The sequence below is a fragment of the Oncorhynchus masou genome, chromosome 31, assembly GCF_036934945.1.
Source record: "Oncorhynchus masou masou isolate Uvic2021 chromosome 31, UVic_Omas_1.1, whole genome shotgun sequence".
Taxonomy (NCBI): domain Eukaryota; kingdom Metazoa; phylum Chordata; class Actinopteri; order Salmoniformes; family Salmonidae; genus Oncorhynchus; species Oncorhynchus masou.
In genome coordinates this window covers 90,937,359-90,992,358 of record NC_088242.1, presented here as the reverse complement: position 1 = coordinate 90,992,358, position 55,000 = coordinate 90,937,359, and the positions used below count along the sequence as shown (strand labels likewise).

Here is a 55,000-nt window from a genome sequence, read left to right as displayed (position 1 = left end):
GGGGGGAAAAAGCCCTGGAAAATCGGCCCTCAAAGGCACATTTCAACTGGAAAGCGTTTCTTTTAAGCTGTCACTCCTTGGTGGTTGACAATCCTATTATGGCAACAACTTATTGTAATTAAGGGGAGAAGAGAGGTACAGAGGGAAACATCGTTCATCGGGCCATCGCAACACAGATCTAACTTTTGTCGCTGTTATTGTGTTTTCAGGGCTCTAACAGTGCTGATGGTTCAAATCGACTTATTTTGCATTGATGTGTGATTGACAGGTGACGGCTTGGGCCCAATTTTTTGGGGGCTCTGTCACTTCGGCACTGGGCAGCGCTTTAAAGAAGAGACGTAATGGAAAATAGGTTTCATGGCTTTTCTTTTCTTCCAGTCTGGGTGTCGGGAGAAAATGGAACTCTTCAAAAGAAAAGCCTGGTATATAATGATCCCTTACCTCATCAGCCTCTTTGCTAAAGCAGAAATACGTTCTGCACCAAAATGGTGCCCAAACCCCAATATAAACCACATCTGGAGAAATTGTGTGCAGCTCGTCCATATGCCACTATTTATTTCCCTGATAATAAGAGGATTCTTTCTTTCTCTGGTCTGCTTTTGAACTAAAGGACAGACGATAGGCTGCCATTTGGGCCCTGATGACAGCTGTACAAAGTCACTCTTGCATTGTGGGTGGAACAGGCTTAGATTTGGCGATCTTGCTTGGTCCTGTCCTCCCAGGGAACAATGCTGCATGAATTTTGATCCACCCCCACTTACTGAACGCCTCTCCAAGATTTCTGGGTCATAGTGAAGGCATGTGAAGAACACACCAATCATAATTTTTGTACACTGACAAATTCCTCTGCTTTTTCTTGTTTTGTGTTTGGAATGTTTAAGCAGGGCTAGTAAGTGCAGAGGCCCTACTTACAGCATGACTGTACCTTCCACCTCCGCACCCATCCCCTACCTCACCCAGCTCTCTATCACTCACACACACACACACACACACACACACACACACACACACACACACACACACACACACACACACACACACACACACACACACACACACACACACACACACACACACACACACACACACACACTGGGAGTATTTCTCACTGGGAGGCTAATTGGCAAGGGCCTGCTCCGCCTGTCCTAATGCTTCTCAAAGGACGGAGCAACAGCCCATAATGAATTGGTGTTAATGAGCTGTTACAGTTCTTTTTACCATCGCTCGTAACCATTTCTCAATACTTAGGTCACTTTTTCAAAACTCTTCACACAGTTCTCCTAACCAACTTTCAGCTTGGCACAGCAGTTAATTTCACATCTAAAATGCACTACCAAAACACTTCATACATGTCTCAAATCAACTCATTCTTCCATAACACTAGCAAAGGTTGTCACCCAACAAGCACTCTTTGTCACTCATAAAACAACGACCTAAAAAACACTAACAACAGGTAGCATTACACAATGTTTTCTTTGGCGAAAAACAAGAATGACACCTCTCTACTGTTTAGAATTCACTGCAGTATATGTTATAGGAATAAATCAGACATGATGCAATATGCTTCAATATGTTTTGTCATTCTTTAGCATTGAGTGATTCCAAAATACAATAATTTGTATATACACCATCTACCGATACAGATACAGTAGCAATGCTAGTCAACCCTGTCTTCTGCATTTGGCCACAGGTTCTCATCCACATCCACATCTTGGGCAATACACCTAAAACATTATATTTTGGCATGCCTGGTCCATCCCTGGCAATCTTCTGCAGGTATGTCCAGGCATCCAGCATTCATTGCGTCCAGGAGGGACATTTGATCATGTGGACGGTGGTCATAAACCTTCCACCTCCATGAGGAAAATAATTCCTCTATGGGGTTGAGGAATGGAGAGTAAGGTGGGAGGAAAAGTGACACCATCCTGGGATTGGTGCAAACCACTCTGTGACTGTAGGAGTGGTGAAATGTCACATTGTCCCACACAATTACAAACGTTGGCCGATTCACTGCAACCCTTTGGGTCACCTGACCCAACCCTTCCAGAGAGGTCATCCAGGAATGAAATGAGACGCTCGGTGTTGTATGGCCCAATTAGCGGTTTGTGTAACAGCAATCCAACAGAGGATATTGCTGGACACATTGTGATGTTGTCCTCTCTGGCCCGGGACATCCACTGTGGCTCTTTTTCCCAATCACATTCCTTTCTCGCTGCTGGGTTTTGGCCTAGTTGAAACCAGCCTCATCCACAAAGATGAATATGTGGGGTGTTTTCCTGGCTTCTATCTCCATGACTCTCTAAAATAAATCCACAAGGCAACATAACACAAGGCAACATAGGCTATTACGGTGGTTTACATTATACCTTAAAACATGCCATTGTGTGTCTCTGCCCTGTTTGGTTTTGTTCAAAACCAGTTCTGTATTTATTAGTCATCTTACCTGGACACATTGGTTCCTGAGTTGCTTGACTCATTCAGAGTTCCTCTCAAAGGGGACAGTGTACAACTGGTTCATCCTGATGTTGTTTCAGGACTCTAGAAATAGTTGTTGTTACATTGTGAATATTTCCAAATGTAAGGTTGTCTGCCAACACTCTGTCCTGAATCTCTGTGAGTTTTATGGCATTGTTTCTGATGACCATATCAACGATTGCAGTTTCCTGCACAGCAGTGAATATCCCACCTCTCCCGCCTGTGGGAGGTAACCGTTGGGTCCTTAGCAGAAATACAAAAACAATTACGCACAAATGGGTTTGGAGGCTTTGCTCAATTTACTTCTGTAATGTGCAGGTCAGTCAGATGCTCATCTTACCTGTTGTTTTGATGGAAATTTCTCACAATAGATGCCACTGTTGAGCGTTGCAGATTTGTCTGCACTCTCAGACCAGCCTCTCGTTGATAGACCATGATTTATTACAGGATCAATTATAGTAGCCCTAATCTCATCTGAGACTAAAGCTCTTGATCTTCCTCTCAGTCTTCTTCCACCACACATACGTACTCCTCTCCCTCCTCCTCTTCCTCTCCCAGCCACTCTTCTTCCTCTGTCAGCCACTTCTCTATCTCTGTCTGGGTCCATTACAGTACAGCATAATTCCTAAGATGTCCCCTTTTGTATAGATGGTAATGAAATTGAAAGACTAACACCTCTGGGTAGGTGTTCAGCTTTCAATGGGAATTGTATTTCATTTTTTTAGATTTGGAATATATTTCAATACGGTATTACAGTAGAAATGTAGCAAATTGCTGTCTTATTCAATCTTGTGTTATATTAGCTTATGAACTTACATTGAACAGTTTTGAAAAGAGTATGTTAACATGTGCTAATTGGCCTGTAGGTTCATAGAGTTTTGGTGGTGGTTGTGTCTGAGTGAGAAAATAATTGAAATTTGAAAGATGTAGTCATCAAATCAAATCAAATGTTATTGGTCACATACACATGGTTAGCAGATGTTAATGCGAGTGTAGCGAAATGCTTGTGCTTCTAGTTCCGACCGTGCGGTAATATCTAACAAGTAATCTAACAATTTTACAACAACTACCTTATACACACAAGTGTAAAGGAATGAATAAGAATATGTACATATAAATATATGGATGAGCGATGGCCGAACGGCATAGGCAAGATGCAGTAGATGGTATAGAGTACAGTATATACATATGAGATGAGTAATGTAGGGTATGTAAACATTATATAAAGTGGCATTATTTAAAGTGACTAGTGATAAATTAATTTCATCCAATTTTTAATTATTAAAGTGGCTAGAGATTTGAGTCAGTATGTTGGCAGCAGCCACTCAATGTTAGTGGTGTTTGTTTAACAGTCGGATGGCTTTGATGCACCTGTACTGACCTCGCCTTCTGGATGATAACGGGGTGAACAGGCAGTGGCTCGGGTGGTTGTTGTCCTTGATGATCTTTATGGCCTTCCTGTGACATCGGGTGCTGTAGGTGTCCTGGAGGACACGTCACACACATTACACACACATCACACATACACATCACACACACACATCATAAACACACATCACACATTACACACACATCATAAACACACATCACACATTACACACACATCATAAACACACATCACACATTACACACACATCATAAACACACACACATCACACATACAGATTACACACACATCACACACACACACATCACACACACATAAACACACATCACACATTACACACACACATCACACATCACACATTACACACACACATCACACATCACACATTACATACACATCACACATTACACACACCACACATACACATCACACACACATCACACACACACATCACACACACACACATTACACACACATCATAAACACACATCACACATTACACTCACACATCACACACACACACACACACACACATCATAAACACACATCACACACACATAATAAACACACATCACACATTACACACACATCACACACACACATCACACATACACATTACACACACATCACACACACACATAAACACACATCACACATCATACACACATCACACATTACACTCACACATCACACACACACACACACACATCATAAACACACATCACACACACATAATAAACACACATCACACATTACACACACATCACACACACACATCACACATACACATTACACACACATCACACACACACACATCACACATACAGATTACACACACATCACACACACACACACACATACACACACACACACTACTATCCGGCCCAACCCACCCCATCCCCCAGCTCACACATACTCCCTCCCTCTCTCACCTCCCACTGACTCAGGCTCAATGGGCCCTTGCTCTAGGAGGCAGTCCATCTTCCTCATGTTGACATGTGCTAAAGCACAGACAGAGCCGCTGTGTTGGACAGGTTCTCAGGCACTCCTCCAGCTCTGGCAGACAGGCAGGCAGCCACACATGCAGACAAGCAGGCAGCCACACAGGCAGACAGCCACACAGGCAGACAAGCAGGCAGCCACACATGCAGACAAGCAGGCAGCCACACAGGCAGACAGCCACACAGGCAGACAAGCAGGCAGCCACACAGGCAGACAAGCAGGCAGCCACACAGGCAGACAAGCAGACAGCCACACAGGCAGACAAGCAGGCAGCCATATAGGCAGACAAGCAGGCAGACAAGCAGGCAGCCACACAGGCAGACAAGCAGGCAGTCACACAGGCAGACAAGCAGGCAGCCACACAGGCAGACAAGCAGGCAGCCACACAGGCAGACAAGCAGACAGCCACACAGGCAGACAAGCAGGCAGCCACACAGGCAGACAAGCAGGCAGCCACACAGGCAGACAAGCAGGCAGTCACACAGGCAGACAAGCAGGCAGACACACAGGCAGACAAGCAGGCAGCCACACATGCAGACAAGCAGGCAGACAAGCAGGCAGCCACACAGGCAGACAAGCAGGCAGTCACACAGGCAGACAAGCAGGCAGCCACACAGGCAGACAAGCAGGCAGCCACACAGGCAGACAAGCAGGCAGCCACACAGGCAGACAAGCAGGCAGTCACACAGGCAGACAAGCAGGCAGCCACACAGGCAGACAAGCAGGCAGTCACACAGGCAGACAAGCAGGCAGCCACACAGGCAGACAAGCAGGCAGCCACACAGGCAGACAAGCAGGCAGCCACACAGGCAGACAAGCAGGCAGTCACACAGGCAGACACACAGGCAGACAAGCAGGCAGTCACACAGGCAGACAAGCAGGCAGCCACACAGGCAGACAAGCAGGCAGACAAGCAGGCAGCCACACAGGCAGACAAGCAGGCAGTCACACAGGCAGTACAGTGGGAACCAGTGGGAGCTGCAGCACACTCACAATGCTGACAATGAGCAAACCTATGTAATGCTGATCCTGAGTCAGATAAGCATGCGCTGCACTTCCTCAAACACACACAACCCATCACTTGTGAACCGCTGGGTGAAGAGAAAACAAATATCTGTTTGTTTTTCTGTTACGCCCTCACCTGAGGGGTCTGTTTGTGTATGTGTGAGAGAGAGTGTGTGTGTTAGTATGTTTGTGTTTTACCTTTATTTAACCAGGCAAGTCAGTTAAGAACAACTTTTTATTTACAATGACGGCCTAGGACCAGGTTATCTGCCTTGTTCAGGGGCAGGACGACAGATTTTTACCTTGTCAGCTCAGGGATTTGATCTCACATCTTTTCAGATACTGGCCCAAAGCTCTAACCACTAGGCTACCTGCCGCCCCAGTGCGTGTTTGTGCATCTTTGCGCATGTGTGTTTGTGTGTGTATGTTTGTGTGTGTGTTTGCATGTTTGTGCGTGTTTGTGTGTGTGTGTGTGTGTGTGTGTGTGTTTGTTTGTTTGTGATTGTGTTTGCCTGTGTGTGTTTGCGTGGGTGTGTTTGCGTGTGTGTGTGACTTTAAAACATTCTGAGGTAAAAGGCCAATTAATGGAGGATGCTCTAAAGTGATTTGGGAGGCTGTTTGGAGATTTAAGGAGAGGAAGAAACGTGGCCGCCAGCGAGTTGCTTTATTAGCCTCTGACAGCGTTCCATCTCTAGAGCTAACAGATGACAAACATCTCTCTCTCTCTTTCTCTCTCTCTCTATTTCATGTATAGAGAGAGAGATTTCATGCCCTTCTCTAAAGCACAGTCCCCCTGTTGGAGGTATTCCTAATGAAGCAGGCAGAGAGAGAGAGAGAGAGAGAGAGAGAGAGAGAGAGAGAGAGAGAGAGAGAGAGAGAGAGAGAGAGAGAGAGAGAGAGAGAGAGAGAGAGAGAGAGAGAGAGAGAGAGAGAGAGAGAGAGAGAGAGAGGGAGAGAGAGGGAGAGAGAGGGAGAGGGAGAGGGAGAGAGAGGGAGAGGGAGATATACAGAGAGAGAGATACAGATACAGAGAGATAGATACAGAGAGAGAGAGAGATATACAGGGAGAGATATACAGAGAGAGAGAGAGATACAGAGATAGAAAGAGAGAGAGAGATATACAGAGAGAGAGAGAGATATACATATGTTTGTCATAGAGGATCGGGCATTCTTTCCTCGTTTGTTGTGGCATGTAAAATGACTCAGATCCAAGGTTATCTGCGATAACACTAGACAACATTTTACAGTCCACCGTTTACAACCGTCAAAACCACCAAATGTATGTTTTTAGGTGACCCTTTAATTTTTTCTCTGTCGTCACAAAATCCATGTATTACATTAGAACAGGGACATTTACTAGGCTTTTATGTTGCAACAACAATGGTGTAGAGAAAGGGAGTTTTTTTTACACCTCTGAACAAGAATGCAATTAAACCCCAGTGAGTAAGTCCTTTATTGAAAAGCACTTGATGTGCAATGAAACATTGATTATATGCTTATTAGAGGCACTTAATCAGCAAGTGCTTCCTAGAGCGGCTCTACCTCGCCGGGGGGTGGACAGGGAACACGGGGGAGCAGAGGGGTGTATGGGATTCTCCTGCAATAATTGTAATTTGGGCGATAAGGAGCTTAAGAACCAATTGGTGTGTGTGTGTGTGTGGGGGGGGGGGGAGGGAGGAGACATACAAAAGATTTGGAAGGCACCACCCCCCAACCAACCCTCATCTCTCACCCAGCAACATTAGCTACAGGTCAGTCATCCCCAATACTCCACCTCGGTCCTCCCCCCCAGGGTTGGGTAATGAACATTATGACCTGGTTCCGTGGCTGAAGCTATGCAGGCATCCACTCAAAGAGGCTGTTTTCTTTGACGATCCTTTCTTCTTGTTTTTGCGTGTTGGAGTGGTCATCCCCCATGTCACAGAAACTGTCCGCACTGCGTGTCAAAATGACATCCCTCTATCTGTCCGTCCGTCTGTCTGTCTGAGAGGGAGAGGAGGAACTGACTGGAGAGACATTTAGCAGACCACTAAACTAACTCAGGCGACCGCAGGACTCTGAGATTCTTCTCTGTCAAACTTTTCAAACACCAACGGAACTGTTGTTGAAGCAGTATGTTCAACTTTTTGCACTTTCTTTGTTTTTGACTCAAAATGGCTTCATCCCTCGGTCCCTAGCATAGTCTCTCACACAATCTTCCACATCTAACAGACTATCCAGGATGTTCCTCTCAGGAAAAACCCTGAGAAACCCTGTAAAAGATTGAATGGACCATTTCATGACAGAGCTGCTGTGTCAGTCAACATGTGACATCATCTGGTGTAACTCCTAAAGATAGACAGACGTGTTGGGACAAGGACATGCTCTTCCCTCCACATCAAATCAGAATTCATTTTAGAGCTCGCAAGAAAGGACTAATTCCACAACAGAAGATTATAGGTTTGAATCTCCCAGATACCGTGGCACAATAAAAAAGTGAATGTGTTTGCATGATTAATGCAGAAGCAAATGAATTTTCATGCGTCCTATCTGTGCTTAGAGTTCAAAACAGTTAACCCAAACTACGCTAGCTGTGTATTTAAAAGTGCTTATTGAAACATGTTCTCTGAACTGAACAAATAACCTAAAAAGTTTATTCTCAGAACGTTAATAAAACCTACCAGGAAAACATTCAGGGAACCATTGTAAAACGCTCTCAGAACCTCCCTGTAATGTAAAAATGTACGTTCCCAGAACAGGTTAAATTTTCAGTTCCGTTCTCAGAACATTTATAAAACGTTCTGTTTTACCGGTCAGGAAACGTATGGCTTCGTTCCCAGAACCAATGGGAAACCAAAAATGTACGCTCCCACAACTTCCAAGGAACCAAATGTGCTAGCTGGGACTCAACACACTTACCGTGTATCCTTGCACAACCTCCCTAACACACACACATCATCCCTCTCTCCTTCCATCCTGCCACACTCCCCTGGGGACTTTGATGCCTTTTACTTCATGTGTATGACAATAATCTGTTTCACCCCTCCGAAATGAGAGAGCCTTGGGAAGAAAGCTTCCGCTCTGTCTTTCGCCCCAGCTCTTGAGTGAGACAAAGTTCTCCGTGGAGCGTCACGGTGCGGTTCAACTGCCGCTGAAAAGACTTGACCAAATCCCCTGTCATAAACAAAAAAACACTGTAGCCTTTTCAGTTACTGCCCAGAGAGAAAGGCTCTCTGTGTCTATCCCACATCACAGATGTTGACACTGTTTGTTTTTGGTTAAGATGCCTCTCTAAAAGACCATTGTCTCTCTTGTATCTCCTTCGTTATTTCAGAAAGAGAGTTTCCCTCTCTTTTTGTGAGAACCGGGGCCCCCCTCAGACTGGAAGCTTGGCCCTGGCCGAGAGAGGGAGAGCAGTGAAAGACCTCCGGATGGCGGCTGGAGCTCCAGGGGGTCTTTCTGCCCATAGCGGCCTAGCCAAAGGGCCTCATTGTAGGGATCAGCAGGCAGCTGTGGAGGGCTGTGATGGCTGGATGGGTCCCTCTCCAGAGTGAGGACCAGGGGTCAGACCCCCACTGGGCTGCTGCATACAGATGTAGGATCTTAATTTGAGCCAGTTTACAACAGCAGGAAAATAATCCTGCAGCAACAGCAAATGTTAATTATTATGTGGATTATAATTAATGGACATTTTTATTGGGGTTGATACAGCAACCATGAAATGTCAAAGTGGAAATTACAAACTTCAGAAGGCTTTTTAAACCTCAAACTACAAGCTTTACATTTCCTGCATTGCACCAGTTTCCTCCAGTATCTATATCCACTGTAAAACGAGTCCTACACCGACATTACTTGAAAGTTCACTCAGCAAGGAAGCCACTGCTCCAAAACCGCCATAAAAAAAGCCAGACTACGGTTTGCAACTGCAGATGGGGACAAAGATTGTACTTTTTGGAGAAATGTCCTCTGATCTGATGAAACAAAAGTAGAACTGTGTGGCCATAATGACCATTGTTATGTTTGGAGCAAAAAGGGGGAAGCTTGCAAGCCGAAGAACATCATCGGAAAGTTCTCCTGCAGCTGGGTGATCAAATGAAGATCCAACATCTGTACCTGCCCTCCGCTACAGTCCCAGGGAGAGGGAGGCTGAATAGAAAGCAGTCAACTAGGCATAAAGGGGGCTCTTAACATTAAGAGGTAGCAGAGCGGACAGGCTGATTCCATGTAGTCTCCTTTTTTCAGTGTCAAGGTAACTGAATGAATGGGTCCGTAAGAGGCAGTAGTGAGTGGTGAGGTCAGAGGCTTGTGGATAAGCTCAGAACAAGTCCATACCTTCTCAGGATAAAAAACGTATCTCTGGCTGAAATCAAAACGCTGATGCTACCTGGACTAGTTCCATTGTTGATATAGGTGTGTTTGCGTGTGTTTGTGTTTGCGTGTGTTTATGTTTGCGTGTGTTTATGCTTGTGTGTGTGTGTGTGTGTGTGTGTGTGTGTGTGTGTGTGTGTGTGTGTGTGTGTGTGTGTGTGTGTGTGTGTGTGTGTGTGTGTGTGTGTGTGTGTGTGTGTGTGTGTGTGTGTTTAGGGGGGGTGGAGGATGGGGGGGTCAAGAGGATGGGGTGGTAGAAGACCATGTCAAACATGTGGATATGCTGAGCCAGAACCCATTCTTCCTCCTTATCACACTCCTGTGCCTCCAGGGAATTTCCAGAGTCATGCCTGCATGCACCGTCAGCAAGGGGAACACAAACACATAGTTTTCTTTGACCACACAGAGTTTAGAAATGTGGAATATGGTTTAAATATGGAATATGGTGTAGAAATATGGAATCGGCGTCCACTTCCCCACACACAGACGCAGGTCTCCTACCTGGCGTAGCCATACTCCCTGTCACGCCTTGGTCATTGTATTTTGTGTTTTCGTTATATATTTGTTCAGGCCAGGGTGTGACATGGGTTTATTGTGTTGTCGTATTGGGTTTTTTGTAGGCATTGGGATTGTGGTTGATTAGGGGTGTGTCTTGTTTAGGCTTGGCTGCCTGAGGCGGTTCTCAATCAGAGTCAGGTGATTCTTGTTGTCTCTGATGGGGAACCGTATTTAGGTAGCCTGGGTTTCACTTTGTATTTCGTGGGTGATTGTTCCTGTCTCTGTGTAGTTTCACCAGATAGGCTGTAATTAGGTTTCACGTTCCGTTTTGTTGTTATTTATTTATATCAGTTATTTCACGTACCGCGATTCATTCATTAAAAACATGAGTAACCAACACGCTGCATTTCGGTCCGACTCTCTTTCAACAAACGAAGAACGACGTTACAGAATCACCCAACACACACGGACCGAGCAGCGTGTTAACAGGCAGCGACAGCAGGAGCAGCGAAGGGAGGTCGTTATGGACAGCAGAAGCATGGAGTATACGACGTGGGATGAAATGGACAGGTGGGCGGTCGACCCAGAGAGAGTGCCGGAGCCCGCCTGGGATTCGCTGGAGCAGTGCGAAGAGGGCTATAGGAGAATGGAGTTGGAGAGGCAATCACGACGGCGCAGTGGAAAGCCCGTGAGTCAGCCCCAAAAATGTATTGGTTATTTCAATCAGTTATTTCATGTACCGCGATTCATTCATTAAAAACATGAGTAACCAACACGCTGCATTTCGGTCCGACTCTCTTTCAACAAACGAAGAACGACGTTACACTCCCTGTGAGCCCCCCCCCCCAATACATTTTTGGGGCTGACTCTCGGGCTTCCAACCGCGTCGCCGTGCTGCCTCTTCATACCATCGCCTCTCCGCTTTCCCCGCCTCCAGTTCTTCCTTGGGACGGCGATATTCTCCAGGCTGAACCCAGGGTCCTTTACCGTCCAGTTCATCCTCCCATGTCCATTCCTTCTCCTGCTGCACCTTGGGGATTTCCTCCCAAGTCCATACCTTCTCTCGCTGCACCTTGGGGCGGCTACACTCCCCTGGTTTAGCTCAGGGTCCTCTCCCGTCGAGGATTTCCTCCCAAGTCCAGAAAGTTTTGTCAACCTGCTCCTGCTGCGGCTGTTGCCCGTTACCACGCCGCTTGGTCCTGTTGTGGTGGGTGATTCTGTAACGGCTTTCTTCTGTTGAAGGAGGAGCGGACCAAAATGCAGCGTGGTGGTTACTCATATTTATTGATGAAAGTAGACTAGACATGAAATAACTGAAATGTACTAAAACAACAGACGGAAACGTGAAAAAACTATACAGCCTATCTGGTGAATATAAACACAGAGACAGGAACAATCACCCACGAAACACTCAAAGAATATGGCTGCCTAAATATGGTTCTCAATCAGAGACAACGATAATCACCTGACTCTGATTGAGAACCGCCTCAGGCAGCAATAGACTACCCTAGACACCCCACAAAACCCAAGACAAAAACACACCACAATAACTCATGTCACACCCTGGCCTGACCAAATAAATGAAGAATAAACATAATATATTTTGACAAGGGCGTGACAATTAATGGCCTTGCAGTGCTATCTAACACTGTCATTGGTTTTGTTTGGTTTAGTTGAATCTGTTTTAATACATAACAACTTAACAGTAAAATAGTGGTTTGTCATTTTGTTGAGTTTTAACTCTATTTAACACTGTCATTGGTTTTGTTTGGTTTAGTTGAATCTGTTTTAAATCTGGGATCGTGAATACAGCCTCAGGCTCATTAGCATAACGCAACGTTAACGATTTCTGAAAATCGCAAATGAAATGAAAATAATATGCCTGCTCTCAAGCTTAGCCTTTTCTTAACAACACTGTCATCTCAGATTTTCAAAATATGCTTTTGAACCATAGCAAATCAAGCAGTTGTGTAAGAGTATTGCAAGCTAGCTTAGCATTTTGCGTAGCATTTAGCACGCAACATTTTCACAAAAACCAGATAACCAAATAAATAAAATCATTTACCTTTGAAGAACTTCGGATGTTTTCAATGAGGAGACTCTCAGTTACATAGCAAATGTTCAGTTTTTCCTGAAAGAATCTTTGTGTAGGAGAAATCGCTCCGTTTTGTACATCACATTTGGCTACCGAAACTAAACGAAAATTCAGTCACCAAAACGTCAAACTTTTTCCGAATTAACTCCATAATATCGACCGAATCATGGCAAACGTTGTTTAGAATCAATCCTCAAGGTGTTGTTTCACATATCTCTTCATTGATATGCCGTTCGTGGAAGCCTGCTTTCCCCTCAGAATCCCATGGAAAAATACCAGCAGCTGAAAATGACGCACCAATTTCGACGGAGGACACCGGGCGGACACCTGGCAAATGTAGTCTCTTATGGTCAATCTTCCAATAATATGCCTACAAATACGTCACAATGCTGCAGACACCTTGGGGAAACGATAGATAGGGCAGGCTCATTCCTGTCGCATTCACAGCCATATAAGGAGACAATGGAAAACAGAGCCTCAAAAATCCTGCTCATTTCCTGGTTGCCGTTTCATCTTGGTTTTGCCTTGTAGCTCCTGTTCTAGGGCACTTCCAGACAATATCTTTTCAGTTCTGGAAAATTCAGAGTGTTTTCTTTCCAAAGCTATCAATTATATGCATAGTCGAGCATCTTTTTGTGACAAAATATCTTGTTTAAAACGGGAACGTTTTTCATCCAAAAATGAAATAGCGCCCCCAGAGTTTCAAGAGGTTAATACATAACAATGTAACAGTAATATAGTGGTTTGTCATTTTGTTGAGTTGTAACTCTATCTAACTCTTCTTGCACAGACCTGCTCCTTGTCAAGATATTTTTAACACCTCAGCTAGAAACCAGAGTGACTCAGTCAGACTCTATTCTGAGACACAAAGCCATCAAGTAGCATCGGTAAGTGAGAGAGAGATGAAATAACTTAATTCACGTAGTGTCTGAAAGTTTATGACAGAGGACTAGGTATGGTCAACAATGAGTGCCGCTGTCAGTGAGTGATGTATGAGGGGCTGAGAGGCCACCTAAAACCCCGACCCTCAGTCGCCTCTCACAGCCACCGGGTTGCCCCCCCCCCCCCCCCCCTGCACTCCCCCCTCTAAACTCACCGCATTGTGTTCTCCCACTAGCCATTGTGTGTCCCGCTAAATAATGTCCCCCTTGTATTCCTCATTGATTCCTCCACTCCTAAACTATAACGCTCACAACCTCCAGAGCAGGGGGGTAGAGTGGTGGCCGTGCTGCCCAGCGTGAGTGTCCTCCCAACGGGAGCTTGACCAGGGGCGGCAGGTAACTTTCATCCAGACTGGAAGGACAGCTCCAGCATCCTGCTGCTGGAAATGTGTCGTCCCCCTGTGGGTGTCTTTCTGGGAGTGTCAGGCGCTGGGCCCCTGATGAGAGATTTGTTGATATAATAACTGGATTTGGCCCCAGGATGGATGACACGGTGGCAGAGAGCCAGCCATCAACACCCAGGGAGGCCCTGATCCCACTCCTAAACCTCTCCTCAGGAGATGGCAATTAGTGCTAGTAATTGGTTAATTAGCATGGCTTCATAGATTCCCTCTCTCTGTGATTGGGAAAGATATAGCAAGGGTCTGGAGACCTCTGTTTCTTGTCATCATCTTGTTTGTTCCATCGCAGCCTTTTCATATCTACTTTAAAACACTCCTTTCAGGATGTTGATTTGCATTGGCAACTGATAAAGTTTTATCAGAATCTTGGTTAGACTATTTCTAATATAAAGTTGGCTCTCTGATGGTCTGGATGAGAATATCTTGTGGTCAAGGACTGTTTTCATAAAGTGTCTCAGAGTATGAGTGCTGATCTAGGATCCGTTTTTTATTTTAGGTCAAAATTTATAAGATGACGTACAGATGTAGGATCTTAATTTGAGCCAGTTTGCCTCAGCAGGAAACAACAGGAAATGTGAATTATTACATGTGTTATAATTAATTAACAATTTTGTATATTTTTCTTAGGGCAAATTAAGTGGAAATTAATAACTTTAGATGCCTTTTAAAATCAGTCATATACACTACAAGTTTGCATTTCCTGCTGGGCAGTAACAAAATAGTTAGCAAATTAAGATCCTTCATTTGTAGACAGGGGTGACCTGATCCTAGATCAGCAGTCCTACTCTGGGACTCTTTATGAACATGTTTCTGGTCAGAGTGCTTTGTGTTGGTCAGGTTGATGATTGTGCTGACTGGGATGATTCTAGAAGGCTCAGTCTGTGTCCCAAATAGCATCCAATTCCCTATGGGCACAACCTGATCAACACACTGTAGTGTGACCAGGACCAATCATCAACCTGATCAACACACTGTAGTGTGACCAGGACCAATCATCAACCTGATCAACACACTGTAGTCTGACCAGGACCAATCATCAACCTGATCAACACACTGTAGTGTGACCAGGACCAATCATCAACCTGATCAACACACTGTAGTCTGACCAGGACCAATCACCAACCTGATCAGCACATTGTAGTCTGACCAGGACCAATCACCAACCTGATCAACACACTGTAGTCTGACCAGGACCAATCATCAACCTGATCAACACACTGTAGTCTGACCAGGACCAATCATCAACCTGATCAACACACTGTAGTCTGACCAGGACCAATCATCAACCTGATCAACACACTGTAGTCTGACCAGGACCAATCATCAACCTGATCAACACACTGTAGTCTGACCAGGACCAATCACCAACCTGATCAACACACTGTAGTCTGACCAGGACCAATCATCAACCTGATCAACACACTGTAGTCTGACCAGGACCAATCACCAACCTGATCAGCACATTGTAGTCTGACCAGGACCAATCATCAACCTGATCAACACACTGTAGTCTGACCAGGACCAATCACCAACCTGATCAACACACTGTAGTCTGACCAGGACCAATCATCAACCTGATCAACACACTGTAGTCTGACCAGGACCAATCATCAACCTGATCAACACACTGTAGTCTGACCAGGACCAATCATCAACCTGACCAACACAAAGTACCAGCCTGTACAGGTAAAAGGTGACATTTGGGACACAGATTCATTCTGCTTGTGTTTGCCATTTGCATCATAAAACATTGTAGTCTGACCAGGTCTTATAACCTGATCAGCACATTGTATCCATTTCATGATCAACAATGTAGGACCAGGAAATCACATGATCAACCGACTGTATACTGCTAATCAAACCTGATCATGTCTCCATGGTTACAACATTGTAGAGGCATATACATTTACATTTACATTTAAGTCATTTAGCTGACCAGGACCAATCTTATCCAGAGCGACTCATCAACCTACAAATTGGTGAAGGACCAATCACCTTCCTGACATCCAGGGTCTGACCAGCCACTTGATCAACACATAGTGCATCTAAATCAACCTGATCAACACACTGTAGTCTGAAGGACCAATCATCAACCTGATCAACACACTGTATCTGACTAGGACCATTCCCTGAAGACACTGTGGGGTTTCAGGTGTCTCCGGAAGGTGGTGATTGACTCCGCTGTCCTGGTAAAAGGTGACATTTGGGACACAGATTTGTTCCATTTGCATTGGGGGTAGCCAGAGGTCTTAGCGATCCATTTCATGTTTTGAAATACATGTGGACTGTATACTGCTAAGCAAGTATATCTCCATGGTTACAACCAGTATTTTAGATGGCTCTGGCTACAACTATACCCCAGCATAATATCATCTACAGTATCATACATTAACATCTATATGGTTTTATTTGACTGAGACAGACATTTCAGAGGCAGGAGTTTCAATTAAATGGAGCTGTATGGTCCAATAAAAAATATATACATAAATAGAAATATACACTGACTTTACAAAACATGATGAACACCTGCTCTTTCCATGTCATAGACTGACCAGGTGAATCCAGGTGAAATATGATCCCTTATTGATGTCACTGGTCAAATCCACTTCAATCAGTGTAGATGAAGGGGAGGACAAAGGGTGAAGAAGCACATGTAAACCAGTTCAACTTTAAACCAATTCCTTATTAAACCAATTTCTTATTAAAATCTAACTCGTAAAAATTCCACCAAAGTTGCAATTGTTTCCACTGGGCGGGATTTGCATATCAATTTTGACCAGGACCAATCACCAACCTGGTTACCTCACTTGTTTTAAATCAGGAATTCCAATGAGCTTCAGGGTTTGTGGAGCTTGTCAACATTGGTGACCTCTGACCCGAGCCACACTGTGGGGGGTTTTCCCACGTATTCAAGGTGTTACCATCTCTGTCCGCCTCCTCTTCCATGATGGTCTCTTTCCCCCTCCACTCACCTTCTCCAGGATACCTGCTGTGTCCCGTGTTACTGCGCTGGAGAAGCTGCTTACTGTGGGCTCTTATGTTTGCCTTCATCAACTCCTCAACCCTAAAGAGGGAGGGGGAAAAGAAATCTGTCTTCTTTGAGGACACATACTTGTTTGGGGTTTAACTTGTAGGCACACAGTTTCAGCTCCCCTAGTCACTTTAATCAGAAAAAAGAGCAGCAAGAATACCATGACCACTATTTGGAGCTCTTTAATGGCAGATACATTGTGTGTGAGTGTAGGCTGTGCATGCATGTTTGTGCACGTGCGATTGCTATAACGCTCACAACCTCCAGAGCAGTCGGATTCCCCTGGTCCGCATTCAAGTGTGGATGTGGTTAATATGCAGTTGTCAATGTGTAATTGATCCGGGCAAGTGTGTTTGAGACGGTGCATGCGCATCTTTCTAATCTGCATTGAGTTACCCAAGAATCCCTGGCATGTGCTGGTTTTGACTGTTGACGTGAGAGGGAGGCTCTCATTGACTGTGAAACTGGGATGCGTCCTCTTTGGGAATACTTCTGACGTCTGTGTGGTTGGCCTCATTTGGTAAGATCGTAGCACGAATCAACAACGGGAACAGTCCCCTCGTTTTAAACCCTTACAGATGGAGAACATGGCAGTGACTCACAGCCATGCTGCACCCAAAGTGGCAACCTATTCCCTATAGGCCCTGGTAAAAAGTTGTGCACTTTATAGTGAATAGGATACCATTTAAGACACACACCCCATTACATTTCCAATCTGTGATATCTCACCTTACTCATCTTATTGAGGAATGAACACTCAGTCCCCATTAGGAAACATTGGAAATCATTTCCATACAGAATCAGCACACGTCATTCCGCCAGACGTGTCGTTTTGCTGCAAAGAGCATTAAAGTGTATAGAAATGCTCTGTGATTGGAATGGAAATGATGTTTACTGAAAAGTAAGTGGCTTTATAAACAAACTAATTCTCTATTTACACCCAGCCTCTCTCTACTGATGGTTTGCTGGTAGATTGGTGCTCTCAGATGATTCCTACAGCTGAGTCATCGTCGTTCTGTCTATTGGTAATAGTTGTTCCTCTGACTGAGCGGAGTGCACCTTTGACATAGTAGTGGTAACTAAAAAACTGACAGGGGAAACTTTAAAATATTGATTCTCACTGGAGGACAGCACCACCTAGTGGAGATACTTGGAATGGGGACACATAAGTATTTAGGTGTATATTTTCCTAAACTTAGCTTAAACTCAACACATATAGTGTCAATAATTATTATGCTTTATATGAAATATTACACAATGTTTTTCAGAGGGCCTAAGAGATATCACTTATACATGTTGCACAAAACCATTAGTATTGATTCTGCAATATGATACAATCCTGCCATCTAATGGCTATACTATAATGTCAGAAAGCAATTCCATCCCATTAAGAGAATGAAGAGATATTCCATACTAATTTTATGTTTTTGCTAGTAATCTTTGACCTGGTCAATGGTATTTAATACAGTACTAAAAGTAGTTCTCCATATACCACAGTGCTTGGACTGAAACTGCATCTATATTCGTGCAAATCTGGGTTTAAATAATGATGTATTGTGAGATGTATTTTTTACATTTGAAGTCAGGAGGCAGCCTGTAATGAGCATTGGACAGGCTGCCTCCAATTCAATCTCCCTGGCCATGCCTCAAATGGCACCGTATTCCCTATATAGTGCAATACTTTTGACCAAAGCCCTGGCCAAAAGTAGTGCCCTAAATAGGGAACAGGGTGCCATTTGGGATGCAGGCCATGCCTCCAGTGACATGTGACCTGGGCCCTGTCACAGCCACACAGCTGATGGCCCTGGGCGCTTTGAAGAGCTTTGAAGAGTTCGAGAGAGAGTCACAGCTCTACTACGCAGTAGGTCAGAACTGGTCAACTCTCCATCCCCTCCAATTTCTCCCCCTTCTTTCGCTCTCTCCCTCTCTATGAGCAACGACAATGGCGTCATTCAGCCCTCCAATAACATGTGATGACAGTGGGTTCACCGTTGGCCCGTGCCCCCCCCTCTCCTCTTCTTATTCTTCCTTGGTAATGAGGCTGGCTTCCTGCCCTGCACCTGTGCTAGCTGCTAGCTGAGCTCCGCATAAAGGGCTTAATTGAGGCGTTTTCCCTCCAGGGCCATGCCTGGGCACTGACCTGGGTCACCCCAAACACACAGCTCTTCTCAGGGGCTCCACTCCACTACCTTTGTGTTGACTGATCCCCAGCCTGTGAGATAGAGAGGTTCCATACATTGTCATGTGTTATTGCTTTTCACCACTTTGTCCATATTGTTAAATGTGCTCAGATAACTTAACCAGTTTATTCCTTTTTTTGTTACAAACTTTTTATTATTTATTTTTGACCACTTTTTTTGTGAGAGTTTTAGATCACAGACAGGCAATAATATAACAATAGTATATATCACAGTTGTAAATGACAACTTGTTCTCAACTGGCCTACCTGGTTAAATAAAGGTGAAATATGTTTTGTATAAAAATATATGAAGAAACAAAAAAACAGTAAAAAATGAATGTTGTGAACACATCTATGCATAAAACAAAACATCATGGGTAACTCATGATTGTAAAAGTGTTTGTGTGACCAAGGCACATGTGAATAGAATCACCCTGCATATATCAGTATTCGACACAGATATTCAAAATAATTAAAGCAATTGATCAATTCAAAGATGATTACATTACATTACTCATAATAAGCTTTTGACCTTTTCGACTGCTCTATTGAATGTATCTAATGTTGTTTACTTGGCGCTGTTCACACGAGCTATGTAGAACTCTAGTGAAAGGATGTCAAGTAAGTTTTGTTCCCATTGAGTTACGCTGAGTTTATGTGGAGTCTTCCATCTTGTCACTGACATTCTTTTTGCCGCAGTCAGTCCAGACAACCATACTCATTTCTTGGGTACTATAAGAGTCAGTCTTTTCATACAACATCTGTGCTTTGAAGGAATTCCTCTCGGAGTCATCCCCATACACATTATTGTAATGAGTAGAATAATTATTTGTCTATTTCAGATTACTTAAGTACCAGTGTACTGTGGTAACAGTATGCTGTGTTTTCACACTCATCGTCTCATGATGAACCACCTTTCATTCAACTCTAGCACCACCTGCTGGTGTAGAATGACAGTGCACTTAACATACTGATGTAGTGTCCATATTAGGACAGCCTCTGTGTTGATACTACTCGTATGTATTTATCTGAAGATGTGTTACAGATATACAAAACCCCTCTTCTCAAGCCTCCCTCAAGTTTTGTCCCTAAACTGGCACACCTGATTTAATTAGTCAACTAATCATCAAGCCATTGACTAATTGAATCAGGTGTGCCAGTTTAGGGTTAATACAAACATGTGAAATGTCTGTAGGGGACCCACAGGAGAAGGTTGGGAAATGCTGATCTGGGCAGTGTTACCTAGGGAAGGGTTATAGCTAAAGCAGCGTTTCCCAAACTCAGTACTGGGGGCCATAAGGGGAGCACGTTTTAGTTTTATCCCTAGCACTACACACCTGATTCAAATAATCAAAGTTTGAAGATTGGTTGATTATTTGAATCAGCTGTGTAGTGCTAGGGGCAAAATACAAAATCGTGCACCCCCTGGGGTCCCACATGACTGAGTTTGGGAAACGCTGAGCTCGAGGATGAAGGTAGTGAGTAACATGCAACAGATGTGTCATGTGGATGGCAGCTGTGCCCCTGTGACCAGTTCTAGAATCAGCAGGAAGCCGATACAGATTAATTTGTTATGTAAAAGGCTTGTTAGTTTTGAAATTCAGTATAAAGCAACAGTCCAAGTACTCCAATGTGGCCTCAATTCAATCAGATCCATAGCTAACCGGCGATAGCCAAAACCAGCGTAGCTGATGATTTTTGTCGGAGGTGTTACTGGAGCTATTGATCACGAAGCCACAACTGTCCCACCCACTCACTCAAGTGCAGAATGAGAAAGTGGAGCTATGCGGATATCGGCAAAGCGGATGTTTATTTATTTATTTCACCTTTATATAACCAGATAGGCTAGTTGAGAACAAGTTCTCATTTACAACTGCGACCTGGTCAAGATAAAGCAAAGCAGTTCGACAGGTACAACGACACAGAGTTACACATGGAGTAAAACAAACATACAGTCAATAATACAGTAGAAAAATAAGTCTATATACAATGTGAGCAAATAAGGTGAGATAAGCGAGGTAAAGGCAAAAAAGGCCATGGTGGCGAAGTAAATACAATATAGCAAGGAAAAAAAATATAAAAAATATTTAAAAATATAGCAAAAATTAAAATAAATTTAAAAATTAACACTGGAATGGTAGATTTGCAGTGGAAGAATGTGCAAAGTAGAGATAGAAATAATGGGGTGCAAAGGAGCAAAATAAATAAATACAATAGGGGGAGAGGTAGTTGTTTGGGCTAAATTATAGATGGGCTACGTACAGGTGCAGTAATCTGTGAGCTGCTCTGACAGCTGGTGCTTAAAGCTCGTGAGGGGGATAAGTGTTTCCAGTTTCAGAGATTTTTGCAGTTCGTTCCAGTCATTGGCAGCAGAGAACTGAAAGGAGAGGCGGCCAAAGAAAGAATTGGTTTTGGGGGTGACTAGAGAGATATACCTGCTGGAGCGTGTGCTACAGGTGGGTGCTGCTATGGTGACCAGCGAGGTGAGATAAGGGGAGACTTTACCTAGCAGGGTCTTGTAGATGACCTGGAGCCAGTGGGTTTGGCGACGAGTATGAAGCGAGGGCCAGCCAACGAGAGCGTACAGGTCGCAGTGGTGGGTAGTGTATGGGGCTTTGGTGACAAAACCAAAACCAAGTCTATCACTGTGATGGACTGCATCCAATGTGATTGAATGGACCCCCTAAAGTTCCTTTTGATTTGATTACATTCATTAGGATCCCCATTAGCCGACGCCATTGGCAACAGCTCGGCTTACTGGGGTCCAACACATAACGAAAAGGGCATTACAGAACACTTTACAATTTACATACATTTAAAAACATTGACATGAAGTGTGTGTGCATCTATCAGTTACACATACATGTCAGTACATACACACAACAAGAAGGTCACATGTCAGTACATACACACTACAAGTAGGTTACATGTCAGTACATACACACTACAAGTAGGTTACATGTCAGTACATACACACTACAAGTAGGTCACATGTCAGTACATACACACAACAAGTAGGTCACATGTCAGTACATACACACAACCAGTAGGTCACATGTCAGTACATACACACTACAAGAAGGTCACATGTCAGTACATACACACTACAAGTAGGTCACATGTCAGTACATACACACAACAAGTAGGTCACATGTCAGTACATACACACAACCAGTAGGTCACATGTCAGTACATACACACAACCAGTAGGTCACATGTCAGTACATACACACAACCAGTAGGTCACATGTCAGTACATACACACAACCAGTAGGTCACAGGTCAGTACATACACACAACAAGTAGGTCACATGTCAGTACATACACAAAACCAGTAGGTAACATGTCAGTACATACACACAACCAGTAGGTCACATGTCAGTACATACACACAACCAGTAGGTCACATGTCAGTACATACACACAACCAGTAGGTCACATGTCAGTACATTGTGACGACCCTCCCACTCTGTCTGCCGTATTCTGTCTTCTTGTTTCCTTATTAGGATGCCGGTGGGCGGAGTTGGGAGGGTCGTCAGCTACAGGGGAAACACCTGGGCCAGGTGTGTCAAAGGATAAATAGACCTCTTCCACATTCATGGAGGAGACTCTCTCCATGCAGACACCTTTGTAGATTGTGTTGTGGTTCTTGGTGGCCGTTTGTTTGCATTGGCACCTTTCAACACCCTGCATTATCACATTCATGCAAAACACTCACTTACACTACTGATTACACACACACACACCATTGTATATTTTCCTTAGTTGCTTTGGTTAATAAATATATATTTTGTTACTCCTTATCTCCACGTTTGTCTCCCTTTGTTATGGGCTTTGAGCCGGTTCGTGACAACATACACACAACCAGTAGGTCACATGTCAGTACATACACACAACCAGTAGGTCACAGGTCAGTACATACACACAACAAGTAGGTCACATGTCAGTACATACACACAACAAGTAGGTCACATGTCAGTACATACACACAACCAGTAGGTCACATGTCAGTACATACACACAACCAGTAGGTCACATGTCAGTACATACACACAACAAGTAGGTCACATGTCAGTACATACACACAACCAGTAGGTCACATGTCAGTACATACACACTACAAGTAGGTTACATGTCAGTACATACACACTACAAGTAGGTCACATGTCAGTACATACACACTACAAGTAGGTCACATGTCAGTACATACACACAACCAGTAGGTCACATGTCAGTACATACACACTACAAGAAGGTCACATGTCAGTACATACACACTACAAGTAGGTCACATGTCAGTACATACACACAACAAGTAGGTCACATGTCAGTACATACACACAACCAGTAGGTCACATGTCAGTACATACACACAACCAGTAGGTCACATGTCAGTACATACACACAACCAGTAGGTCACATGTCAGTACATACACACAACCAGTAGGTCACAGGTCAGTACATACACACAACAAGTAGGTCACATGTCAGTACATACACAAAACCAGTAGGTAACATGTCAGTACATACACACAACCAGTAGGTCACATGTCAGTACATACACACAACCAGTAGGTCACATGTCAGTACATACACACAACCAGTAGGTCACATGTCAGTACATTGTGACGACCCTCCCACTCTGTCTGCCGTATTCTGTCTTCTTGTTTCCTTATTAGGATGCCGGTGGGCGGAGTTGGGAGGGTCGTCAGCTACAGGGGAAACACCTGGGCCAGGTGTGTCAAAGGATAAATAGACCTCTTCCACATTCATGGAGGAGACTCTCTCCATGCAGACACCTTTGTAGATTGTGTTGTGGTTCTTGGTGGCCGTTTGTTTGCATTGGCACCTTTCAACACCCTGCATTATCACATTCATGCAAAACACTCACTTACACTACTGATTACTGATTACACACACACACCATTGTATATTTTCCTTAGTTGCTTTGGTTAATAAATATATATTTTGTTACTCCTTATCTCCACGTTTGTCTCCCTTTGTTACGGGCTTTGAGCCGGTTCGTGACAACATACACACAACCAGTAGGTCACATGTCAGTACATACACACAACCAGTAGGTCACAGGTCAGTACATACACACAACAAGTAGGTCACATGTCAGTACATACACACAACAAGTAGGTCACATGTCAGTACATACACACAACCAGTAGGTCACATGTCAGTACATACACACAACCAGTAGGTCACATGTCAGTACATACACACAACAAGTAGGTCACATATCAGTACATACACACAACCAGTAGGTCACATGTCAGTACATACACACTACAAGTAGGTTACATGTCAGTACATACACACTACAAGTAGGTCACATGTCAGTACATACACACTACAAGTAGGTCACATGTCAGTACATACACACAACCAGTAGGTCACATGTCAGTACATATACACTACAAGAAGGTCACATGTCAGTACATACACACTACAAGTAGGTCACATGTCAGTACATACACACAACAAGTAGGTCACATGTCAGTACATACACACAACCAGTAGGTCACATGTCAGTACATACACACAACCAGTAGGTCACATGTCAGTACATACACACAACCAGTAGGTCACATGTCAGTACATACACACAACCAGTAGGTCACAGGTCAGTACATACACACAACAAGTAGGTCACATGTCAGTACATACACACAACCAGTAGGTAACATGTCAGTACATACACACAACCAGTAGGTCACATGTCAGTACATACACACAACCAGTAGGTCACATGTCAGTACATACACACAACCAGTAGGTCACATGTCAGTACATTGTGACGACCCTCCCACTCTGTCTGCCGTATTCTGTCTTCTTGTTTCCTTATTAGGATGCCGGTGGGCGGAGTTGGGAGGGTCGTCAGCTACAGGGGAAACACCTGGGCCAGGTGTGTCAAAGGATAAATAGACCTCTTCCACATTCATGGAGGAGACTCTCTCCATGCAGACACCTTTGTAGATTGTGTTGTGGTTCTTGGTGGCCGTTTGTTTGCATTGGCACCTTTCAACACCCTGCATTATCACATTCATGCAAAACACTCACTTACACTACTGATTACTGATTACACACACACACCATTGTATATTTTCCTTAGTTGCTTTGGTTAATAAATATATATTTTGTTACTCCTTATCTCCACGTTTGTCTCCCTTTGTTACGGGCTTTGAGCCGGTTCGTGACAACATACACACAACCAGTAGGTCACATGTCAGTACATACACACAACCAGTAGGTCACAGGTCAGTACATACACACAACAAGTAGGTCACATGTCAGTACATACACACAACCAGTAGGTCACATGTCAGTACATACACACAACCAGTAGGTCACATGTCAGTACATACACACAACCAGTAGGTCACAGGTCAGTACATACACACAACAAGTAGGTCACATGTCAGTACATACACACAACAAGTAGGTCACATGTCAGTACATACACACAACCAGTAGGTCACATGTCAGTACATACACACAACAAGTAGGTCACATGTCAGTACATACACACAACCAGTAGGTCACATGTCAGTACATACACACAAGTAGGTTACATGGGGGAGAGGCGTTGTGCTGGTTTGCTGTTCACTTGTTCTATATGAGGTGGAAGGGAGATCCATGCAATCATGGCTCTGTATAATACTGTACTTTTCCTTGAATTTGTTCTGGACCTGGGGACTGTGAATAGACCCCTGGTGGCATGTCTGGTGGGGTAAGTGTGTGTGTCAGTGTTGTGTGCAAACAATTTGGAATTTCCAACACATTAATGTTTCTTGTAAAAACAAGAAGTGATGCAGTCGGTCTCCTCAACTCTTAGCCAAGAGTACTGTAACGTGTTACTGTATTGGACTACTGTGTTACTGTACTGTAATGTGTTACTGTATTGTGTTACTGTGTTACTGTACTGTAACGTGTTACTGTATTGTGTTACTGTACTGTAACGTGTTACTGTATTGGACTACTGTGTTACTGTACTGTAACGTGTTACTGTATTGTGTTACTGTGTTACTGTACTGTAACGTGTTACTGTATTGTGTTACTGTACTGTAACGTGTTACTGTGTTGGGTTACTGTGTTACTGTAACGTGTTACTGTTGTGTTACTGTGTTACTGTAACGTGTTACTGTTGTGTTACTGTGTTACTGTTGTGTTACTGTGTTACTGTATTGTGTTACTGTGTTACTGTATTGTGTTACTGTGTTACTGTACTGGACTACTGTGTTACTGTACTGTAACGTGTTACTCTATTGTGTTACTGTACTGTAACGTGTTACTGTATTGGACTACTGTGTTACTGTACTGTAACGTGTTACTGTATTGTGTTACTGTACTGTAACGTGTTACTGTATTGTGTTACTGTGTTACTGTATTGTGTTACTGTGTTACTGTATTGGACTACTCCTAGGCTGTTGCACCCCAAAGACATCGGCTGATGTAAAACCGGCTTCAATACATTTGATTGATTAATATGTTTGTGTTTATTTAATTTTCAGAAAAGATGACTAACATTCCCTATTTTCTTCCCCTTACACCATCACTAGGGATTTGTGATTTGCGCAATCATGTGAACCCCCCCCCTCCTCTGATCACAGACCCACAGTCTCTGTCACCTTGACTGGCCTCAGCGTGATCTCCTTCCTGTAGGAAAAGTGAGTCAGGTTGACCCGTGTGTACAGCCTCTCCCTGCGCTGGAGCAAGCTGTACAGGGACAGGGTGAACTTAGCCAGCACCAGGGTGCAGGCTATCTCCACCACCAGCATGGCTGTGTAGGATATCATCTGGGCCCTGCACTGCGAGGTCTTGCTCCAGGCCTGGCGGGTGTAGTAGGAGGGGGACGGACGACGAGAAGGTGCTATGTTGGGACAGCTGAAGATCCTTGGCGTGGTCAGTGGATCTGTTGAATCTCTCAGGATGGTTCTTGTGATGGTGGTTGTTGGGATAGTGGTAAAAAGTGTGGTGGTGGGTATTGGGGTTGAGACAGTGGTTGTGGTTGTGGGTGTGGCTAAGGTGGTTGTCGTAGGGGCTAAGGTGGTGGTTGTGGTAGGGGCTAAGGTGGTGGTTGTGGTAGGGGCTAAGGTGGTGGTTGTGGTAGGGGCTAAGGTGGTGGTTGTGGTAGGGGCTATGGTGGTGGTTGTGGTAGGGGCTATGGTGGTGGTTGTGGTAGGGGCTAAGGTGGTGGTTGTGGTAGGGGCTAAGGTGGTGGTTGTGGTAGGGGCTAAGGTGGTGGTTGTGGTAGGGGCTATGGTGGTGGTTGTGGTAGGGGCTATGGTGGTGGTTGTGGTAGGGGCTATGGTGGTGGTTGTGGTAGGGACTATGGTGGTGGTTGTGGTAGGGACTATGGTGGTGGTTGTGGTAGGGACTATGGTGGTGGTTGTGGTAGGGACTATGGTGGTGGTTGTGGTAGGGGCTATGGTGGTGGTTGTGGTAGGGGCTAAGGTGGTGGTTGTGGTAGGGGCTAAGGTGGTGGTTGTGGTAGGGGCTATGGTGGTGGTTGTGGTAGGGGCTATGGTGGTGGTTGTGGTAGGGGCTAAGGTGGTGGTTGTGGTAGGGGCTAAGGTGGTGGTTGTGGTAGGGGCTATGGTGGTGGTTGTGGTAGGGGCTAAGGTGGTGGTTGTGGTAGGGGCTAAGGTGGTGGTTGTGGTAGGGGATATGGTGGTGGTTGTGGTAGGGGCTATGGTGGTGGTTGTGGTAGGGGCTAAGGTGGTGGTTGTGGTGAGTGAAGGGATGGTGGTCAGAGGAGATACAGGACATATGAGCTGGTCCTCTTTGAGAGACATGATTTCTTGTCCCTTTAAATCCTCCGGCTGGTTACAGATCTCAGGAGTCACAGACTTGATCTTGCCAGGGTTTGTCTTCATCCAATTGAAGAGGGGGACCATCCTGCAGTCACAATGCCAAGTGTTGTTGTTTAAATATACTTTGCTGAGTTTTGGTAAGGGGTCAAATACATCCTCTGGAAGTGTCCCCAGGATATTATGAGCCAGTCTCAGGGTGGTTAGTGATGTCAGCTTTTCAAAGGTGTTTGCTTTCAATGATTTGATGTGGTTGTATTGAAGATTGAGTTCTGTTAGCTTCTCAAGGCCCTCAAAAGACTCTTCAGACACGGTTAACAATTGGTTGTTAGACAGATCCAACTTCTTGAGTTTCTTAAGAGGACTAAATACTCCCTGAGGAAGGCTGGTAAGACTGTTTCGACTGAGACTCAAATCAGTCAGCTTGGGCATCTCTCCAAAGAGGACAGGAGGTAGACTTGCAAGTTTATTTCCATTTAGTGTCAATGCTTTAAGCAGAGGAAAGCCCACAAATATTTCTGGAGGCAATTCAGTCAACATGTTATTGTCCAAAAGTATCTTGTTTAATTTGTCTTTATGTGGGAACAAATTGGCTGATATTGAAGTGATGTTGTTACTCTGTAGAGCGATCTCCTTTAAATTGGATAGATTTTCTAATATATCGTCAGGAATGGCGGTAAGTTGGTTCTCATAGAGCCTCAGTACCTCCAGTTTGTGCAGCTTGGAGAACAGGGTGGAGGACACAGAACTGAGGTCGTTTTTGGCCAGATGGAGGGTCCGAAGGTTTTCTAGGTTATCAAATGTCCCCTCCTCAATGGTGTCAATCTTGTTTATGTGCAATTGGAGTTCTCTCAGTTTCTTAAGGCCATCAAACAATCCTTTCTCCAGACTACGGATCTTGTTGTGTTTCAGCAGAAGTTCTTCCAGGTTGTGCAGGTCTTGGAAGACATCTACAGACAAGGATGTTAGTGGGGTATTGGAGATCTCAATATGCTTGAGGTTGACCAATCCCTCAAAAGCACCGTTCTCTACGGACACGGTGGGGGTGTTGATGAATGCTACCTTTTCCAGCTTCGGGTTGGTGGCGAAGGCCCCCTTTGGGATGACAGTGATGTTACTGTCCACAAAGAAGACCTCTGTGACACCTGCTTTCAGACTTACTGGGATCTGTGTCACGTCCATGCCATAAACATCCTGGTTTTCTTTGGAACAGTCCTTCTGACAGGACTGAGATGAATACCCAATCAGTAAAGGCAGAAGACAGATGAAGGTGTGTCCTCTAGTCATTTTTCCTGAAAATATATAAAACATTTCATGGTAAGATTTTGTTTTTGATATTGCAAATAACTTGATATATTCACCTTTATATTACTGATTCACAGAGAAAAACATCTCTAAAGTGATACCTGCAGCAAAACGATAAATGCTAAGCAGAGCAATGACGGTATACTGTACAGGCTAGTCAACGTTTTCATGTAAGTGACGTCTGACAAAAGGAAACAGCCATACCTGATGATTTCCTCTCGTCTTGAGGCTTATAATCGACAGAGGCGAGTAAGACAGTTATAGAGAGAGTCAGGCAAACACACCGTTATATAGTTTACTCCTGTTAATCAGCTTATCTAAGTCCTACAGCAAGCTTCTAGTGTGCTATCGTGGGGCGTGAAGAGAACCCTCTGCTTTCAGAGATAAGAAGTCACAGAGGCTTGAGACCATAGAACACACATTGGGGAGGTGAATGTACATATTCATAAACTAGCAGGTTCATAAAGTATTAGGTAGAAGAGTTTCTATCATTCATTTAGGAACGTTAAGGTGGCAATGTCTTCATTTACCTGCCGAAAGTTGGCGGAAAGCTTACATGCTGCATTATTCAAGATAGCCTATGAAGCCCTAAACCAGCTCTCTTGCAGTTGTGTATAATTGCATGTTTAGTTGTTTACTTCCCGTTTCCTGTCTGTTTGAATTTAATCTCATGTGTCCTCCACCACCACTCAGTAGCACCATTCTGCATTGGCAGCTTTCTTACCAAAATACTACAGGTACAATCAAATGCTCCGTTGTCAAACCAGGGCCTGGCTAGAACAAATCAGTTGGACGGGCATTTGATTTTATGAGACCTCCTTGCACTCACAAACTGTTTTAATTGGTTTTATAGTAAAGACGTAATTTAACTATAAAATGTATTACCTTCCTAGAGTCGATGTCTGCTCCCCCAGAAATCTAATTAGCATAATAATAAAATATCCCCATAAAAAGCTGTCAGTTTAAGCTAGAGATATCTCTCAGCATTTACGTTGCGCACATCAACTGATTGATTTAGGCATTGAAAGCATCTCCTCGTGAAGTGTTCTAGTGCCTAATAATTCTGTAAATAGGTGCAAGGGGTTAAACATATTTAGAAAGTTAGCTGAAATATGACTGATCATCTTGTTGTCATCTTGGGACTGTGTATGTGTGTGTGTGTCTGGTATGGCCGTCAGCGTGCAGGCAGCTCTGTGAGGCTGGCTCTGACTGTAGTGATTTGAGAAGGGCTGTGTTACCACTGGCTTGTCTTGTTTCTTGGTAGCTGTTTTCAATACAAAGTTTACATCCAACAGTTTTGAAGGGATTTTACCAGAAACTGTTCCCACAAACTGAACATTGACTGTTTGAGAGTGTGTGTTTGTATCAGGCAGCCAATCTGATCGCCATAGCCAATACCTGGTGTGCTGCCCAAAGGGAAGTGCTTTGTGTGTGTGTGTGTGTGTGTGTGTGTGTGTGTGTGTGTGTGTGTGTGTGTGTGTGTGTGTGTGTGTGTGTGTGTGTGTGTGTGTGTGTGTGTGTGTGTGTGTGTGTATTTGAGAGAGAAAGCAGAAGAGACAGAGAGTGTGTGTGTGTATTTGAGAGAGAAAGCAGAAGAGACAGAGAGAGTGTGTGTGTGTATTTGAGAGAGAAAGCAGAAAAGAGACAGAAGAGAGTGTGTGTGTGTGTATTTGAGAGAGAAAGCAGAAGAACAGAGACAGAAGAGACAGAGAGAGAGTGTGTGTGTGTGTATTTGAGAGAGAAAGCAGAAGAGACAGAGAGAGTGTGTGTGTGTGTATTTGAGAGAGAAAGCAGAAGAGACAGAGAGAGAGAGAGAAAGCAGAAGAGACAGAGAGAGTGTGTGTGTGTGTATTTGAGAGAGAAAGCAGAAGAGACAGAGAGAGTGTGTGTGTGTGTATTTGAGAGAGAAAGCAGAAGAGACAGAGAGAGTGTGTGTGTGTATTTGAGAGAGAAAGCAGAAGAGACAGAGAGAGTGTGTGTGTGTATTTGAGAGAGAAAGCAGAAGAGACAGAGAGAGTGTGTGTGTGTGTATTTGAGAGAGAAAGCAGAAGAGACAGAGAGAGTGTGTAATGGTCTCAACCCATCGCATCAGCCGATGCCGGACTTCCGCATCTGCGGTGAAAGGTGACCAAGCTAGAGTGGTGTTTGTCAGAATATGAGACATCCTAAAAATCGGTCTTCTCCCAAAATCGTCTGTAGTGAACCTCTCTGTGGAAAGATGAGACTCTCCCAAACACGATGGTGTTCTCCATTTTGCTCCACAACCCTCGCAAGCGTCTTGGGATTCTTCTGAAGTCGGTACAGCCGATCTGCCAACTTCTGTCTGTAGTTTCCCAACAGTTTGGGCTACACACTAGTAAGGTGAGACTCTCACGGACGCGTATATGTCGGTCGTTTTGATCCCACAGGCCTCAGAAAACAAACTTGAAAAAAATGAATGGAAGTACAGTATATATGGAGACTGTTCAGTTAAAAAAATAAGGGGTTAAATACAATAAAAATAACAAATGTTTCCTGATATTTATTATATCTCTCAGATATAGGACAGACACTTCAGAACAAACTTCCTTTTGATAATTTTGGGGGACAATCTGTTGTTCCATGTGTTTGTATGGGCTAATAGCAATAAATTCAAAACTTATTTTTCATCAAATCATTGGACACACCTACTCATGCAATGTTTTTTCTTTATTTTTATTATTTTCTATATTGTAGAATAATATTGAAGACATCACAGCACTTAGTGCGACGATCATTTATTTTTCAACAGGACAATGACCCAAAACACACCTCCAGGCTGTGCAAGGGCTAATTGACCAAGGAGAGTGATGGAGTGTAGCATCTGATGACCTGGCCTCCACAATCACCCGACCTCAACCCATTTGAGATGGTGTGGGATGAGTTGGACTGCAGAGTGAAGGAAAAGCAGCCAACAAGTGCTCAGCATATGTGGGAACTCCTTCAAGACTGTTGGAAAATCATTCCTCATGAAGCTGGTTGAGAGAATGCCAAGAGTGTGCAAAGCTGTCATCAAGGCAAAGGACAGCTACTTTGAAGAATCTAAAATCTAAAATATATTTTGATTTGTATCACTTTTTTGGTTACTACATGATTCCATATTTTTCATTTCATAGTGTTGATGTCTTCACTATTATTCTACAATGTAGAAAATAGTAAAAAAATCAAAATAAACATTGGATGAGTACCATAATTGCTGGACTATTAAGCGCACCTGAATATAAACCGCACCCACTGAATTATTTAACAATATGTATTTTGTACATAAATAAGCCGCACATGTCTATAAGCCGCAGGTGCCTATCGGTACATTGAAACAAATGAACTTTACACAGCCTTTAAACGAAACACGGCTTGTAACAAAAATTAATAGGCTTTAACGAAACACGGCTTGTAACAAAAATTAAAACAGTAGCTACCAAGAAAGTCATTGGTCACTATCTTCCTCCTCCTGTGCACTGAAACCACTGAAGTCATCTCCTTCGGTGTCGGAGTTGAATAGCCTCAGAATTGCTTCATCCGATGTTGGATCGTTTTCATTGTCGCTCTCGTCACTTTCATCCGGAGGCAAATACCCTGCTGAGCTCATGCTGCCCTCTTCAACACGCAGCAAGCAGTCCAGCCTTTCGAAACCCGTTGATGATAGTGGATTTTTTGACAATGCTCCACGCTGTCAGGACCCACTGGCAGACTTGACCATAAGTTGCTCTTCGCATGCAGCCCGTTTTAGTGAAGGATTTCTCCCCACTTGTCATCCAAGCCTCCCACTGAACAAGGAGCACCACCTTAAATGCACGATTTACACTGATGTCGAGTGGCTGCAAATACTTTGGGCCATCTGTTTTTCTTCCCTCTGAAAGGTTTGTTGTCTTTTTTGCAATGAGTCAGTTCCTCACACTGCTGTTTACAAAGTATTATAATCGACTCATTAAGGCCAAGCTCCCATGCAGCAGCTCTATTTCCTTTTCCAACAGCCAGATCGATCGCCTTCAACTTGAAAGCTGCATCATATGCATTTCTCCGTGTCTTTGCCATGATGAGGGTGACAAAATTTCTACCATAATCAGAATGATGGGAAGTTTGAGTGCGCTCAATTTACGTCACATTATGTGACGGTGCTCAGTTTTTTGGCGGCATGAATCTTGTGAAAGCGGGAAAAATCCATAAATTAGCCGCGTCATTGTATAAACCCTGAGGTTCAAAGTGTGGGAATAAAGTAGCGGTTTATAGTCCGGAAATTACGGTAGGTGTTTCCAAGCCTTTGACTGGTACAGTATATTTTTTTGATAATTCACCCCCTCTCCCCCTTAGACTGTTATGGGTTAATGTGGCATGAACACAACCAGTCATTATGTGTTCATCTGATTGGTTTGACAATCACAGTTACCTTCTCACATTCATCCAAAATAATTCCAGCATCTGAACAGTGCATTGTGCAACTGCCAATTCGAAAGTGGCTAAAACTATCTCACCAGAGAAAGAGTCCGAGCGAGCAAAACAGCTCCCCTCTGTCTTACTACATATTGCCCATGTATTCGATGCTATCTGGCCAAAAATAGTATGACATGCCATAATATTTCTGTCCAGGCAGAATCAGATACATGGGCTACACATACGAAGACAGAGGGGTGCTGTTTCGCTCACTCGGATTCTTTATCTGAAATTGATGCAACTTTGTGTCGGTGCACGTCACGGTCAGATTTTGCCCATCCCAATAATTTATTTTGCTGGGTAAGGTGGTATGGTAGACACTGTGACACTGCATGTTTGACACAGGACCGGCATGACGGGAGGGCCTTAGAGGGGCCTGGCCCGCCCATAACGGTGGCCTTGTGTCAAACAGGCAGTTTCACAGTTTTCCCCAGAGGAGAGGGATTGATGCTTATGCAACGGAAATACTGAATATTGTAATATATAATACTGCTAATACAATGCGAATCACTATATTCAATATTCAAATGTATTGTGACTTACATTTACATTTACATTTAAGTCATTTAGCAGACGCTCTTATCCAGAGCGACTTACAAATTGGTGAATTCACCTTCTGACATCAGTGGAACAGCCACTTTACAATAGTGCATCTAAATCATTTAAGGGGGGTGAGAAGGATTGCTTTATCCTATCCTAGGTAGTCCTTGAAGAGGTGGGGTTTCAGGTGTCTCTGGAAGGTGGTGATTGACTCCGCTGTCCTGGCGTCGTGAGGGAGTTTGTTCCACCATTGGGGGGCCAGAGCAGCGAACAGTTTTGACTGGGCTGAGTGGGAACTGTACTTCCTCAGTGGTAGGGAGGCGAGCAGGCCAGAGGTGGATGAACGCAGTGCCCTTGTTTGGGTGTAGGGCCTGATCAGAGCCTGGAGGTACTGCGGTGCCGTTCCCCTCACAGCTCCGTAGGCAAGCACCATGGTCTTGTAGCGGATGCGAGCTTCAACTGGAAGCCAGTGGAGAGAGCGGAGGAGCGGGGTGACGTGAGAGAACTTGGGAAGGTTGAACACCAGACGGGCTGCGGCGTTCTGGATGAGTTGTAGGGGTTTAATGGCACAGGCAGGGAGCCCAGCCAACAGCGAGTTGCAGTAATCCAGACGGGAGATGACAAGTGCCTGGATTAGGACCTGCGCCGCTTCCTGTGTGAGGCAGGGGCGTACTCTGCGGATGTTGTAGAGCATGAACCTACAGGAACGGGCCACCGCCTTGATGTTAGTTGAGAACTACAGGGTGTTGTCCAGGATCATGCCAAGGTTCTTAGCGCTCTGGGAGGAGGAAACAATGGAGTTGTCAACCGTGATGGCGAGATCATGGAACGGGCAGTCCTTCCCCGGGAGGAAGAGCAGCTCCATCTTGCCGAGGTTCAGCTTGAGGTGGTGATCCGTCATCCACACTGATATGTCTGCCAGACATGCAGAGATGCGATTCGCCACCTGGTCATCAGAAGGGGGAAAGGAGAAGATTAATTGTGTGTCGTCTGCATAGCAATGATAGGAGAGACCATGTGAGGTTATGACAGAGCCAAGTGACTTGGTGTATAGCGAGAATAGGAGAGGGCCTAGAACAGAGCCCTGGGGGACACCAGTGGTGAGAGCGCGTGGCGAGGAGACAGATTCTCGCCACGCCACCTGGTAGGAGCGACCTGTCAGGTAGGACGCAATCCAAGCGTGGGCCGCGCCGGAGATGCCCAACTCGGAGAGGGTGGAGAGGAGGATCTGATGGTTCACAGTGTCGAAGGCAGCCGATAGGTCTAGAAGGATGAGAGCAGAGGAGAGAGAGTTAGCTTTAGCAGTGCGGAGCGCCTCCGTGATACAGAGAAGAGCAGTCTCAGTTGAATGACTAGTCTTGAAACCTGACTGATTTGGATCAAGAAGGTCATTCTGAGAGAGATAGCGGGAGAGCTGGCCAAGGACGGCACGTTCAAGAGTTTTGGAGAGAAAAGAAAGAAGGGATACTGGTCTGTAGTTGTTGACATCGGAGGGATCGAGTGTAGGTTTTTTCAGAAGGGGTGCAACTCTCGCTCTCTTGAAGACGGAAGGGACGTAGCCAGCGGTCAGGGATGAGTTGATGAGCGAGGTGAGGTAAGGGAGAAGGTCTCCGGAAATGGTCTGGAGAAGAGAGGAGGGGATAGGGTCAAGCGGGCAGGTTGTTGGGCGGCCGGCCGTCACAAGAAGCGAGATTTCATCTGGAGAGAGAGGGGAGAAAGAGGTCAGAGCACAGGGTAGGGCAGTGTGAGCAGAACCAGCGGTGTCGTTTGACTTAGCAAACGAGGATCGGATGTCGTCGACCTTCTTTTCAAAATGGTTGACGAAGTCATCTGCAGAGAGGGAGGAGGGGGGGGGGGGGAGGGGGAGGAGGATTCAGGAGGGAGGAGAAGGTGGCAAAGAGCTTCCTAGGTTTAGAGGCAGATGCTTGGAATTTAGAGTGGAAGAAAGTGGCTTTAGCAGCAGAGACAGAGGAGGAAAATGTAGAGAGGAGGGAGTGAAAGGATGCCAGGTCCGCAGGGAGACGAGTTTTCCTCCATTTCCGCTCGGCTGCCCGGAGCACTGTTCAATATTATGTACAATATTATATATTATATTATGTACAATATTATATTGTTATTGTTCAATTCATCAGTTATTTTGAAGAGAAATTGTCTTCAAGAGGCCAATGCTGTCAGAAATGAAAGGTCCGGGACAAGGCCTAATATATTTTTCCATAATGAACACAAGTGATTAAGGCCTATTCTTTATGAGCAATTTCATGTAGCCTAGGTAGGTATACTGTATTACTGTTTTTTATTTGATTTAACCCTTATTTTACCAGATAAGTTTGTATATTACTGATTTTTATTTTATTTTGCCCTTATTTTACCAGAAAGGTTTGCAGAAATTCACATCCTGTAGGTCTAACTCCAAAAAGATTTGGGACACTGTAAAGTCCATGGAGAACAAGAGCACCTCCTCCCAGCTGCCCACTGCACTGAGGCTAGGTAACACGGTCACCACTGATAATTCCATGATAATCGAAAATGTCAATAAGCATTTCTCACCGGCCGGCCATGGCTACTCCAACTCTGGCCAACAGCTCCACCTCCCTCGCAGCTACTCACCGAAGCCTCCCCAGCTTCTCCTTCACTCCCTATATCCAGACAGCAGATGTTCTGAAAGAGCTGCAAAACCTGGACCCATACAAATCAGCTGGGCTAGACAATCTGGACCCTCTCTTTCTAAAACAATCCGCCACCATTGGTTGCAACCCCTATTACCAGCCTGTTCAACCTCTCTTTCGTATTGTCCGAGATCCCTAAAGATTGGAAAGCTGCCATGCTCATCCCCCTCTTCAAAGGGGGTGACACCCTAGACCCAAATTGTTACATACCTATATCCATCCTGCCCTGCCTCTCTAAAGTCTTCGAAAGCCAAGTTAATAAACAGATCACTGACCATTTTGAATCCCACCGTACCTTCTCCGCTGTGCAATCCGGCTTCCGAGCCGGTCACGGGTGCACCTCAGCCACGCTCAAGGTACTAAACGATATCATAACCGCCATCGATAAAAGACAGTACTGTGCAGCCGTCTTCATCGACCTGGCCAAGGCTTTCGACTCTGTCAATCACCGTATTCTTATCGGCAGACTCAATAGCCTTGGTTTTTCTAATGACTGGCTCGCCTGGTTCACCAACTACTTTGCAGACAGATTTCAGTGTGTCAAATCGGAGGGCATGTTGTCCGGACCTCTGGCAGTCTCTATGGGGGTACCACAGGGTTCAATTCTCGGGCTGACTCTTTTCTCTGTATATATCAATGATGTCACTCTTGCTGCGGGCGATTCCCTGATCCACCTCTACGCAGACGACACTATTCTGTATACTTCTGGCCCTTCCTTGGACACTGTGCTAACTATCCTCCAAACGAGCTTCAATGCCATACAACACTCCTTCCGTGGCCTCCAACTGCTCTCAAACACCAGTAAAACGAAATGCATGCTTTTCATTTATCACTCCAGTGTTAATCTGCTAAATTATTTATTATATTTTTCCCTCTTATGGCCTATTTATTGCCTTACCTCCTCATGCCTTTTGCTCACACTGTATATAGACTTTCTTTTTTCTACTGTGTCATTCACTTGTTTATTGTGTTGTTGGCTTGTTTATTGTTTACTCCATGTGTAACTCTGTGTTGTTGTCTGTGTCACACTGCTTTGCTTTATCTTGGCCAGGTGGCAGTTGCAAATGAGAACTTGATCTCAACTACCCTACCTGGATAAATAAAGGTGAAATAAAAACGTTTTTTTAAATAAAATAAAATATTACTGGTATACCGGCATAATTATTACTATAATTAAGCATGAATAAACTCTCATTCGTTCACTGCCAACGGGAGATACCAAAAAAGTATTTGTATCTGTTGATACACACGAAGACAAATCTATACCAGATCTATACAGATCCCTGCTCTCGTGCGCCAAAGGAATTAGATTTGGGAGCCAAATTGAAGTTCACCCAGCTCCCAGCATGCTCAACTTTCATGGATAACAGCTTTGAAGTGTGAAGTTGACAAAGTAGGAGACCTTCTTCTGCTTCAAGTTGTCAGTTTTAACTTTGCTAATAGTTATTTGTGGATAAGTATTTTTATTTGCTCGAAAGCACATTATTAGTTTTACTCCTAAATACACACAAATAACAAGTTAGAGAGTTTAAGTTAACTTTTTTTCTGTTCAACTACCGAGCTAGCTAGCTACATTTGGTCAGTCTGACTAGCAATTCAGCCAATACTCAGTTTTTCCTGATAAATATAGCTATTGTCTAGGTTAATATGTGTTTTCTAATCGTAATGTGTTTGTTTTCTAGGTACAGTAGCTGTGTGACAAATAACTAGCCTAATGCTATTTTGTCCTACTATTTTAGTCTAGTTAGCTAGTCAACTATGTCAGGATTTGGCCAGGGTTGTTCCGGGTTTTGGTCACTAGATGCCCCCATTGTGCTTTTTGACCTTATGTTTTTTCCCTTGTTCCCCATTATTATTTGCACCTGTGCCTCGTTTTCCCTGATTGTATTTAAACCCTTAGTTTCCCTCAGTTCTGTGCTCTGTGTTTGTATGTTAGCACCCAGCCCTAGTGTTCTGTGTATTCTTGTCGTTTCCGGTGGATGCTCTTGTGGAATTCTGTTTTTGTTTTTGAGTATCTCTTGAGGCTTTTTTGTGCTATACCTACCACCTTTTGGATTTGCCATTTTGTATTGAAGGACTTCTCCTTTTTTACTTTATTAAATACACCGTCTTAAGTACTGCTGTGTCTGCCTCATCTTCTGGGTTCTTCTGACTATTCGTGGCTCAGTTGGTTAAGTGACTGTTTCTCACTCCGGAGACCCAGGTTCGTAACCGTGTCCTGACAAACTAACCTTGCTTTAGCCTCTGGATTTTATGGTTTGTGAGCATGACAGATCAACTATAACTTATTATGTGTCTACTAGATGCAATGTTTTATAGTCTACTCTAATGAAGTGTAAAAACCATTGGTTGATTTGTGACCCACTGCAGTATACAGTTGAGATAAGGTTTACATTCCGCCGCTAAAAACCATCAGCGAGCATTAGACACATGGAATGTACAAGGTTAAAGTCAGAATCTCGCCCACACACAACCAGTGGGTGCCAAGGTAATTGCAGAGCTCTTAATGTGAACCCCAGCCAACCTCATCATGAAACCTTGGCATAAACCCATCTGATCATGAATCTCTGTTGTAGCCTACTCAGAATGCAATCCAAATTTGATTTGTGTGTTGACTTCTCACTCCAATAGCCAGGACTCAGTTTTCCTGAAGAACAAGTGTTTGTGATGTGCAACTTGATCAAATACTGAAGAAGAGAAGTTGAATGCCCTCACATCAATTGAACACATTGTTGTTGTTAAAATGTCATTTTTAACACACTATGCCACACAATGAACCCTTGTCTCTTAAGCATTTCAGAATATCACTAATATGTAGCGTATTTATTAAATATAACAGTCAGCCATTTTACTTGATGTGTGTGTGTGAAGCATAACCATTTGCAATGAGATGAACCCAGCCTACAGTGCATTCGGAGAGCTACTTACGTAGACATTTTCTAAAAACCTGTTTTTGCTTTGTCATTCTAGGGTATTGTGTGTAGATTGATGAGAGAAAGAAAAAAACATTTTAGAATAAGGCAGTAACGTAACAAAATGTGGAAAAAAGTGAAGGGGTCTGAATACGTTCTGAATACACTGTATATCTATTAATTAGTGCAATACGTCTTGATATAAAAATGACACAATAACAAGCCTAATTTCAGTTAGTAAATCATAGAAAGAATGCTTTACTTGAAAATCAACAGCTATGTGATTAGATATATGTTGAACATTAGATTTGTTCAGTATGAAGTATTTGTCCAGTATTGAAAAGAAAAATATGCATGGCATTTTGTGCATACCATCCATGCCATTTTCATGTGATTATTGTTACAGTTTATATCTTCTTTTTTTGTGCAAAACATCAGACCACAGCAAGCTTGCTAAAGAGCTTCAAGAGGGACTTAGTAATCATATTATGGAATCCCAATCAGAGCCACTTATTCCATCAGAGTGGACTTTCCCAAAAGTCAGGGACAAGCTCGTCTGTCCTTGGTCATGGGTTCATGATGGGTTCCTGTGCTAACATGTTTGGGAAAAACCACATCAGAATGTTATTTGCTCTGGCATGTTCAGCATTATTGTACACTACACCTCCTATGTGGTGCTCAGGCCTCTGGGCCAGTCTAGATGACTGAGTTGTTTTTGTTCCTGCGGCCAAGATTGCGGCTGTCTCTCCTGTTCCTCCTCCAATAGACGCAGCAGACGACAGTGACAGTGATGACAGCGGTGCAGACTACCGCGGTGATAAGGATCTGCGTGTTCCTGGACGCGCCCTCTCCGTTCCCCCGCCCACTACCGGTGTCCTGCTCCTGGGTGGGTGTGGCCTCTGCAGCAGGAGAGGGGGTGCTTGTATTGGGAGGGGGGGTGTGGGGTTTCCTCCTCTTCTCTGTGGGGGCGATATCAGGGACGGCTGTCGTAGTATCCTGCATCAGCTCGTCGTTGGTCAGGTTGGCTATGCTGTAACCTCTCAGGGCAGAGGGCGTGAGGCACACCACAGCACTGAGGTTGGTCTTGGTGGGGTGCCGTGTAAGCCAGTCGCGCAGTGGCACAATATCCTGGTCGCACCTCCAGGGGTTGTCAGCCAGCAACACCTCCTTGGCCTCTGTTAGGGTGCTGAGTAGCTCTGAGGGCAGATTGGGTAGGGAGTTGTTGTGGAGGACCAGCTGGCCAAGTTGGGTCTGGCCCTGGAGAAGCCCCGCGGGGAGGGAGCTGATGTAGTTGTGTTTGAGGGAGATGTTGACCAGCTTGGGCAGACCCTGGAAGGTCCCTTCCCGCAGGCTGGTGAGGAGGTTGGTGTGCAGGGACACTTCCCCCAGCTCGGCCAGTCCACTGAAGGCCCTGGGGGACACAGAGCTGATTTGGTTCCGGCTCAGCACCAGCAGACGTAGCTGGGTCAGGTTGCTGAAGGTTTTGCCCTCCAGGCGTGTCAGCCGGTTGTCATACAGCCATAGCTCCTTCAGAGCCATGGGCCCAAAAACCCCTGGGGACAGACTCTGGAGCTCATTCTCATACAGTGAGATCTGGGCCAAGTTTGGGAGGTTGAGGAAAATCCCCTGTGGGAGGGAAGTCAGCCGGTTGCTGGAGAGATAAAGCTTCTGCAGGCTCTGCAGCTGGGAGAACAGGTTAGCGGAGAGATGAGTGATGTCGTTATCCTGCAGAGAAATCTCCTCCAGGCTCACCAGGTCATCCAACGCTCCGGCAGGGATCTCCCTGAGAGCGTTCCGGTTCAGACGCAGGGATTTGAGATTTCTCAGGCCCCTGAAGGTGTCCCTTGAAAGCTGACTGATGTTATTCCTGGCTAGGGAGAGATGCTGCAGCTCAGTGACAGAGCAAAAGGCCTCCTCAGGTACAGACGTGATGAGGTTCTTGCTAATGTCCATGGTCCTAAGAGCAGTGAGGGAGTTGAGCCAGGCAGGGCGGAGCACCAGGAGCTTGTTGCCGCTCAGAGTCAGAGATTCCAGCTTCACCAGATTTAGAAACAGGGCCTCAGGCAGGTCATTCAGCTCAGTGCCGGTGAAGCCCAGGGCACCCAGGTTATGACTGAGGTCAAAGGTGCCAGGGAACACCTCTCTGATCCCAGTGTCTTTGACCACAAAGATGCCAAGTGCCTCGGCAAAAGTAGCCAAGTCATGGGGTTTGAGAGCAGTAATGTTGGTGTTGGAGATGTAGAAGGTGGTGGTAGAGCCAGGCACTGAGGACGGGAACTCTGTGATTGACCTGCCTTGGCAGAGGATTTTGCTGTCTCTGCACTGGCATCCATCTGGGCACACTCCAAGAACTCCACTGATGGAAAAGAGGAGGAGAAAGGGGTAGAGGTTGATTGACAGGTCCATTGATGCTCCTAGAAAAGAGGAAGAGGGGTTAGCTTTGTTTGATGCACACACAAACAAAATGTCAAGTTTATAAAGCAGTATGTGTTTACAAGTGACACTAAACAAAAAATCCACAAAGTAAAATAAGATGTAATAAATAAAATGTGTGAGGTGAAAAATGCTTCAGACAAATAAAGCTGCATCATAATTTCTTGAAATTGTGTTTTGTAAAATTGGTTTTATGTGGATATAAGACCATGGGAGGGTGCAGGCCAAAGAGACTAGCCTATCGTCTAGTACTGGAATCTTAAATCTCTGTTGACTTAGGGGCAATCGGCAGTTGCTATATCCATTTTGTGTACTTATTTATTAATGATACACTACATTTTTTTTAATTTCACCTTTATTTAACCAGGTAGGCAAGTTGAGAACAAGTTCTCATTTACAATTGCGACCTGGCCAGGATAAAGCAAAGCAGTTAGACACATACAACGACACAGAGTTACACATGGAGTAAAACAAACATACAGTCAATAATACAGTATAAACAAGTCTATTTACGATGTGGCAAAGTAAATACAATATAGCAAGTAAAACATTGGAATGGTAGATTTGCAATGGAAGAAAAAGTAGAAATAAAAATAATGGGGTGCAAAGGAGCAAAATAAATGAATAAATTGAATACAGTAGGGAAAGAGGTAGTTGTTTGGGCTAAAATATAGGTGGGATATGTACAGGTGCAGTATTCTGTGAGCTGCTCTGACAGTTGGTGCTGAAAGCTAGTGAGGGAGATAAGTGTTTCCAGTTTCAGTGCTTTTTGTAGTTCGTACCAGTCACTGGCAGCAGAGAACTGGAAGGAGAGGCGGCCAAAGAAAGAATTGGTTTTGGTGGTGACTAGAGAGATATACCTGCCGGAGCGTGTGCTACAGGTGGGAGATGCTATGGTGACCAGCGAGCTGAGATAAGGGGGGACTTTACCTAGCAGGGTCTTGTAGATGACATGGAGCCAGTGGGTTTGGCGACGAGTATGAAGCGAGGGCCAGCCAACGAGAGCGTACAGGTCGCAATGGTGGGTAGTATATGGGGCTTTGGTGACAAAACGGATTGCACTGTGATAGACTGCATCCAATTTGTTGAGTAGGGTATTGGAGGCTATTTTGTGAATGACATCGCCAAAGTCGAGGATTGGTAGGATGGTCAGTTTTACAAGGGTATGTTTGGCAGATGAGTGAATGATGCTTTGTTGCGAAATAGGAAGCCAATTCTAGATTTAACTTTGGATTGGAGATATTTGATATCGGCCTGGAAGGAGAGTTTACAGTCTAACCAGACACCTAAGTATTTGTAGTTGTCCACGTATTCTAAGTCAGAGCCGTCCAGAGTAGTGATGTTGGACAGGCGGGCAGGTGCGGGTAGCAATCGGTTGAAGAGCATGCATTTAGTTTTACTTGTATTTAAGAGCAATTGGAGGCCACGGAAGGAGAGTTGTATGGCATTGAAGCTTGCCTGGAGGGTTGTTAACACAGTGTCCAAAGAAGGGCCAGAAGTATACAGAATGGTGTCGTCTGCGTAGAGGTGGATCAGAGACTCACCAGCAGCAAGAGCGACCTCATTGATGTATACAGAGAAGAGAGTCAGTCCAAGAATTGAACCCTGTGGCACCCCCATAGAGACTGCCAGAAGTCCGGACAGCAGACCCTCCGATTTGACACACTGAACTCTATCAGAGAAGTAGTTGGTGAACCAGGCGAGGCAATCATTTGAGAAACCAAGGCTGTCGAGTCTGCAGATGAGGATGTGGTGATTGACAGAGTCGAAAGCCTTGGCCAGATCAATGAACACGGCTGCACAGTAATGTTTCTTATCGATGGTGGTTAAGATATCGTTTAGGACCTTGAGCGTGGCTGAGGTGCACCCATGACCAGCTCTGAAACCAGATTGCATAGTAGAGAAGGTATGGTGAGATTCGAAATGGTCAGTAATCTGTTTGTTGACTTGGCTTTCGAAGACCTTAGAAAGGCATGGTAGGATAGATATAGGTCTGTAGCAGTTTGGGTCAAGAGTGTCCCCCCCTTTGAAGAGGGGGATGACCGCAGCTGCTTTCCAATCTTTGGGAATCTCAGACGACACGAAAGAGAGGTTGAACAGGCTACTAATAGGGGTGGCAACAATTTCGGCAGATAATTTTAGAAAGAAAGGGTCCAGATTGTCTAGCCCGGCTGATTTGTAAGGGTCCAGATTTTGCAGCTCTTTCAGAACATCAGCTGAACGGATTTGGGAGAAGGAGAAATGGGGAAGGCTTGGGCGAGTTGCTGTGGGGGGTGCAGTGCTGTTAACCGGGGCAGGAGTAGCCAGGTGGAAAGCATGGCCAGCCGTAGAAAAATGCTTATTGAAATTCTCAATTATGGTGGATTTATCAGTGGTGACAGTGTTTCCTATCTTCAGTGCAGTGGGCAGCTGGGAGGAGGTGTTCTTATTCTCCATGGACTTTACAGTGTCCCAGAACTTTTTTGAGTTAGTGTTGCAGGAAGCAAATTTCTGCTTGAAAAAGCTAGCCTTGGATTTTCTAACTGCCTGTGTATAATGGTTTCTAGCTTCCCTGAACAGCTGCATATCACGGGGGCTGTTCGATGCGAATGCAGAACGCCATATGATGTTTTTGTGTTGGTTAAGGGCAGTCAGGTCTGGGGAGAACAAAGGGCTATATCTGTTCCTGGTTCTAAATTTCTTGAATGGGGCATGTTTATTTAAGATGGTTAGGAAGGCATTTCAAAAAAATATCCAGGCATCCTCTACTGACGGGATGAGATCAATATCCTTCCAGGATACCCCGGCCAGGTCGATTAGAAAGGCCTGCTCGCTGAAGTGTTTCAGGGAGCGGTTTACAGTGATGAGTGGAGGTCGTTTGACCGCTGACCCATTACGGATACAGGCAATGAGGCAGTGGTCGCTGAGATCTTGGTTGAAGAAAGCAGAGGTGTATTTAGAGGGCAAGTTGGTTAGGATGATATCTATGAGGGTGCCCGTGTTTAAGACTTTGGGGAGGTACCTGGTAGGTTCATTGATAATTTGTGTGAGATTGAGGGCATCAAGTTTAGATTGTAGGATGGCTGGGGTGTTAAGCATGTTCCAGTTTAGGTCGCCTAGCAGCACGAGCTCTGAAGATAGATGGGGGGGGCAATCAGTTCACATATGGTGTCCAGAGCACAGCTGGGGGCAGAGGGTGGTCTATAGCAGACTGCAATGGTGAGAGACTTGTTTTTAGAGAGGTGGATTTTTAAAAGTAGAAGTTCAAATTGTTTGGGTACAGACATGGATAGTAGGACCTAATCCTTCTCACCCCCCCCCCTTAAATGATTTAGATGCACTATTGTAAAGTGGCTGTTCCACTGGATGTCAGAAGGTGAATTCACCAATTTGTAAGTCGCTCTGGATAAGAGCGTCTGCTAAATGACTTAAATGTAAATGTAAATGTAGGACAGAACTCTGCAGGCTATCTTTGCAGTAGATTGCAACACCGCCCCCTTTGGCAGTTCTATCTTGTCTGAAAAGGTTGTAGTTTGGAATTAAAATTTCAGAATTTTTGGTAATCTTCCTAAGCCAGGATTCAGACACAGCTAGAACATCCGGGTTGGCAGAGTGTGCTAAAGCAGTGAATAGAACAAACTTAGGGAGGAGGCTTCTAATGTTAACATGCATGAAACCAAGGCTATTACGGTTACAGAAGCGCCTGGGGAATAGGAGTGGAGCTAGGCACTGTAGGGCCTGGATTCACCTCTACATCGCCAGAGGAACAGAGGAGGAGTTGAATAAGGGTGCGGCTAAAAGCAATAAGAATTGGTCGCCTAGAACGTCTGGAACAGAGAGTAAAAGGAGGTTTCTGGGGGCAATAAAATAGCATCAAGGTATAATGTACAGACAAAGGTATGGTAGGATGTGAATACAGTGGAGGTAAACCTAGGTATTGAGTGATGAAGAGAGAGATATTGTCTCTAGAAACATCATTGAAACCAGGAGATGTCATTGCTTGTGTGGGTGGTGGAACTAATAGGTTGGATAAGGTATGGTGAGCAGGACTAGAGGCTCTACGGTGAAATAAGCCAATAAACACTAACCAGAACAGCAATGGACAAGGCATATTGACATTAAGGAGAGGCATGCTTAGTCGAGTGATCAAAAGGGTCCAGAGAGTGGAGAGGTTGCTTGGGGGTCACTGCGATTTAGACAGCTAGCCAGGCCATCGGTAGCAAGCTAGCATAGGATGAACGTCTGTTATTAGCCACCTCTTGCGTTCCGTCAGTAGATTAGTGGGGTTCCGTGTGGTAGAGGGGATTAATCCAAATCACACAACAACAACAAAAATAAAAACAATAGATATAGCTAGAGGCCCAAGAAGAAAAAACAACAACAATAAAAATAAATAAATAAATTGTCCGATTGTCTATTCAGATAGCAGCCGATAAGACAGCTAATGGCTAGCAGGCTGCAGATGGGCGCCCAGGCAACGTCCAGACGGAGGAGCCAGCTGGGTAACTCCTTCGGGTAGATAACGTCGGCAGCCCAGCCGTGAGGGCCCGGTGGGTGGTACATAGCCAAAAGTACAGTGCCTTGCGAAAGTATTCGGCCCCCTTGAACTTTGCGACCTTTTGCCACTTTTCAAACTTCAAACTTAAAGATATAAAACTGTATTTTTTGTGAAGAATCAACAACAAGTGGGACACAATCATGAAGTGGAACGACATTTATTGGATATTTCAAACTTTTTTAACAAATCAAAAACTGAAAAATTGGGCGTGCAAAATTATTCAGCCCCTTTACTTTCAGTGCAGCAAACTCTCTCCAGAAGTTCAGTGAGGATCTCTGAATGATCCAATGTTGACCTAAATGACTAATGATGATAAATACAATCCACCTGTGTGTAATCAAGTCTCCGTATAAATGCACCTGCACTGTGATAGTCTCAGAGGTCCGTTAAAAGCGCAGAGAGCATCATGAAGAACAAGGAACACACCAGGCAGGTCCAAGATACTGTTGTGAAGAAGTTTAAAGCCGGATTTGGATACAAAAAGATTTCCCAAGCTTCAAACATCCCAAGGAGCACTGTGCAAGCTATAATATTGAAATGGAAGGAGTATCAGACCACTGCAAATCTACCAAGACCTGGCCGTCCCTCTAAACTTTCAGCTCATACAAGGAGAAGACTGATCAGAGATGCAGCCAAGAGGCCCATGATCACTCTGGATGAACTGCAGGGATCTACAGCTGAGGTGGGAGACTCTGTCCATAGGACAACAATCAGTCGTATATTGCACAAATCTGACCTTTATGGAAGAGTGGCAAGAAGAAAGCCATTTCTTAAAGATATCCATAAAAAGTGTTGTTTAAAGTTTACCACAAGACATCTGGGAGACACACCAAACATGTGGAAGAAGGTGCTCTGGTCAGATGAAACCAAAATTGAACTTTTTGGCAACAATGCAAAACGTTATGTTTGGCGTAAAAGCAACACAGCTCATCACCCTGAACACACCATACCCACTGTCAAACATGGTGGTGGCAGCATCATGGTTTGGGCCTGCTTTTCTTCAGCAGGGACAGGGAAGATGGTTAAAATTGATGGGAAGATGGATGGAGCCAAATACAGGACCATTCTGGAAGAAAACCTGATGGAGTCTGCAAAAGACCTGAGACTGGGACGGAGATTTGTCTTCCAACAAGACAATGATCCAAAACATAAGGCAAAATCTACAATGGAATGGTTCAAAAATAAACATATCCAGGTGTTAGAATGGCCAAGACAAAGTCCAGACCTGAATCCAATCGAGAATCTGTGGAAAGAACTGAAAACTGCTGTTCACAAATGCTCTCCATCCAACCTCACTGAGCTCGAGCTGTTTTGCAAGGAGGAATGGGAAAAAATTTCAGTCTCTCGATGTGCAAAACTGATAGAGACATACCCCAAGCGACTTACAGCTATAATCGCAGCAAAAGGTGGCGCTACAAAGTATTAACTTAAGGGGGCTGAATATTTTTGCACGCCCAATTTTTCAGTTTTTGATTTGTTAAAAAAGTTTGAAATATCCAATAAATGTCGTTCCACTTCATGATTGTGTCCCAATTGTTGTTGATTCTTCACAAAAAATACAGTTTTATATCTTTGTTTGAAGCCTGAAATGTGGCAAAAGGTCGCAAAGTTCAAGGGGGCCGAATACTTTCGCAAGGCACTGTATGTGGACACCTGCTCATTGAACATCTAATTCTAAAATCATGGGTGTTAATATGGGGTTGGTCCCCCCATTGCTGCTATAACAGCCTCCACTGTTCTGGGAAGGCTTTCCACTAGATGTTGGAACATTGCTGCAGGGACTTGCTTCCATTCAGCCACAAGACCATTAGTGAGGTCAGGCACTGATGTTGGGCGATTAGGAGTGGCTCGCAGTCAGTGTTCCAATTCATCCAAAAGGCATTCGATTGGATTGAGGGCAGAGCTCTGTGCAGGCCAGTAAAGTTCTTCCACACCAATCTTGACAGACCATTTCTGTATGGACCTCACTTTGTGCACGGGGGCATTGTCATGCTGAAACAAGAAAGGGTCTTCTTTACTGGAGGGTTAAGATTTTACCTCACTGGAACTAAGTGGCCCATTCCATGACAAACAGCCCCAGACCATTATTCCTCTTCCACCAAACTGTACAGTTGGCACAATGCATTGGGGTAGGCTGCGTTCTCCTGGCATCCACCAAACCCAGATTCGTCCATTGGACTAGCAGAGAGTGAAGCACGATTCATCACTCCGGAGAACGCGGTTCCACCTCTTCCAGAGTCCAATGGCGGCGAGCTTTACACCACTCCAACCAATGGTTTGCATTGCACATTGTGATCGTAGGCTTGTGTGCTGCTGCTCGGCCATGGGAACCCATTTCATGAAACTCCTGAAGAACAGTTCTTGTGCTGACGTTGCTTACAGAGGCAGTTTGGAACTCGGTGAGTGTTGCAAACGAGGACAGGCAATTATTACGCGCCACGCGCTTCAGCACTCGGCGGTCCCGTTCTGTGAGCTTGTGTGGCCTACCACTTCCCGGCTGAGCTGTTGTTGCTCCTAGTTTTTTCCACTTCACAATTACAGCACTTACTGTTGACAAGGGAAGCTCTAGAAGGGCAGAAATTTGACTAATTAACTTGTTGAAAAGGTGACATCCTATGGCGGTGCCACACTGAAAGTCACTGAGCTCATCAGTAAGGCCATTCTACTGCCAATGTCTGTCTATCAAGAATGCATGGCTGTGTGCTCGATTTTATACATCTTCAAGCAAAGGGTGTGTCAGAAATAGCCGAAACCACTGATGTGAAGGGGTGTCCACATACTTTTGTATATGTGTTGTATGTAACCATTGATTCTTGAAGAATATAACTTATAAATGCCTCATGAACTCTGTCACAAAATATAAGCTTGTTTTACTCCAATGTTTGTAAACGAAGTAAATGTAAACAAATAATAGCCTAAAAAATGAATAAAACTATAATGTTGATATCATAGATGGTCAATCTTTGCGTCTGCCCATGAATTTGAGAGTGGTTACATTTCTCCAGCCCCACTCCTCAGCTTTTTATCGAAACAGGGGAGGGGATCCACTTTGTTATTGTTTCAACTGCTTAGTCCCCATTTAATAGTACTTCATCGTTGGACGGAATGGGACGGTTAACCTAATATGAGTGTCACACCTTTCTATTCAAACGAGGGTAAACCAAAAGTACGACCATACATTCATAGTTTACACGAAACTGTGTGTGATAGTGTAGTGTTGTTTTATGTGGTTGGTATTTAATATGAAGTTTTCAGCATATTTTGGCAGAACATTATTTTAGTGTTTTGATGCTGTCTTTTACATGGTCTGAAACGCCAAGTGTTTTCACAACACTCTTTGGGTGTTTCAGAGTACTTCAATTCTATTTTGAAATACATTCGGTGTATCCAGTGGTGGACAAAGTACCCAATTGTCATACTTGAGTAGAAGTATAGATACCGTAATAGAAAGTTACTCAAGTAAAAGTGAGAGTCACTCTGTAAAATTCTACTTGAGTAAAATTCTAAAAGTATTTGGTTTTAAATATACTTAAGTATCAAGAGTAAATGTAATTGCTAAAATATACTTAAGTAATCAAAAGTAAAAGTATAAATCACTTCAAATTCCTTATATTAAGCAAAGCAAATAGCACCATTTTCTTGTTTTAAAAATGCACGGATAGCCAGGGGCACACTCCAACAGATATTATTTTCAAAAGATGCATTTGTGTTTAATGAGTCCGTCAGACAGTAGAGATGACCGTAGGCAGTAGAGATTGCAGTAGAGATGACCGTGTATACTTTTTATAAGTGCGTACATTTCAAAATGTTCCTGTTCTGCTAAGCATTCAAAATGTAACGAGTACTTTGGGTTGTCAGGGAAAATGTGTGGTTCTATGTCTTTGTTGTAAATGTTTTGTGGCCAAACTGGTGGCAGTTATGAAAAAAGACAATAGTTGGAAGAGTTCATTGAAAATAATGCCATTGTTGATTATATGTTCACTTTACAGGCTATTGTCTCTAAACCATATGGTCTATCCACTAGAAAATCATGGATAATATGGACACAGATATAAAAGAAAATGAATACTATGTATGAATACATTTTTTAAAAGTTATTCAAGTATAAATTAGCAAAATTACCATAAATTACCTGTTAATTACCAAAATTACAGAAGATTCCGGTAACTTTGATAAATCACCGGTAGCTTTGCAACCCTAGTTAGCAGACACTCATATGTAGAGCCTCTCGAGTAAGTGCTTCAAATACAGAAAATGAAACCACCGCAAATATCGTTAGGAAAAATGTCAAAAATAAGTGCACTACTAACATGTTATTAATTGAATGAAGGGTGAAAAGTTACAGAGTACCAGTAAAAGAAGTGCAAAATTAAACATAAAATATAAAACATCTAAGTGTGGCTTAGTTCACCACCAAGTGCTGTAGTTGGAGGATGGCCACGCCAAAGCCATAGCAGACTGGTTGACTGCAGCTGTCTGGAGCTGTGGACTGTTTCAATTGTTTATAATGACAGAGGAGGCAACTTTTACCACCCACTGGGCACAGACGTCAATTCAACGTCTATTCCACGTTGATTCAACATAATTTCTTTGCAATTATATTGAAACAACGTTGATTCAACCAGTGTGTGCCCAGTGGAAATGCTCAACCAATATTAGAGTCCGTTTGGTTTCGGGCTCTCTCCATAAGGACCCTGGTTCGTTATTAAAATCAAATGGCAGCAGAATGCTGTTTTCTGTGTGGCTAGGACGTATTAAAACCTCCACAGGATCGGTGGGTCCCCCACGGGACGGTTGAGCTAATGTTGGCTAATGCGATTAGCATGAGGTTGTAAGTAACAAGAACATTTCCCAGGACATAGACATATGTGATATTGGCAGAAAGCTTAAATTCTTGTAAATCCAATTTACAGTAGCTATTACAATGAAATAATACCATGCTATTGTTTGAGGAGAGTGCACAGCTATGAATTTGAAAAGTTATTAATAAATCAATTAGGCCCATTTGGACAGTTGAACAGAAATGCAATGGTTCATTGGATCAGTCTAAAACTTTACACATAAACTGCTGCCACCTAGTGGTCCAAAACCTAAATTGCATCTGGAATAATACATTATGGCCTTTCTCTTGCAATTCAAAGAAGATGGTACAAAAAAATACAAAAAAACACATGTTTTTTCTTTGTATTATCTTTTACCAGATCTAATGTGTTATATTCTCCTACATTCATTTCACATTTCCACAAACTTCAAAGTGTTGCCTTTCAAATGGTATCAAGAATATGCATATCCTTGCTTCAGGTCCTGAGCTACAGGCAGTTAGATTTGGGTTTGTCATTTTAGGAGAAAATGGGACAAAAGGGGCGGATCCTTATTAAGATGCAAATAGAGTCTTTCCGAGGAAATGTATTTCCAAGGCAGCGTGTTTGTCCTTCCATTGAACACAGCCACAGAGGAATTGTTTTTATTCAGGCCATGTATTATTATTTTTAAATAAAGAATATAAAATCGTTCCTGGTGTTTCCCCAGATGTTACCCATTTCAATACATTTTCAGTTCAGTTAGTATGTAGCCTATTTGCTTAGAGTTATAATAACATAGTTATAGTTTATAATCAAAATATCGGTGTCATATCATATGACTGCGACTAGATTTTGGTAACTTTTGTCCTCATCAAAAACATAGCAACCTGTGTGGGTGTGTATGTAACATGCTGCTCCCCATGGGACAATGACAACCACTGGAACTTGGTCGGTATTGACTATAGCAGCGGTATAATGACAGAATCGTTCTCTGTCTATTTTATATGCCTCTTCTGACTCCTCAGCAATATTCAATTCTTAAGGTCCCTATTTGAAAGAGCGCTGACATTTAAAACCACGACTCCTCTCTGATATAATCTGTCCCAGTTTCACCAAACCACAGTCTGGAGTGGGCTGGAACTTTCTACAGTATAATGGCTAAAACATGTCCAGTTCACCATTAATTGCTGAGATCTTTTCCCCCCCGATTTCCTGGACTGAATTATCAGCAATTTGCCTGTCACAAAAGATCCGTCCAGCAAAAAGGAGGGTGAGCATATGTGGAAAGTTACACAGACTAACAATATCACAGAGGTAATAGAAAGTGACATGAATGATGATTTCTTTTTACAAAAGTTCCTGAACAAAATCTGTTATGGGCTGAAAGTGGAGTTTCAGTTCTCTTCAAAAACACATTTCTATTCAGATTCCCACATCATTTGCAAATAGTAAGACCGCAAAATAGTACAGTTTTTTTATTCAACTAAGCAAGTTTGTTATTTACAATGACGGCCTACCACGGACAGCGCTGGGCCAATTGTGCACCACCCTATGAGACTCCCAATCACGGCCGGATGTGATAAAGCCTGGATACGAAACTGGGACTGTAGTGACGCCTCTTGCTCTGAGACGCAGTGCCTTAGACCGCTGCGCCACTCGGGAGCTCATTTTAAGTTATTCACGTTGGGTCGCAGCCCAATGATTTATTGATGGTTACAGAAAACCACACTTAACAGTCATCTACTTTATAATCGCAATTATAGCTTTGGTTTTGCTTGGACAATTAAAACTTCACAATAAAGTTTAGAAAACACTTGAGTATTAAGTGGTGTCCTGTTAACTATTGTAAAACAAGATGCTGTAGTCTACGTGGTAAAGAAAAGCTTACCTTGTACAGTACTTGGCAGAGGAGTGAACTGGGAAATGAGTTGGTGGGGGCCGTCTGTTATCTTTTATCCTCTCTCGTCACTATGCCTCTTCTCGTCAGACTGTCTGATATGATTTAAATAGAGATTCCAGTCTCGTCCAGAACCACACATCATCACATTGTTCTACTCTTCGTCATCAGGTCCATCATTCTCATCAATATTTCCTCCCTTGCTTGCAACGCCCTGTGCTCTCTCTCTCTGTCATACCCTCTCTCACACATTTTTGGGAAGTGTGGTGGAGGGGAAAGCCCCACCCTTTGTGTAAAAGGGCTGGGTTTGTATTTGTGTGAGTGTGTGCTTGTGATTATTGGCATGAATGTGTGTTCCTTGGAGCGTGTTTGTGTGTCTTGTTGTGTGTGTGTCGTGGGTCTTGTTTGTGTGGAATTGTTGCATGCAAAATGAATGTATATACTGTATAATTCAGGACTGTTGAGAATGTAGGGAAGGGGGATGTGTGTGTGTATGGGACTTTATTGTTGTGTGTCTGCACGAGCATAAGTTTGCATTTGTGTTAGACACTGACATTGAGCTTTCGATATGGGTTGGAGGGGCTGTCCAATTTACCGTTGACCAAAACTCCTGATCATGTTCCCCACATAAGGGCGGCTGGCCCAGGGATTCTTCTCATGCATAGCTCAGAGGCGTACAGAAACACTAGCCTAGAGATCAATCCAAACAGATAACCACTGTAACTGGAATGACTTCAGAACAAAAATGTTATAGTCCTTGAGTGGCCCAGCCAAAGCCCAGACTTGAATCCCATTGAAAATCTGTGGAAAGACTTGAAGATTGCTGTTCACCAACGCTCCCCATCTAACCTAACAGAGCTTGAGGAAATCTGTAAGGAAAAGTGGGATGAAAATCCAGATGTGCACGCTGATACAGACATACCCAAGACAAAGCAAAGCTTTACTCGCCGCCAAAGGTGTTTCTACAAAGTATTGACTCAGGGGTTTAGTTTTTACTTAAGTAAATGAGATGTTTCAGTATTTCATTCTCCATAAATTTGCAAAAATGTCTAAAAACATGTTTTCACTTTTTGTGTGTACTGTAGATGGTAAAAAAAACATTCCGAAGGCACTGTAGAGAAAGGAGGGTTTATATTCACATATTATTCTCGTTAACATTCCGCTGACTGTTGCTGTAAAAGGGAAATCCATTTGTTTTACGACACAGACGCAGAGCAAGGGCACGGATACCCCCACTTCCCCCTGAAACAAGATAGCAAGGGTGGAGTTAACATATATC

General features: G+C 44.0%; 1 protein-coding gene across 1 annotated transcript; it reads right to left on the bottom strand.

Annotated features, from left to right (window-relative positions):
• Positions 1 to 19,529: 19,529 nt before the first annotated feature.
• Positions 19,530 to 53,970, bottom strand: LOC135525055 (uncharacterized). The gene is made up of 4 exons (XM_064952820.1): positions 53,713 to 53,970; positions 40,758 to 42,466; positions 29,690 to 29,768; positions 19,530 to 29,472 (listed from the first exon to the last, which is right to left on the bottom strand). The coding sequence occupies exons 2-4, from the start codon at positions 42,456 to 42,458 to the stop codon at positions 26,975 to 26,977; spliced, it is 4,278 nt and encodes a 1,425-aa protein (XP_064808892.1). The 5' UTR covers positions 42,459 to 42,466; positions 53,713 to 53,970; the 3' UTR covers positions 19,530 to 26,974.
• Positions 53,971 to 55,000: the final 1,030 nt, after the last annotated feature.

What these genes read in the sequence shown, in the direction of transcription:
- LOC135525055 (XM_064952820.1), bottom strand. Translation starts at nt 42,458, where the DNA reads ATGGACCTGTCAATCAACCTCTACCCCTTTCTCCTCCTCTTTTCCATC. An exon ending in GCAGGAACAAAAACAACTCA is followed by an intron (nt 29,769 to 40,757) that starts GTCATCTAGACT and finishes ACTATATAACGG; the next exon opens with TGTGTTTGCCTGACTCTCTC. An exon ending in AGACGAGAGGAAATCATCAG is followed by an intron (nt 29,473 to 29,689) that starts GTATGGCTGTTT and finishes ATATATTTTCAG; the next exon opens with GAAAAATGACTAGAGGACAC.